The 72089-nt window shown below is 42.5% G+C and overlaps 1 protein-coding gene across 10 annotated transcripts; it reads left to right on the top strand.

The window, feature by feature from the left end:
* The first annotated feature begins 4233 nt into the window (after nucleotides 1-4233).
* esrrb (estrogen-related receptor beta) lies at nucleotides 4234-51089 on the top strand. Of its 10 annotated transcripts, none has more exons than XM_046413019.1 (9): nucleotides 4234-4316; nucleotides 5551-5702; nucleotides 5778-5812; nucleotides 25342-25751; nucleotides 31450-31575; nucleotides 38028-38210; nucleotides 38602-38763; nucleotides 47343-47612; nucleotides 50446-51089. In XM_046413019.1, exons 4-9 carry the CDS (start codon nucleotides 25355-25357, stop codon nucleotides 50688-50690), a joined length of 1383 nt encoding a protein of 460 aa, XP_046268975.1. In that variant the 5' UTR covers nucleotides 4234-4316; nucleotides 5551-5702; nucleotides 5778-5812; nucleotides 25342-25354; the 3' UTR covers nucleotides 50691-51089. The 10 variants fall into 10 exon arrangements, with proteins under 10 accessions (XP_046268975.1, XP_046268977.1, XP_046268972.1 ...); XM_046413021.1 differs by lacking the exon at nucleotides 5778-5812 and adding an exon at nucleotides 15790-15858; XM_046413016.1 differs by lacking the exon at nucleotides 5778-5812 and having other exon boundaries at nucleotides 4235-4316.
* Nucleotides 51090-72089: the final 21000 nt, after the last annotated feature.

Raw genomic sequence — 72089 nt, forward strand, 5'->3', positions numbered from 1 at the left:
ATGCCAGTGTACTGTATGAATATGCCTGCAAGGCTTGACATGAATGCAATTTCATGTAATTTGAATGCCTTTCATGAGGCAAGGACTCTTTTGAACTGTCTTAAAAAGCTCATCCACCATGGTAGCTGCCAGTGGCCCTGGGTACAGAGGAGTCATGTCGACAGGCCCAATTAATGATGGGGCGTCTGAGAGTGAATGAATGAGGAGCTTTGAGAGGATTCCTCCACCTTAAATCCCCCTGTGCTGCTGCTCCCAGACTGCCTGTGAAGAACAATCAAACGGCAGCAACCCCCTCCTATTTATCACTTTAAGACATTAGCCAGACATGGGCCTGAATATTAACCAGCTCCTTTTCCGGGAGAGTTCCACACCAAAGGCTGCGTGTGGCAACATACATTTTTAATCACAGGGGAAAACGAGGCCTCTCAATCGGTCTCATCTATTACTGTGTGCTTAACTCTTCTCATTTTTTTCTCCAGGGCTCTCAAAACAGGAAACAAGCTATCATGGTCGCTCCTGCTTTCCTTGTGATTTTTGGTTGACGTTTAGTGATATTTTTATTAAAATTGTGACAATCATGATTTTGTACTACTGTTTCAATCTGTGGTGTTGTGATGGTTTCTGTTGAGTCCTTATCTGCTACAAATTGTTTGCAAAGCAGAATCTAACTCTCTCAGTGACTGTCTTGACTCTACTGATGAGAGTTCATTTCCCTGGGTTGACTGTGTGTCTTCCTGCATAGGACAACTGGGCTGAGGCAGTGGAGCGTGAGCCAGGCCTCCACAGCTTAATTGGAGTCATGTTCTCCAGAGCCTGGAGCTGCTCCTCTCCCTGCATCAGCCTCTCTGGTGCTGAGCCTGTGGTGAGAGCAGGAAAGGTAGGGCACGGGTACTGGGCATGCAGGGAGATGATCTGCTCACCCCATTCTCTCCCTCTGGGTCCCCCCACTGTGACACATGGCGCCCTGGTGACAAGGTCACTCCACTATTGTGGCACCACAGGGGGAGCAGGCCTTATTATCAGGAGAGAAGACACTCTTAAGAAGATTCTAAAGGAGGATCTGATCTCCAATCACACTTATTCACAAAAGACAAGGTTTTTTATATCCAGGAGGTTTTTAAGTTTTTCAAGGGTAGAAATGTACTTGAAATGAGCTACAGGACAACCACAAGCACAACCTAAATATATTTTAAATATTGGTTAAAAAATATGACCATGGTTCATTTTTTAAAAAAATGTGTACTTGCATTTCTATTTTATTAGAAAGAGATATCATACAGGGAAAATCAATAAGCCTTTGAATTAAAGCTTATAATGTCTAATCTATCTATCTATCTATCTATCTATCTATCTATCTATCTATCTATCTATCTATCTATCCATCTATCTATCTATCTATCTATCTATCTATCTATCTATCTATAATATAATACTATATCTATAAGTCTTCAGTGTTTTGTCTTCTCTTGCATTATGCATTGTGTAATATGGACAGTTATTGCTATTTTTGCAACTCAGACATGTAGAAATTCAGCTTACTTACCCACAGTTTATTAGATTTTAACAATTACTGCTAAATACAGCACAATTGTCAAACATATACATGTAGTAGTACTAGTACAGTCACATCATTTTGTGTGGTTTTCTACCAATAATGTAATATAAGGCAAAATACTACCAGGACTCTTCAAGACATGAATCATAATGCCATAAAATGAGATGTTTATTAGACAAGCAGTGCTGCAAAATTTTAGTTAATACATTTAAAAGCTTTCTTAGCAATATTTCTTTCAGTCTCCCATTTGTTTAGGTAACCGTTTATTAATCACCGTTTAGTGAGGAAATTACAGAGATCAGTTAAATGAGGTACGTCATGCATGGGCTGGCAATGCACTGCTAGCATTTATCAATCTCAATCTCTCTCAAAGTACAAGAAAGTGAAAACTAAGGAAAGTCATTTTGTGCCCAATGAAAGTTTTCCTTTGGAAATTTTGCCTTCCATTAAGAATCAAATTAAGCACTGGACCAGTGCTTTCTAGAAAGTCCACCCCCTCGAAATACACACACTTGCACACTTCTAATTTGTGATTTATTATGTTCTTGATGTGTTAAGAGCATTGGTGAGCTGTTGAGTGAGAGGTGGTTTATCCACTCCACAGTGGTTACAGTACATGTGTGTGACTCTGTGTGTGTGTGTGTGTGTGTGTGTGTGTGTGTGTGTGTGTGTGCGTGTGTGTGTGTGTGTGTGTGTGTGTGTGTGTGTGGTTCATGCATGTGTATTTGCCATTGCTTATGTGTCTCAGAGAGTTGGGGTGGGGGTGGGGGTTGAAGCAGAGTATGCAGCCATCATTCACTGTTGTTGGTCAGCCCTCACACGTGACAGCAGGTGACCAGTGTCAGACAGGAAAGGTCACAGGCCTGCAGTCTGCACTCTCTGCACTTTCCATGGCTTTAAAAAAATTCGGCAGACAACCAGGTAAGATTTGACTACATATATAAGACAGATTATCTGCCTCTCACACTGTCACGGTACCGTTCTGAGGTTTGGGTCATGATGAGATATTCACTGGCTGGAGTCGCTAAACATACGAGCTCACTTAGCTGGATGCCACTTTGGCTGATGTGTGCTCTCTGTCCTGCTCTCCTCTCTTGCTATTTCTCTTCCTTTATTGTCTCTTTGTCTTCAGAACTTAGACAGCACGTAGCCTTTCTTCCTGGCTTGTCTGTCTGCATGGACCCTGATGACAGTGAAGTCTGGAGGCAGTGTTTTTGAACATCTTTCAGCCTGGCTACTCTCTGTGGGAGTCCTCTGACTTGAAGGTACTACCTTATTTGTCTAATGCGTGATGCACATTTGACATTCACCTGTGTGTGTGTATGTGTGTGTGTGTGTGTGTGTGTGTGTGTGTGTATGCATGTGTTTGTCTGGACCTTATTCTTGTGTTCACAGGCCCATTAGTTAAATAGATAAAATGCATTGTTCCACTTTCATCTCTGTATTGCCCGAGGGGTGTTTTTCCTTGATTGCAATACAATCACAGTAAGCTTTCCCTCATTAGTGGTAAGCATGTTTTAATTTCTCATTTTCGACAGGGAATTTAACAAAAACACATGCACACACATGCAAATGGTTTTCGTTGTGATTACAAGAAGCCACACTTTAGGTCTTCGAGGTAAAATGTTGGTTGTTTTGGTTTTATTTTTCAGTTAAGATAAAATCTGCTGGATGAAGATTAGCTATGAAGTTTTACGTGTGAAACCTTTGTACTAGCCCCTCCATTTTTGGAAAAGGGCATTGATAGGAAGGCAGATAGAGCTGATCAATAGGTAGTGCAGTTTTCTCCCCAGGCCTTCTTTCATATCTCTCTCTTGTTTGTGTTTTGAAGGGGTCGGGGGTAGGGTCTGGTAAAGTGGTGGCGTGGGCGGGCTCCTGCCCCTTTATCAATCAGGATTTTAATTACACACGTCTAGGGCGACAGCTAGATTAGAAACCAATCGACGCTATCGGCCACAAAATCTAATTACTGTTTATTGACAGATAAGGGCAGGCCCCCTTCACTTTTCCAAATAAGATAAACCTCCCCCCTCGTACACAATGAAGAGCAGCACATACTGTCCATGAAAGACTCTATGATAAGCAAGCCCCCACCACAGAATTCCTCTATGCTTATGGAGAGACATTACCTCTATGGACTTCTCTGTTATAGATGGCACAGGAACGGTGTGATCTCCTTTAACATGCACAAGCCTTGTAATAGTAGACGCCTTCTGTCAGTACAATACATGTGTGCTGTATTTCTCCACATTCACAGAGATCATCTCTGCAACCTTTAACCCATGTTTCATAAACTCTAGTTATTCGCTTTTTTGTAAATTACTCATGAATCAGTGGGGTCTTAATGATGAGTAATGAGTGACCCTTAACCCTGCTGTGCATACACAGGTGAACTATAATACCATCCTGTCTCCTGAAGACACACATCTCCCCAGAGGACAGTTCATCCTCCACACCCGCACCCATATCAGCTGTAGTTTTACAGCCTCCTTCACTGTGCAATGCACTTTGCCTTTAAAGCTGAGAATCTGCCTCAGGTAAATATGGAGTAAATGATTGGATTATTGTTCTTTCATTTGGCTGTGTAGTAATGGCTGGATTATAAACATTGCAGAGTATAGATTTCCTGTCAGATCCTATGAATCAGACATCCTTATCTCATTTCCAGACTGCCGCTCCAGCGAGCGCTGCCATCTCCCAGCCAGGGAGTCTGGGAGAGCATGGGGAAGCCATGGATGTGCATGTGCACGCACGTAAAGACGTAATAAACAGACAGACAACCAGACATGCTCACAGTCACACACATATGGGATGGAGGACGAGAGAGAGAGAGAGAGAGAAAGAGACCGAGAGACTGTTGTCACCCAGGACGGCACAGGCACTCCAAAGTCCATTCGAAGATTTCAAAAACCACTTAGGCCCCCTGTCCATATTTGTTAAGCAAGTAAATCTAAGGGCTACGGCGCACTGAATTCAAAGACAGAGAAGAGACAACGATGTAGAGAGCATGAGAGAGGGGGAAAGGGAGAAAGATGTCTCCTAAATGAAATTTAGGCGAGGGTGGGATGGAGGGTGGCTGACAGCAGGTGGAGGGAGAAAGGCTTTGGACCCTCTGATTTGGTTTGAATCACGCAAAGAAAAATGTTTGGGTTTGAATTATGCAGCATTTTTGGCCAGGACTGGAGATTGATGTCTGATTTATCTGACACTTGGAGATCACATCAGTAGCTGTGTCTGATATGTTTCTTGTTTTTCTCTCTCTGCCTCTTCACTGAATTTCTTTTCACTGGATTACCAGCAGTGTAATCGAGTTAGGGAGCTTTGTGGACCAGTAGCTGCTGCACAAGCATGCTTTTGTTGGAATCCATCAAAATTCACCCTAGAAGTATGAAAAGTCAACAAAATGACACATGCAAAATTGGTATTACAAAAATGTGGAGTGCACACGTGCCCTATGTAAGAGGTGACATTGATTTAAAGCTAAAAAACAGCAAACTAAAATGTCAGTCATCCTGTAAGATTCATTCTTTCTAATTAAAAAGTGCTTGAACGTGAGTTGTGTCATGCTTAGTCATCATTGCACAATGGCACAAAGGAGTGAGTGTGATAGAAATCTGCGCTGATAGGCCGGTGATGTTATCCACTGGCATAATTTATTTTATGATGACATTCAGAAAACTGTTAGACAATCCCATTAAATTACATGGGATGGAGAAAGTCATTTGACTGCAATACTCAAATATAGGAATGTGTTTTTGTGTATGAAACTACACTGGCAGAGATTACCATGACATCATCCATCAGGTTTGGGGACCACTATTTTGTGCTCTCAAGTTTGGTTTCAGCTTGTTTATTTTTTGTTTTGTTTTGTTTTGTTTTTGAGCCAGAAATTGAACAAGAGGGTGAAGCTCAGGAGGAACGAGGGGTTAAGGGCTAATGGGTGGAGCACTCTTTATAAAGACATAAAGTTTACACCTTACCTGTTTTCCTTGCAGGTGTTACCTCTGCATAAGTATTTCCCGTGTCATCGTTGCAGACAGATTGGAGCCAGCTGGAGGCATTGTTAGCTCTCCCACCACTACACTTACACGACACAATGTGAAGAGTTCTCAAGGACCGTTTGGTCACCATATCTCCCATCTCCAAGGTATGCCTTTCTTTGATGTCTCAAATTGTTGTTTATTTACATATTGCGGGTGATAATGAAGGCCTTTTGTAATAGGAATGAAGAACACACGGTTGGCTTCCCGTATGAAGGTAATGCTGTATATCTGCTTAGCTGTATCCCTACTGCTTTAAGTTGTTAATATTGTCGTTTTTGCCACAGAAAAAATCTGAAAGAAAGGTTAGGAGCTCCATTGACACTTCTGTTTTTGTCTTTCAGTTACTTTTGATCAATTTTTTCATTAGTTTGTTGTATCTGATTTTGGTTATTTTCTATCTGAAAGGCTCGATTAACTTGCCTCCTTATTCATGATTATTGTTGATTTGCTCATGTTGTCTGAACATTAGCATAGAGTGCTTGTTGTAAAGGATGGGTTGTATTTTATTATTTTGTAAACCAACTGTTGTTGAGTAAAGAACAACAGGGTTTGACATTGTTGGGCTTCCCGTGTTTGAGTTTTGCCAGGTAACAGGAGGGCTGGGTTGCTTTATTGGTTGGATGGTAGGCTACTTGGTGGAGAACCCCTGCTATCTTGTGTAGTGTGAATGTAAGCAGCTGTGTGTATTTCTCAGAGTACTGGTAATGGCACAATGCATCCTCTGCTGTACTGGTAACATTGTAAGAAAGGGAATATCTTGTTATTAAGAAATCTGTTTTTGTGGTCCCCAATGCACATTTACCAAACAAAGGATTAACTTGGTTAATTGACACATTAGTCAAGTAGAAATGTTTAAAATTTTATCTCAACTTGGCTTGATTGATGTTTAAACAATTGCTTAAACTGTTGGCAACTGATTTTCAGATGATCAACTTATCAGCAAATTGTTCCAGCTCCAGTTCAAATGTAAATAAATGTTAAAACTGAAAAAAATGATTGTGCAACTCCATCAAACCAGTCTTCTGTTCATAAGCAATGATAGTTCCTCATCTCAGTGACTTTACATATTATAGCCACACATCTCATGGCTCCTACTTTTAAGAGAAGATTGTTTATGTTAGCCAATAAAAAAAAAAAAAAAAACACGTGTGAATTCATAAACTGAGTGATATTCTACACAGTCTGGACAATCTTTCTGTGGGTTGTTGAGAGCCACTCACTGGTAGTTAATGCACCTATCAGAGGGAACTGAACAGCACCGCTGTTGTCATTCCTTAGCGCCGAAGTGCTGTGCCATTACATTTATAGATTTTCTCTTTGATGGGATAATTTGGTCTTTATATCTCTCACAAATGAAGTGATCCTCAGTGCTCCTTGTGCAGCTCAGTGTGCAGGTCCATTTTCAAATACAGTTAATTGCATTCGAAAAGAATCAATGATACTTTCACGGTGACAATATCATTCTTTTAATGTCACTTAATTTCCTCAGTGAAATGATTACATCAATAGCCTGGAACCCATTTCTATCTTTCAGCATGAATTAATCTATTAAGGACAATAATTACACGTTTGTAATGGATAGATTTTTGTGCTCAGAAGTAAATGCAGTCAAGTCTCCATTGTGCGCCTGGTTGTTGGCACTGTCCTGACTGTCATTCATTCAGTTTATGAATTACACTATCACCCTTGGAAAATAAATAAATAAATAAAGGTACGTCTGCTGCAGCTCCTAGGTGGCCTTGCTGTGAGATAGCCCTCCCCCTAGTGGAGACGATAGAGTTGGTTACTGTTCTCAGCTGGCTTTATGCTCTGGTCCACAGCTGAGGCAGTCAGTCAGTGATGGAGAATATAAAATGTGTGCAGGACAAAAACAGAAAAATATAAACAATTTAAATTGTTTCCACTTCTTAAATGAAAAATGCTCCAGATGTAGTAGCATGTGTGCTCTTTGGCAAACGTATCTTTGAATTGGTTTTACATGGAATATGTCATGTTTTGCCATAAGGCTGACAGTGGGTCCCAAAATAAGGCTTAGATCCAGAGAGATGAGAGGGGCAAAACGTTGAATTTCACTACAATGTGTAACAAACGCGCGCATAGTTTACTCTCACATGTTGGCCTTTACAGTTTGTCACCCTGAGAAAATGATATAACAAACTCCATAAAAGAATCTAGATATTTAGATAGATACTAAAAATAAAACCAGAGTTTGTGAACGCCTTGGTTACGTGATACAGCGACTGTGATCTCTACAAAAGAGACAACACTGCTATTGACCTGTTATTTATTCATCAATCGTGGAAACCAACCGACTGGCGACAGTTTCAGCCCTTTTCACGTCTGCTGACACCTGCCGTTTTCTCAGGTGAAAATGAACAAACCGCAGCTCGGGAGTGATGAGCAGAGAGGCAAAATGATTCCAGTGCGTCTCTCACAGACCTCAGCAGAGTTCAGAAAGCTGGAAACAGTGTCCTTGACGGTCAGAGTACCGGTTTTAAATTCACACGAATAATAACTATAGCTACAAATTTAGTGGTAATTTTTAAACATACAGCACCAGGCAAAGAAAAAAAAATGTTAAAGTCACAAGACAAAGTGGGCGGTTAACTGTTTTCCTCGCAGCGCGCTTTTTTTCTTTTTTTATTTCCTTGAATCACATCTGACCCCGCTCACCCGGGTCCTGCTGCCGGTGGAGGCACAGGGTGGAGGTGTTTGTTTCAGCCACAGGGCGCGCGCCGGAGGAGGAGTTGATGGTGTGGCTGCGGTGTGTGACAGTTAAACGGCGCGCTCAGACGCACCCAGCCACACCACCAGCACCGCTCCAACCTGGGGACACCACAACGTCTACTGTGAGCTGTGCTCAGCCGGGGATGAGACATGACGTGTCCGAGTGAGGTACACTTAGCCTTAGCCTACATTCATCACCCTGTTGTTTTGTTTTTCACAGTTTTGTGTACTTGTTGAATTCGACGAGTTTAAACCTTTTTTTGCGCTATTTTAAATCGAACTTGCACGCACCTGTGGCTAAAGTTACTGGGAAGCGCGCGCGGTTTGAGGCATGTGCAGTGCACGCGGAACTGCCACACTGTGCCCTGTCCTCTGGAAATGGTGACTGAATTACATTATCAGTGTGACCATTACTGTATGTATCCATAAAAGGTTAAATAAGGCGATTTTATATAAGGCCTAGCTGTCTATTTATTTAAAGAGAAATTCTGCAGATTTATTTGTTAATTCTTTGCAAAAGTGTGGTTTAAAGGATGGTGGGTTGTTTACGAGCAGTTGTGCTCTCTCTCCTGGGCCAGTCTTGTTTACATCACCAGAATTTATTGGCATTTTGTATAAAATTGACATTTAATCAATTAGGAAGTTCATGAAAGCAACATTTTCAGGCCATCATGACGCTTGATGTCGCTCTGTGTGGAAAACATTAGCTGGTGTTTAAATTATTCTGCAAAACAAAAAAAAGGTATTATGATTTTATGACACTAATACATGTGTTATTACCAGTCCTTTTATGCCACTGACCAGTCTGCTTCAAGTTTGATGAAGAGACCTGTAAGCAGCATCAGTCTTACTGAATGTTTTCTTCTTTTGACACGTTAATTTGCAGTGCAGAATGTTTTTTTTTTATTGCACCACTAAACACAGCACATGTAAACAAACAGACGCACACATGCACATGCACTGCACAGTGAATAAATCCACATATGTTTGATGCCATAATAAACAGAAATCTCAAACAAACAAACAAAAATTTAGTTACTGAATAAATCAATGCAGTCCTGCTCCCAGCTGTCATACTCAGCCAACTTTGTGTGCCCCATGTGATCGAGTGTTTGCCATGTGCTGCTCCATTCTTTGTTTGTATCAGATCCCTTCCTGTCAAATCAACTGTCACATGCTGTGATTTGTTACGTAACTGAGCTGATTAAGAAGCAATGATAGCAGCAGCGGCAGGTCTTTCATAGTTCATCCTGCGTGACGAAAATTCTGTGTGGTGTCGAAAACCTTGGGAGGCCAAAAGAAAATTTGCAGAGAAGTGACGTCTGTCATTCAGAAGTAGTCACTCTTCTGATTTTGTGTGGAGTAGTACGTCTCTTGACTTTTTGACAGTTTCATTTCGTTTAACTCAGCTGTTGTTAATAAGATATTTTACCTACAAAATAGATAGATTGGAGCACCACAACTTAAATAAATAATATTGATTGAATTTAAAATTACGTTTGAATTCTAATCAGTAATGAAGTACAATATACACCGTACATTGTGTCTTGTGTTTGCCATATGAAGTGTACAGTTATGTTGTATTTTATTTTCTTGTCCTGTATTTTGTTCAGTGTCTTACTGAAGTCTGAAATCTGAGTTTGATTTTTCCTCTTTGAGGAATTAAACTGACAGGTGTTTGATTTGGCATCAATCTTAATTGGATTTTCATTTATTTAGTCATTTGTTTTTGTCACAAAAAGGGACCAGATGCTGTGTGATCTGTGCCACTGTGGTGGCACTATTGCTGCACATCAATAGGCCTGTGATGATCAATAGGGATTGCGTGATGTTTTTGCATTGATTATAGAAACGTGAGCCGATGAATGGAACCGGATTCCTCTCCAAGGGTTATGCTGTTCCTGTTCAGCAGAGAAAGCTGGGGAGCACCAGAGCAAACTAACACATCTTTCTGCATGAATCTGCTGGTATAGATCTCCACTGCTCATCTCTCACTCTCATTTCTACTGAAGTAGCTGAAGACTTTTGTCAGGCACCTTGTGAGTTTTAAAGGAGTGGGCAAGCTGATGTTTCTTTCTGCTTGACTCAGTGCCAGCCACTGCCGGACTGCTCATTTCTCCAATAAGATGCCATGGTAAGCTCTGTTCTTATAATGTGCGGATACTGTAACACGGAGACCCTCACTGACTGTGAAATGGTATCTGCATTCTCGGCATTCTTACTGAGCTTCATCAACAGTGAAACACAGGCGGTTCTAAAGCTGGGGTTAGAGAAGACAGAGCTGGATTTTCCGCTGCTTTAGAAGCTGATGGGCTTCCAGAATATGAGTTATGGCTTGAGATCATCTCTCACAGGTGGTGAAAGGTTTCTCAGTGGTACCTCACATGTAACACTGGCAAATGGAGCTAGCGACACAGCTCAATAAATACATTTAGTGTCCTTAGTGGTTTGAAAGCTATTGCTTTTTGAAAGTGAAGTGCTGCAGATGCACTCAACTGCTTGCTGGAGCTTCTATAGTGTGGCATAGGCTGGTGTCACACTTTACTTTATGGTGTGTTATACAACTGTACACTTTGATGTTGTAAAAATGCACAGAGTAGATCTGTCTAAGTCTTTTCGGCGCGATAGTGAAGCTCAGAAGCTGCTTGGCAAAGTTCTCTGCTGTAGTTGTGTGATTACTTTCGGCTTTCATTTGGCTTTGTTTGACATCAAAAAATAGGTGTGAAAATGTTAATTAAAATTTAAAATAATATATACAATATTTTCTACAAGTCAGAACAGAAATAAATGAAGCTTCTTGTGAAGTCAGACAATGTAATGCTTCTGTTTCTTTTTTTTTTCAGTTACTCTTGAATTTGAATTTTGAGCATCCAGACGTTCGCAGCTCTTTGACTGAAAAGGAAACTTTGTGTGTCGATCGTCCTCCTTGTAGCATCTCAGTTGTTCATGTGATCGGTCGTTTAGTCTTTCTGTGTGTGAGAGCTGCGTGCGGCGTGTATGCTTGTGCGTGTGTGTTGTGCTTGTGTACAGCAGAGTGTGTGCAGAGTGAGGCGTTTGGATCCCTCCTCCCCGGTGCTCCGCCGGCCCCTCTGTCGCTTTAAGTCCTGCCCCTCGGAGCCAGCCAACAGCAGCTGTTCCATATTCATCAAGCCCTTGAGTCTTAAAGAGCCCTATCCCGACCATGGAAAGAGTCATTCCTCTCGCTCGCGCTCTCATGCTCTCTCCATCTTAGCGCTCATCCCACTGCTGCCTGCACCTCTCTCTCGCTCTCTCTCTGTGTCTCTCTCTCACCCCCCCTTTACCTCTCTTGTCTGTCTGTCCCTCCCCCCCTCACTCTCTACCTCTCTCTCTCTGTCTGTCTCCCTCTCTGTCATACACATTCACTTACATACACTCAGACACTTTCTCTCTCTCTTTCTCCCACACAAATATACATAAACACACACACACACACACACAACACACATGCTCATGCACACACGCGCCCACTCAGTCCATCAGAGTCCAACATACCTGTGCAGGCTGGGGGAAGTGGTGCTGGAGGGGGTTTTTCGGCAGCGTTGTCTCTGAGGGTGCTGTGCTATCATTTGGGGAAGAAGCGGGTCTCAATTGTTTTCTCTTTCCTCCTCCTCTCATTCCTGGAATGCTAAAACTGGACTGATGGACATTTCAGAACTTTGTCTTCCAGACCCTCTCAGCTATCATAACCAGTAGGTGCACTTTATTTCTTTATTTCCCTCTTTCACTTTTCCTTTTTAACCCCTCTGTTGTGATGCAGTTTTGTTTCTTTGCTCTCATTCCTTTTTTTTTCCCGTCACCGCTCGCTCTTTTAACAGTGTCTGTTAGTCTTGTGTGGTGAACCCTGCTAGTCTAGGAACTGAACTTTTTCTTGTTTTAGCAGTGATGTACTTTGCCTCTCACACCTACTCAAACTCTTCAACATGCACTTTTTCTTTTTCGTTGTTTTAAGGGCTCTTAAATCACGTAAGACATGACTAGTCTAGAGCAACAGGGCAGGTGCAACTGTGTATATGTGTGTGTGTGTAGATTTTTTTAAGAGCACACATCATGTACGCCAGTCTTTACAAATTTCATTCAGAGCATGGCTGATTGATTTCGCTTGCCCCCCTGCAAAGTGCGTATTTTTCCCTCTAAAGAATCTGGGGTATCTGTCCAGTTGGGTTAGGAGGTTGTTTGCTGATGGCTTTGTTCCTAGATTGGGCCGCCCAGGGAGAGTGAGAATAATATTTTAAGGAGAGGAGATTAATGTGAATCCGTGGAATTGGAAAGGATAAATTACCCACTGTAATAAGTGTGGCCAGAGAAAGACGAATGAAAGCACCCTGTAACGTCGGTGAGCTGGCAGGTCTGTCCCAGCCAGCGGCACAGCAGACAGGCTGCTGCTCCTGGCTGCTGGGACAGTCTGAGCTCACAGCACCTGCCACTCTTTAACTTGTAAATCCAACTTTCATTACTTTGATACAAAACAAACTGTTTTAAAGCGTAGAAAATATTTATTTGTTGTTTAATTTTTTTAAAATTGGAAATAGTTTTGTGGTACAATATTTACTACAGTACATCCGTGTTAAGGCATGAAAAACAGAGACTGAAGCATCAGGCTTCTTTGAAGCTTTGTTTCAATTTTTAGATCATTTCTACCTCAGTCTTTATTATATATTGTATAATATTTTCATTAGATATCATCGGTGAAGTAGTATATACACAAAGGTGGTGATTTGTGGAAGACCAGTCAGATGTTCAAAGACGTTTCAGTCACCTGTTACAGTTGCCTTACACCTCGGTGCGTTCACACATTTTTGCATTTGTATCAATTTTCATTGTTCTTATTCTGTTTCTTTAAAAACTACTAAAAGACAATTTCAATTATGCATTCTTATAATTTACCTAAGCATTTCTTGTAACTTTTCATGTATTGGATGTTATTTAAGGATGCCATAACTAAGGTTTAATGGTAATTTAAGAATTTATTTGATTTTAAAGTAACACATGCATTGAAGTTAGAGAGCTGAATTCTGCTGCTTTTTTTTGACCAATTTGTTTACAGATATTCTTTACTTGGGGCTTTAATCACTGCAAATCCAAAAAGTCATTCTAGAAAACACATTAATACCTTAAACATATGTGCAATAATCTCCTTTGTTTTTCCGCTAAGATGGATTATCCAGTTTCAGTTCTCTGTCAGATCCACATTCATACAAAATACCACGAACAGCAGTAACAGAGTGGACATTTCTGTTACACGTCAGCTATTATGCATTCAAGTGTGTTAATCTTTTTTCATTGCAGTATCATCTAAATTGTAAGGCAAAGTACTACAATTTTACTTTTAAGCAGAGTTTTACACCATCCCACCAAATATGTATATTTTAAAATGTGAATATATGATCATTGTTAATTCTGAGGAGACATTTTTTATTTTCAAATTATTTTCTCTGCAAATGCTCTCTCCAACACATTTTTAAACATATTCATTGCAACAAGGAGAAACATTATTAAACAGGAAAACACTGGACATTTTCAGTTATGTTGGGAATAATTTGTTTCATTTGACTTTATTTGACTTTGTCTCCTTTCAGATAATTTGGAACAATTCAGAAAAGTGTTTTTAAATGCACTTTTACACAAAAATGTTTTAGTCAATTTATCAAATGTAAAATAATAAGTTCCTAAATGACAAAATATATTTCAGTAATATTTTACAGTTAAATTTAAATTGTATTTGTTCCCCCAAAACACTGCAGCAAATTTTTGTCAAACTGCAGTATTATTACAGACTTAGTGATGCTCTGCAGTGATTTGAAATGTGCGTACAATAAAAGAAAATATTGATTTGTATCGACACAACTCTATACAAGAAAGCTGTTGAATTTTTGTTTCCCATGTTTAGAATATTTGATTCCTGTGGATACTTGAAAGGAGCATTTACTTTTTCAAAGCTGAATTGTGAACAGGTAGATGTGTTTAAAATTGTTTTTGTGAGCATAATAATAGTTTCTCTCTAACTCCTAAGCAAATAATCCTTCACATTCACATGCAGGGATGATGATAATAAAATTTCCTGATTATAAGTCCACCTACCAACAGTTTGCTATTTGTGGGGTCTCTCCAGCGCTGGCCTGAGTCTGCTGTTAATTTTGGTCCAGCAGTGGCTGTCTTCTGCTAATTGTACAGCGGTATTTGCAGCCCCTCACTGTGGGCTGGATGTGGCCGTGATGCTTGGGTGAGAGGATTAGTGGGACGTACGAGCTCCTTGTAATTAGCACAGCACTGTTGTGGAATCACTGTAGTAATATACTCTATAGATTGACATGAGGGCATCGTTACTGCCTGGGATTTAGATAGAAACTCAGAGTTTTGCCTGCAGAATAGACAGATGCTCCTCTTATCTCTTTGCACACTGGAGATTTTTACAAATGTGATCGTATGGAAGATTTTATTCGGATAACAGGTTTCACTCAAAGCAATGATTCCTATATATTTTCTCAAAATGGACATTGGTACTCATTGCACAACAGTCGACCTGTTATTTACTTTTGCTTGACTTGTTGGAGTCTAAATATCTCTTGGTTCATGCAATGAGACGAGCCGTTTTCTGTGACAGGCTCCTTTTGTTGATCCTCTACTGCAGGAGCAGTTCGTGCCTTCAGAAGTCAGCCAGTGCTGAGGACTGTCAGTCTGAGTTCCTCTGTGCTTGCTAGAAAACACACAGTCTGAGCGGCAGTGAATTGAGATGTGACTTTTTTCCGCTTCTAAATGTTCCATCAACACCCTCGCCTTCCTGAAGCCGTGGCAGAGCCACTGCTTTAAACTAACTAGGCTATCCAATTTCCCTTCATGTAATAAGAGCTTTTTAATGTATTTTTTAGAGAAGCAGAAAGAAGTTAGCACACAATGATGAATTAGATTTCAATTTATTTGACTTCATTCCCAGCTTGCTGCATTAGAGCCTGGAAACACCCATCTCTAGCAGTCTGTCCGCTTGATTCTTATTAGGTTTCAGAAAACAAGGCGAGGGAATTGCATTAGTGTATCTTAAGTTAAAAGCTCTTTGCTCTTTGACCAAGTGTTTCATTGTTATTGGGTTAATCAGATTTTTGCTGTCTTCATCGAGATGCTATCGCAGGCTAGAGGCAGTGGTGGGTAACCAAAGCAGTCGTGCACAGACACTATCCAGATGGGATCAGCTTACGGTAATTTGGTTTCAGAATACATTACCAGAAGAGGCTCTTGGCCAAGAATGGCCACCCCACTATGAGCCAGGAGCTGGTGGCCTCTGTAGCTGCACCGTCCAGCTCAGCTGACCAGCCAACCCACCTGTCCCACTCCCTCCTCACCTCCCTGAGCTTTTTGGAGGTGTAGGAATATGTGCCTTTTAAAGGAAACCTGATGTTTTAAAATTCACTTTGTCATCCAATTCTGAATACTTCTTCCTTGTACCAACAGGGCTTTGTTGTCCAATTCATTAGAGAGATTCCTGAGTCCACTGGCCACGCTGGAGCCGTCTCATTTCTGGTATCTAGTATTATTACTTTCACTGTAAATATGTCACTCAGCTCAGGCTGAGGGGGAGGAGGGTGAAGCATGTTGTCCCCCTCCAGGCCAAATGGGGATGCAGAGTATATTGATACTCTGGATGTTACACTGTTCTGTAGCTTCAGAGGTATTCTTACTTGTTAGCGCTTAGGGTAGCTTATAATGAGCTGCCACATTAAACTCACCCATTCATTTATAGTTTGTGGTGCTTCATTCCCAAGGAAGTTCATTAGGAAGTGAAGAGTAAGAAAAGCATGCAATATCCAGACGTAGATTCTTTTTTAGATTTATCAGAATTTCATTACATTTCATTTAATATTGTGAATAAAAATCTGTTTAAAGAACAACACACAAACAAGCAAACAAAGAAATCTCAGCACAGTCTAAGTATTAAATTGTATTTTTGATATCATTGGTCGATTTTGGAAGATGTTACTGCTTTGCTGTGTCTTGACACCCGATCTGACTCTTGGCCTTTACACCTCTCACTGATTAGCTACCATACGACTTTGGCTTTTTCACAACATGCACCTGGACAGAAACCACCAGCCGTCACCGCATGCGTCCCTCCTGATTTCTCATCCATTGTAACCTTGGACACCTCTGCTGCAGTGTGTGAGAATCTGTTTAAAAATAACTGGGCCCATTAGTCTAGAAGGATAATGCTAGCCTACGTGGGCTCTCATGCCCTTGTGGCAGCAGAGTGCTATCACTGACACGGTGCGTCAGCACTTCTTCCTGTTGCTCCAATGTTTGAAGGGCTCCTCCTCATTTACACGCATATGCATGTACGCATGTATGCACACACATCCAGAGCACTGAAGTCACAGAAAGAACTATTATTAAAGTAGCGCAGTTGCAAAAAATACAGAAAACACTAGAGTGGTAAATTAGCTACAAGAAAACATGATGTTTCTAACGGTTCTCTCAGTTAGTACTGTGTGACGTGTACCCCCACAGCTGCTTTTTAACCGCTCTGTCGTAAAAGCAGTGGAGGGAAAATTCTCGGTCCACGAATTCACACTTGGTAAGAAAATGTGATGCACGCTGGGTAACTATATGGGTGTTTATCAGTGAAGGCTATTGGTATTGAACGGCCAGTTGTTTGAAGGTTATGTTTCGGAGCAGTAATTGAAATGCAAAATAACATTAGGATCGATGCTTAGCTTTGTTTATTTATGAAATCAATATTGAAACCGTCCGTCAGAGTCGCAGCTCTGATTCCCACTGACAGCCTCACCAAGTCTTCTCTGCGTGGCCAGGGTGAGCTTCGCACCCGTTACGGCTTTTAGACCGAGCACTTTATTTCTCATCACTTTGTGGAAAACTGTGATTGAATACTTCAGGCATACATATGTTGAAAGGCGCAGTCTGAAGGTTGAAGGAAAACTGTGGGGGATGTCAACCTCAGCTGTTGAAATGAAAAAGTTTAATGCAGTTTCCACACTTGCAGTAGTAGTTGTAGAGAGAGAGAGTGAGAGAATACTACTATCGCACATCCCTGATTTGCCCAAGGCAAGTAGATGTGACCAATAACCAGCCATTAACGTGGCACTGCACAAAAAGCCAGCCACTACAGGCCTACTTTCTCTGTGCTGAACAGAAATTCCTATTGATGTATTTGATTTTCTTGATCCATGTCAAATACGCTTTGTATCACAGAAATAACAAAATGCTTTCCTTTGAATTTTTAATTAGGCGGCGCTATATGATATTTCTTTGAAATGCTGTTTTTAACCATCAGAAACTTAACACTATAAGTAAGTAAAACAGCAATTTGAAAAAAATTGTAGCAAAACCCTTTTAATTTCCTTGTATCTCACACAGAATTGGCAATTCTCTCACAACATTAAACCACATTATACCTTCAGTTTTTTCCTTTTTTTCCTTTTTTAAAACAGAGCCCAGTATTTTAAATATTTGTTTAAAGTGGTTTTGCTTTTGCTCACTTTAAATCAGAGGCACCGTTTTCCTGTGCAGTTGTAGTCTGGTTCCAGTCCTTTAAATCTTTTCAGTGATTCAAAAATTAAACAAAATAGCAAGTTCCACTCGCTGTTACAGAAAACATTATCTTTTACTGTAATACAGTCATTCAATCCGATAACTTACAGGTCTGTGAGTGTAAAAGAGAGAGAGAGAGAGAGAGTGTGTGTGTGTGTTACTTCATATATGCCATGAATTTATACAGCTGTGTGCTCGTGTGTTGGTCACAAAACATGTTCACATTAAAATGCCTCCTTATGAGACCACCCCTCGAGCACTAAGTGCAATCGAATGGTCACATTGAGCGGCTGGTTGTTGAACCTGCCACTTGGAGAGTCCCTCCCTCCCAGTACGTCCGGTGACACCAGACGTGGTGAACGCTGAAATGTATGTTTAGATTGCCCCCTGAAGGAGACACATTAATTCAGGAAATATTCCCAAAGTTTAATTATTCCTGAATGGTGTGGTGGTGGACACTACCGTATAAATCAGTTAGGCCCACCCGCCTTTTTATTACCAGCACTATTTATGGGGAATGTGTGGCAGCTGGTAGAGATGAGCCTGTAAAAGCCTAGAGGCTATTGCTATGACTGTCTGCTGCTGTGGCAGACAGTCATGGTGTTTTGAGCAGCATCAGTTCAGTTTGGAGTTTGTTTGAATTGTGTGTTACAAACAAGTTAAATGTGAGAGATCAAGCTAAAATTTTTGACACAATGATCACGTTGTATTATGGGTGTTATTTTAATCCTGCCTACGTGCCATGATTACACACTGACTGTGAACCTGATCTGATTGCAGTTCAATGTTGCTGCATCCTTGAGAAACCTGCCAATTTTGGCCTGTTCGTATTGCCCTGCACATGCGATGTGCGTGTGTTTTTGTATGTTTGTATTTTAGCTCTCCTTTTTATTAAAAGGAAAATGTATGATGGAGGCAGCATGTGCTCTTTGTTTTAAGCAGGTAGAGTTCCCCCTCCTAAACATGGACGGCCTATCAGAAGAAGATTAATGAAGTAATTTCATGCATGGCTCCATGCCTCCGTCCTCCTGTACGCACAGTCACTGTGTCTAAACCTATGATTTACACTGGACTGTGTTAAATAGCCTTAACCCTTTCTAATAATATTTCTTTGTGATACTCATACACACAAACACGCACACACACACCAATGCACACACACTCCAAAAAGCATGCAGCACAATTACAAATACTTTTCACCTTTCTGATAAAATTATCCAACTTCTTGGACATATTTTCCGACAGTTTGTTCACAAGGAACAGTACTGAGAGGTGTGCTGATGTCTGCTGGCTTTCCACATAATATATGGTAGTTAAACAAAAATTTAGCCTTAAAGTCTTTTGTGGCATAAAAGTGATTTTTTTGTGGCTTACTGATACAATATTAGTCTGGACAAATCAGATATTTTGGAGCATATTACCAAGTTTTTTTTTATTCAAGTGTTTAAATTGTGGTCACTCTGAATCTTTGAATTTTTTCCTGTGACTATATTGAATCACTATACTATGTTACACAAGTTGACATTTGAAGGGAACTCAAACTGTTTATGACTGATCGAGAGTCACAAGCGAACTCTTGACTGTCACGATATGATGATGGCTTCATGATGCATCTGTGACAAACGACATCTTGCAAAACATTCAGTAACGATACATGACAGCGTCAGTTTAACTGAAGCGATGGTTTTTGCCTTGGATGTGTTCACAGGTTCATTCAAATGTTAAACAGAGCTGAACTGTTATAAAGCAGAATAGTTTAAAGTTAAAACATGTTGCAAAGGAAGGATGCCCCTATGCCTCAGTATCGCAGGAGAGCGTATTGTGATATTGGCCGCAGTGTATCAGTGACATATCACACAACACCAGGTTGTGTCTGATGTCGCTAACCACACCAGTCTCCTTACGGCGAGCTTTGGAGGACACCTCTCATGTACAAAACCCTGATAATCACAAACTCTTTTAAGGGTGATTTTTGCCAGTAGTGGACCATAATTACTTTTTTCTAGTTATCATGAACTATTGTAAATTTATGTTGTTAAATTATACCATGGTCATGCCACATAATGGATGTAATGGAAGCTAATCTTTTCTAATGAAAAGGCAGAATTAGAAATTTGATCCCAAAAGCTCTGCACGGCAGGCTAGACTTATCACTGAGCTTCTTTTTTACACACAGTATGATGAGCTGTCCAATTCTGCAGGGAGCTCCCCCACTGGGTCTGCATAGATGATTGTTAACTCTTTGCTCTCTGCTCATGTGACCGACAACTTGGGCTGAATAATATGAAACGATTAGTCATATAATGATTATTTTGACATATGTTGCAATATGAGTAGAAATGCTAACAAGCTCATTTTCACTGAAAAAAATAAAATAAAATAAGCACCACAATACTTCATTTATAATGGTATGCTGTGATACATTTTACCTTTATCAAAACAACTGTACTTAATGTAATTTGTAAAGTGTACTTGGCCATGCAGTGATTTTGATAATATTTCTGATTAATTGTCTGCCCAACTCTCTCACATCCCCCTACTGACAGTAGCTCTGTCATTATGCATTTGCTTCTCTCAAACATCCTGAACTCAGCCCCTTATTAGAACTAGATCTGCCCAGTGCGGCCCAGACAGTTTACGTCAGACAAACAGCAGCGCCTGTATCACAAGAGGCCCTCTTTCCTGCCAGTGGCATCTCTGGAACAGGAAGGAGCGAGAGGGGAGATCAATAGATGTGATCTGCTTCTTGGCCAGCGCGTTCTTGTGGTGCCTCTGGAGCATGGGGCTCATGTTGTCATAGTGGAGTGAGCTCATGGCTTTATAAAGACTACAGTGACATCGCTGTGGTGCAGCTAAATATAATCCTCTGCTGGAGACTGAAAAACTTAATTGCCCAGGCCACAGAGCAGCACGGTCCCCCCAGTGGTAACCCTGCACGAGCCCCTAACCTACCGACTATTGATCTGGGGCCCTCGCTCTTCACTGGTACGATAAATACAACTCTTCTCTCCCTTTCCCTCATGTATCGCTTACTTTGTCTTTTCCTGTTTTTCTGTCTCCTCGACTTCCCTTTTGTTTGCCTCCATAGATCTGCACATCATAAATCTCTGTCAGCTTCTCCTGAGTGTCTGGCATATCTGTTAATAGAGAGGCCCCTCCCTTCAGGTTCGCCCGGTCGGTTCCCTCCTCCCTCTGACAGAGCAGGACTAATGAATGAGAAACTCCAAAATTAGGGGCCTCTCCCTCGTAGATTAGAATGGGTCCCTATGGTGTCCCCCCCCGCAACACCACCAACACCCTCACCATATTTCCATCTTTCATATTCTGTCTGCAGCACAAACACACCTTCAGACCAATGAGCACATAAGCACAGACTCTGGCCCCTTAGTCCCCTGGTGGTCATTAACCTGGAACCAGTTAGACAGAAAGGCGTCCTCCATATTTCAGCTAAGTGTGTTTTGGAATCTCCATTCCCCTCCTTTCTCCCAAGGGCCTCCCCAACCCCTCCCTGAGCCCCAGTCCTTTTCATTTACATGCTCCTCTGCGAGAACACACCCTTGGTACCATACACACCCCTGCATGTATTTCCGTGACTTTAGTTGGGCTGTGCAGAATTTCAGTGAGGTGTCCGCTCTCCAAAAAAATGAATCCCTGACTGTGTGTTGAAGCGGTAAGAGGTGGCAGTGGCCCCTGGAGGAGAGGTCAGTGTGGCAGCTGCCAGTGGGTTCTGGCTGTGGCGGGGAGGCTGAGCCGGGCTGAGAGGAGGTCTGTCAGGAGCTAATTGAGTTCGTCCTACCAGCGCTGACTCTGGGGCCAGTGGCTTATCAGGCCACATCGCCTGGGGCCCCCCAGACAGATCTGCCCCTACTAGGGCATCTGATATCACCGTCACCCTGCCTGCAGATGTCAACCCCCACCTCCACAACCCACCCCTTCCCCTCCACTTACCCAGTCTGATCAGGTAGCAAGGATGTGACACTCCGGGATGAGGTTAGCAAATGTTATGAAATTGTGTTTTTGGCATCTTATGGCCTTGAGAGTGAAAAGGACATGAAGAATTTACTCAATGCTCAAGTTGAGCCTCTAGCATGGGTTTGTGCTTGTGACTTACATATGAAACAGGAAGAGATCTGTAGTCACCCAGAGAACAGCAGAGGATGTCAGTATCCTCCTGAAGTGAGCAGGAAGCTCTCAGCAGGAATACTTACAAATTGGCTCAATTAGATCGGATGTACTGCATTCTTCCGATGGTGTCACCCAGTGTTCAGAGTTTCGCTTGCAGGCGAGGGAAGTGTTGAGACGTGACAAAACGAGTGCTCGTTGGTTCTCCTCTCAGAAGTGGAGGAACAGTGAATGTGAGACGAGCTGCGAGATCATTAGGCCAGCTAATCCTGGTCACAGCAGCACCAGAGGAATGATATTAGGAATCTGAAATGCTGTTAGGGGGGCCAGGTGGAATCAGATTAAAACCAAACTGCGCAGTGTGCGTTTGCAGGCCCATAACCCACTACTCAGCATGAATTTTGATCGGTACAAAGGGAACAAAAGGAGGAAGAACAGAGACAGAAAAAAGAGAGAGGGAGAGATACTGTATCTTAGACGAGCACCGCTCCTTTGGGCAGCCAGGCAGCAGAATTTGAAATGCTCTTACCTTGAGGAAGGAAGTAAGACAGAACTATAGATTTTATGGCACCAAACCACAGTGGGTTCAGCGGACCCTCTCCTGTCTGCTCTGTCTGTGTAGCACACACACTAATTAGCACCTGCCCCACATATTGAATTATTTATTACGACTATTGCTGCTGTCAAACTATTTAATGTTCATAATTCATTTTTTCCATAAAATGGTATTTATAGATTTAAATTGGACCTGTCCCATTAGAGATTACTAATATTTATAGAAATATTTTAGACTGTTTGATTAATACGCCAGGTTCAAGTGGTTAGTATTCCCTCAGTATCATTAATCAATATATGCAGGCTTGTTAAAAACATAAGCATAGCAGTGGTATAATGTGTCATAGCAGAATGAGTTAAGGGGATTCAAGCCAGAACATTTATTATAAATGACCACATTGAGCTGGAGGGGAAACAGTTAAGACACTTATGCAATTATGCTAAGTGTCACCCTGAAGATGGCCTTTGAACTGGGGTTAAGCTTACTCTGAATTTGTGAAATAAAAGCTAAATGGAACCATCTTGTGCTCCCACGTTTTAATATATAGCCTTTAATAAGCCAAGTGCAGGTGCCCTATCGCACAGGTGCACATATCCATCTGAAACAGAGAACATAAAGCAGATGAACAGAGAGCCGTGCATTAATTTATGGGGATGCAATCTGCATTCATTATCAAGAGCGGCAAGTTCTATTTTAGAAAGGCATGAAATGGATTCACTTTTTCAATTTCTGTCTGCAAGGACATTTAAGAGTACAAGTGGATCATTTTTAAAACAGCAAATTTAAATAACTGCCTACAGCAGTGATATCAGTGATATTTGATGGATTTTGTGCATTGTTTGAATTAAGAGCAACAGAAAACAAAAAAAAGAAACAGATCTGACAACATTTTCTTTAGCATATTGGTAGTTGTGTTTCAGTTTTATATAGTGAAGGCTTAATATTTCAAGAGGAATTCCAGGAGTGCTCAGGCAAAGGGCTTATTCCACAAGGTCAACGGTTTTAACAGGGGCATTTTTTATTATTTATTTTAGCAGTTAACCTTTTTGTGAATTTCCAGAAGTGGTAGGCACCTGGAGCTCTGATGAATATACATGACAGCAGGGAGGGAAACCTGGGAATGAGATTTAATTTGACATGCTGACCCCCATCTCCACGGGCCCTGAAAACCAGGGTGAGAAAATAAGGTTGACCCACTGACCCCTGGGCCTGAACCCCTCCGTCACCCATCCTCACAATTAAATCAGCCTCAGAGAGCAAGAGGCAGTCCGGTCGACCAAGAGGGGACGCAGTGGAGGCCTCTTATTTCCTGTTTTTTTCTGAAGGATTTTGAAACAGACAGCTATCGTCCAATCAGGCCGATAGGGAACATCCCCCTCTTCCCATGTTGATGGTAAACTGACATGTCAAATATGTAAACATTACCATTAGTTGGCAATATGCTAATGGAACTGATGTGCTAAGGCACAACTTGGGCTGTCTAGCTGCCACTCACTGGGAGCCCCTGCAACTAAATTTGCATAAGCCATGCAAGGCTCAATTTTGTTAATGCAGGCAAGTGCAGGTGACCTTTCACCCCAGCCATGGTACCTAATGCAAAGGGGAGTGTGTGTATGTAAGTGTGTGACCTCGCCTTGACCCTAACAGGTCACTATGTCTACACTGCATCCCCAACACAATGAAATATCCATCTCTTTTACCAGTTCACCTCTTGAGTTTACCCGAGTTCGCAGAACAAAAAATGAGTTGAACATGTTCGGGCTAAGTATTTTTTTTTCTCTGCTTCATATTGGCAAGAAAGGCTTCAGAGTGCATTTTGTGGCCACTTTAGCCTGCACACGTTACAGCATCATATTGCATGTACTCCAAAATACAGTTATTAGGCAGACAGTGAAAAAGTCAATATCTTGCCATCATGTTTCCTTTTGGTTCACTGCTGACTCAAGGAGACAAGCCAAGGTCCACTCTGCTCTCTAAACTACAGAGATGCTCCCGACACACACCGTTTGTGTGTGTGCGCTTGTGTGTTAAGTTATTCGAGTGCTCTTGTTCTCCTTTCTATCCCTCTTTGTCTCCCTTTTCTGCTTTCCTTTCTTTCATTCTGTACTGTGTTCATTTTGTATGAGCATGTGTGTGGATGTGTGTGTTGTAGTTGTGTGTATTTGTACACTGAAGTGCTTTAGCAGCTGCCCTGTTTTGTGTCTAATGAAGCACTTAAGATCCTCCCTTTGGTTCACCGGTTTAGAGCAAAGGTTAGGACACATTGTGGTATACCGAACAGAAAAATGCAAAGACTTTAAAAACACACAGGACAGACGTAGATATGCAGTACAGTTAAATTTCCACATAAAACCCATCGTATGTCTCATCCTCCATCCGTTCACCTCTTTTCTGCCTCCTGGCTTGTATGCAGAAATTGCACATTTATATAGCAATGCAGATCTTTTTCAATTCAGTGTTTATCTTCTCTACAAGTGGACTTGATCTGTGCAGTGGAATATTAGGTGTATTTCAAGCTCATCTTTCAGCAGTTCATTCACTCTAGATTCATTAATTCTCAAAACATAATATTGAATGAAACCAGCATTTGTCATAAATTGCCTCCAGAATCATTGTATTTTGCACATAACATCAACTGAGTATTTTGCTGTTTCATTTATATCATGCCACTTGTTCATATGATTTTTACTCTTGGAAGACTGCTAATCTTCTTTCTTCTACTCCTCCCTTTCTCATCTATACCCCCCCCCACCACCATCTCTTCCTCCCCACACCTTCTCCAGGCTGCTGAATAGAATGGCTGCTGATGACCGGCACCTACCTTCCAGTTGTGGGTCCTACATCAAGACGGAGCCATCCAGTCCCTCCTCGGTCATCGACACGGTCAGCCACCACAGCCCTAGCGGCAACTCAGACGCCAGTGGTGGCTATGTCAGCGCCATGAACAGCCACTCCAACGGCCTGGACTCTCCTCCTATGTTCACCCCCAGCGGGCTCGGGGCCGGCACCTGCCGCAAGCGCTATGATGACTGCTCCAGCACCATCATGGAGGACTCGTCCATAAAGTGCGAATACATGTTGAACTCCCTCCCCAAGAGGCTGTGCCTGGTCTGTGGAGATATAGCCTCGGGGTATCACTATGGGGTGGCCTCTTGTGAGGCCTGCAAAGCCTTTTTTAAAAGGACAATACAAGGTATTTTTCTCTTTTCACTCCCCCCTCCCCTCGACAAACACTCAATACAAGCTATTTCATCCCATGACGCCGCATCACCAGACATAAAAACATCCTCCATACAAGACACCTTTGGCCTCACAACAACACTGAAACATACTCGATCCAAGCGATTTACTATGTAAAGAAATCACTGAAGTGTGAATGCTGTTTTCTCAACCTCCTGAGACCAGCAGCCTCCATAAAAAAATTATATCATTACAATGTTTAAAGCCTAACATTTAAAAACTTATTTACTGATTATCAAATAAATGTGCATTTTAAAGCTGTCGATTGTGCAGGCTTTTATTAAACAAAGCCAAAGGAATATTTGACATGGGACAGTAGTGTATGTAGGCATGATTACATCATCTGTCAGGTTGGTGGTGTATGGTGAAGATGACATCATCAATCAGAGATCAGATTTGGTGGTGTAGAGCGGCTGTTTGCTCAGATGCCTTGGGGGGGCTCAGAGAATGTGCTTTATTATTCCTGTCCTGTTTTGTGTTTGTGTGTGTGGACAGGGCTGGGGGGGGTGGCTACTAGGGTGTGATTGGCTATCTGCAAGGCATGATGTATCACAGCTTCTCATTAGAGAGGCAATGAAAGGCCCCCCACTGTGAAACTGCGTGCTCTGCTCCAGATTAATCAGGAAGACGGAGATATTGTTGAGCTCGGACAAAAAAAAAAAAAAAAATCTGCACAGCTGCCCAGGTCTAAGCCCTGCCGGCTTAGTAGTGCAAAAATTGGTAAAATGAGCCAAGTGGTTAGAGTGAAATGAGATGAGAGAGAGTGGAAGAAAAATAGGAATTTGATATTTAAACTAAATGAGGCTGACGTCTTCTATCCATTGCTTTCAGTACATTTTCATCAACTAATGATTGCAGCCATTATATAGCAGGCTGTCTGTCTGTATGATAGGTGTTGATTTTGGACCTTACAGCCCTATCAGCTTTAGACAGTCTATGTACCTTTTGCAGGCAAACAAAAGCATTAGGCCAAATCCTCATGTTTACTCATGCTGCCATCAGCAATCCTGTCTATTGACAAAAGATGAACATTTTCTCTCAAGTAACATAACTGGGCTTTTGTCCCCTCGCTAAGTACACTGACGACAACACAATGGAACAGAAAAGAGGCATCGGGAAAGAAATAGTCGTCTTAAGTGGAGCAGCGGCCCAAACAATTAAGAGAAAGGTACATGGAAAAAAATTGAAAGCGCCTCTTTTTTCCCCCCTCACTTTGCATTGTCGATTTGAAATCCCTCTCTTTCTCTTCTTGGAGGGCTGCCTGTAATGGAGCTAATCTGCCGTCGTTTGTCCGAGCCACAGGAGTTTTGTCAATAACAATCAGCGTTTGGAAAGTGTAATTAAGGCCGAGGCTTTTCATTAGGAAGAAGGGAGGGGGCCGTCTCCAGGGACGGGCATGCCAATTAGAAACTCAGGCACGCGTCGCCGGGTAATTTCAGGGAAAGGAGGGGAAAAAAACCCAGGACTTCTTTAGATTGGAGAGGGACCCTGCTGCTCTTTCATAGGAGAGGAGGAGAGGCTTAATGGCATAATAATCAGACAGGGGTCCCAGGCAGAGAAGGCAGGAGGACGCGGGGACTTTTTGGGGGAGGTGAAATCCTTCTGAAATGATAAAAGAAACACATGCAGGATTGCTGGAGGAAAATGGAGGCAGTAAATAGCGGGATGTAGAGCCCTTGAAAGAATGAGAGGGTGCCGTTGATGAGAACTGATTAATTAAAGGAATAACGAGGCAGTCAAGGGTGGAGTGTGAGACGGCCCTCTCTAATGAGAGGAAAACAAAGGAGCTGTCTTTTCCAGCCCTTTATCACATTGTTCTATAGCACTTAGGGCAAACAACATGCTAAGTTAATGTTAACCATGTACATGACAGTTTCTTTATCACCTTGTGCTCACCTTGTGTAACTCTGTTATTTTCTTGTGATACAGCAGCCAATTCTTAAGAGGAAATCTGTAGTTCTAGTTTTAAGTATTTTAATATGCAATCATCAAATGCAGTTCTTTTTAAGGTATTTTGACTACAAATTTGAGTACAAATGTAGACGTTTTTCAGTAACTTACTGTCGTTGGTTCAGTTCCCGGTCTGGGCCCTGTTTCTTCAGTTGATGGCCTTACCTTTTCAACAAAAACGGATAGGAAATCCATCTTCTGTCATGAATTCATCCAGTGAAAAGCCCCTTGAACTCCTACGTGGAGATAGTTACATTAGTCAAGGCCAGGCCCAAATTAATGTCAACCTGGATCTCCATCCATCCCAGAAATGCCCCTGTTCTTATTGCTCTCTAATCACCTTCCACCACCACTGCCCCCACCCCACCCTGATTCCTGCACCTTACGTGTCCCACCAATCAAAAACATAAATCTCTTATTGAACCGTGTTTTCTTCCCATTTTGAACCCAAGTGTAAAATTGCTTGAAAACCAACTGAACTCAGTGGCCCTCTTTTATGTGAAGTAATAGACCTTGACAGTAAGCCTGTAAAAGTCAGTTTAGATTTTGATGAGAAATACCTGCCATTTTACTGTAATTTACTTACAAGACCTGACTTTCCCCTCTGTGCCCTGGCATGGGTCCTGAAAAGCCATAAAATAGATTGAGACAGATACTTATCAAGAGAAGAAGGAGGGAAATCTTTTTCTTCTCCCTTCACTCTGTAATGTTATTGGTAACCATACCATAACCTCTCTAAAGACAGATAAACCTGAGCACGGCCCTCGGGTTAAAGGGGTTCCTGCGAGTATGCTTCATTTCTGAAAGTGAAACTGGTCATACTATTACTCTACAAACCACGATTTCCAGGCACCATTTCTGAATGACAAGGTTACTGTAACACATTTAATAGGTGTGCCCCTTTTAAGTCAATGTTTGAGTCTACCGTAACCCATTTAAGTCAATTAAATCCATTAATCTTTTTTCTTTATTCCGCTTATCTTGTTCACAGTCACAAAGTCAGTTAAATCCAGTTTATTTTGCACCAGTCAGTTCACTTATATTACAGTAGAAAAAGTTTATTCATCCCTCAGGGGAATGCAAGAAGAAACAACTAAAGACTGCTGAAACAAAGTCATTCACACATAAAGACAAGAGTAGACACAGTAGATATAAAAAATAATGGGTACATTCATACTAGTAATGCCTGATTTAAAGTACAACTTTAAATTTCTATAGAACTATAGAAATTTAAAGTTGTTAAATGAAGCTGTAACTTTACAGTTTCATTTAACAATTACAATTACATTTAAAAACCGATGTAATTAAACCACATAAATTCCAGCTATATTTGGCATTTAGTATAAATGTTAATAAGTGTTTGACATAATAATGACTGGACAAAACTGAAATTAAAGTCTTGTCACCACTCGCCAACAGCATCAAATATTACAATTACTCAAATTTAGCTGTTCTCCGGTTTTTATGTGTATCAAAAAACCTAAAATCGATTCGGGAATCATGGCATGTTCCATTATTGTGTTTTCATCCTGTTTACATTTGGATCATGGACTGTTCCTTTAATATTAATATTTCTTAGATATTTTTTGTATCAGTCAAGAGGTGCCAGGCATGTTTTGAAGCGTGTCTTACTGTATTTATACTGATACCGAAACCCTCCGACTCCTAAATATAAACCAGATGCAGAGATGAAAAATTAGTTAATCCACCCTTCTCTCTGCACTGAGCTTTGACAAGCCCCCTCTGACAGAACATCAGACGCACGGAGGGCTTGGCAGGACAGGTGGACACAGCAGTGTGCGAGCGCCCATTTGTTTTTGTTTCTGGAGTGTGTGCTATCAAAGGGCTAACTCTCTCCGTTAGCCTACAAGGTGCGGTTTGTGCACGTGCACGCCTGAGAGAGGGAAGGGAGGGGAGGAGGGAAAAAGACCCTCATAAACAAAGCGTCTTCAGGGACACACAGGGTCAACTCTGGTTGGGAATGATTCAGTGAATAAAGTGATCAGATTTATAATCAAAATGTATATTTTTTAAATGTACTGACTGCTTTATGTGCCAGCAAATTGCTGATTGGTTTGCATATAACGGGAGCCCAAACCAAAAAGACTTTCATAAAATGATTCCAGGTTCACACTGATTGCCTCCCGTCAGCATATGGGAAATGGATAGGATTATTATGGTCTGGTTCTGCTATAACAACAGAGAAAACAGACAGAGGAAAGACAATCAGAGCTCATCAGCCGCTTCCCTCACACCTTTATTTACCCCAATCCCAAAGAGATGAGGGGAATTAGCATAATGATTTCTAACCCAGATATAAGGAGGAATTTCTAATTATTTATAACATCTTGGGACCCTCCACTTGATCTGTCCAATAATGTTAACATAATTGCATAAGTTGTCAAAGGATGTTGGAGGGCTAGTAGAGGAACGCCAGTGGAATATTACACAGCTTTCTGTTCCTCTGTACAGAAATGTGGAGTGAGGGTCAGAGCTGTGGAGCAGCCGCACGACGTTGGGATGAAATCCTAATGTGTCTGTGTGGATTTCTGTCTGTCAGTGAAAATCTGCTAAAGTGCTTCCTATGCACCATGTGTGTATTTAGTAGTTCCAACATAAAGCATATTTGCTGACATATTCTTTATTTTTCATGTATTTTAATGGATGAGGGAAAATACTGAGGTAATCCTATTGATTAAGTTTTACTATTCGACGGTTTATTTCACCTTTCAGACAAAGACATAAACCCGAGGTTAAAAAGAAAAGTTTAGAAAAATACCAATGTCAAAAGCTTTAAAGCTGAAAGCCTGCTCAAGACGAGGATGATTCAAATTCCTGGGCTGGACTGACCATTATATTGTAACCCTTTATTGAAAACCCCAGAATACAGTAAAATGCAGGGAATCGGACAGAAGCGGAGGAATTGCCTCACATATCCTGCCCTTTCTTTTGCTAATGCTAGAGTAGAGCTGAACTGACTCTTTTATTGTGGAGCAATGAAACTCTTTTTCATTGCTCCATCCTGGAATCAGACGCTGCAGTTGAATAATGCATAAGGCCTCTTTGCCTGTACACTATGTAAATAGTCAACAATGGCAACAGTGGTAACAACAGGTTTGGGTCTGCAGGAGTATTATGTAAAGTGGTGAGGGGCAGCATGTCTGGCTCTCTAGCCTGCTATTGAGGCAGTGGCAGGCCCCTCTGAGCACAGGGGGACATGGCCTGCACCCGGGGCCCGGAGGGGACACGTGCAGAATTAATGAGGCCAATTTAGTGTTGGACCAGGGTGGCGTCTACCGATGGGTCCTCAAGGACTATTGCAGCTTTACTTCCACCCCCTCCCCATCCCCACCCTTTGCCTCTTACCCCAACTTCTCCTCCTGCCGTGGCCCTCAGTGCTGGAACATTTTGTACGCTGGAGAACCCCTGCACACCACAGAAATGGATTCTATACGAATCCGTGTGATTAACAAGTGCCCATGCCCGCTTGGAAAAACATGATTTATTATAGACCATCTGATAGCACACAGACTACACACTACATCAGTTGCAGTTTAAGGTTCTCAGGTTCTTTTTAGTGCCTGGGGAAATGGTCTACCTCATATTCTAGAAACATTTTGCTTTAAATTGTAATCTATTTGGCTTTAATCCCCTATGTTTTTTTGTTGACAACTTGGTTTTATTATTTCTCTTCTCCTCAGGTAACATAGAATACAGCTGTCCCGCCACAAATGAGTGTGAGATCACAAAACGGAGACGCAAATCGTGTCAGGCTTGTCGCTTCATGAAATGCCTCAAAGTGGGGATGCTCAAAGAAGGTAAGAAGAGTAAGAACATTTTTATTATTCTTACACACACAGATACACATGCTGTAATTATTTACGATCACAACTTTTAGATGAGATTCATGCAAATAAAGAAAGCACTACTGATCTGACAAGGGAGCTGCCAGCGCAATATTATAGCTAATATCACATGCTAGTTCTCACTGTTGTTCAGTTAAGTCGCAGAATGCCTCAGCAGTGAGTCCCACAGTGTTTCTCTTCTACCAGGTCAGAGTGAGGGATGCATGCAATAGGACTGGTTGGGCTAGACAACAGTTCCCAACCCCCATATCCTCCCCCTTGCTACACAGCAGTAAATAATGTGCAGTTGAGCTGGGGACAGAAATATGCTGAATAGGTTGATTCTGCAGTCTGAGTAATAGAAATGTAACAGTATTCCGCTGGAAAGGCTCAGGCTGGGTCCCTGAGCACACACTCGGCACAGTCTCAGCTCTCCCCGGCATATTGATCCACTAAATGTTTTCCGAACATCTCAGCTCTCTTCCTGTGGATGGTTTTTTAAAGTCACGCCAGCAGGGAATTCAGTGACAATTAAACATGCTTCCGATGGATTTGTCTGGTCGAGTTTTTCTCCCCCCACCCCCCGCATCCCTCCCTATTGCCACTGACTGAGCCCCCTGAGACCCAGAGGCTTGGCTGCTCTTCCGGGGGAGACACCTATCCCTTCTGCCTTACCCCACTGCATTACTGGATGTCTTCTCACCTGCCTCTCTCTCTCTCTCTTACTTGTTGGTTGCTCTAAAAAGGGCCAGACAAAATGAATAATGAAAGATATGTGGCTTGGGGGTGAAGTGGCGGTGTTATATTTATTCAAGCCTCCTCTGGGAGTAGCTCAGGGACTCTGTAAGGGAACGTGTTTTCCTCAAGTGCTGATGAGTATGGGTCAGGTAGCGCTTGTGTTGTGCAAAGTATGATTGTCCCTTATGGTTGTACAGTGGAATAAATTCTCTGCCAGACAGAAACTCTGATAAATGAAATTCTGTAAAAAGTTATGCTGCTAAGTTCCCCCATCAAACTCTATGCAGTATATATATAAATACAACACCATTATTCTTCCCATTATACTCTGGAGAGTGGGATTTATGGATGCATATATATCCAGTCGCTACCTGAAGCCAGAGTCCTAGCCTGTATGGATCTCCACACAGTAACAGAATCCCCTGGACTGCATGCAGCCAGATAAAGCCCTTGTGCCAGAAAGACAGAGTAATCACATTACTATCTGATGAAAAATTTATGCCAATATATCATCTTGGAGAATAAGAGACTGCGAAAATATGTAGCCGTGGCTATAAATGAATGACCAGTGTCAGGCCAGAGTAAAAAGAGTGTAAATCTCAAATATGCATACTGTGGCTAAGCTTGAGGTTCTAATGCACACTTCCGTGTATTCAGCACATTCTCAGAATAAGAATGACCCTCCTCTTTTACATCGTCACCACAGTGCAACTATTGTGACAGTCTCGCTGAAGTCCTGTGCAGCTGTTGTCATAGAGCTCTCTCAAATAACTGATTTTTGTCACAATAAAGATCATTGAATACATTCGTCATGATTAATGGGAGACGTCTGCCTTGTGGTCCAGCTCTTTGAAGTGTCACCAAGATGAAATGGAAAGAGGGGACACGCATGGTCTGTGTCCACTGTAAGCTCTATGAAGCCGTCGGCTCAACGCCACGCTCGGACCCAGCGTGTGGAGATGGCCACCGCTCATGTGACTGAGGTTGCCACTTACTTTCATTACCGCAGAAAGGTCACATTGTGTCTCAATGGAAAATCTCCTAATTATAACTTTACAGCTCCTACAAAGTACAGTGCTGCCCCCCAATGAAACAGACGATTAAATCCATCGCTGTCTCTGAAAGAATAACAACATTAGACATCTTCTGAGGAAATTAAGGTTAGATATTTATACTCTCATTAGTAAAATTCATGGGATATCAGTACCTACTGAGCAAGAACAAAAGCTACAATCAGAACATCCATGTCTCAAAGTGTGGTAAGAGGCTGAAGGAAGATGGTCTTTAAAGATCAGCAGTCTGATTACACGAGACCTGCCTAAACCCTGTGTTGAGTCGTTGTACTTTCCCTTGACTGTATAAAGGAGGAAGTGATCAATAGACGAATCAAATGTCAGGGGCAACAGGTTTTTCCTCTGATCAATGGAAACGGATCAGAGCTTAGAGCAGGAGAGAAGACAAGATACTATTGAGAGATTACATTGACATCATTCAGTGGCAGTTGCTCTCTGCACAGGCTTCCTTTCTCCCTCGCTCACTAACACACAGATTCTCCCTCCACCTACACACCAGTGCAGAAAATAATTTCTGTCAAGTTGTATATAAATATATACGTATATATTTATCTATCTTCAGCAATGTTGACAGTAGCTTTTTATTCCACTGTCCTCACCGTGTAACAGAGCTTTTTTTTTTTTTTTTTTTTTTTTTTTCTAAAGGCAGAAAGTATCCGGTCTTATTGTAACATAACAGTGTGACAGTCATAAGCATTTGCTGAACAAAGGAACAAAGTGTGTCAGTGCTGATATACAATACGCCTCATTGTTAGCAGACTGACATGCAGAGAAAGCAACCACATCCTACAAGAACACCGTCATAATTACATTCAGATCATAAACACAAACCACACTTTACTCACATAAACAGCTCCTTGAAATATTACTTAGTTTTTTTCATACATAACAAATCATATAAGATAAGAATCTATTAGGTGAAATCTATTAGGTGGTAAAAGATAAAAAGGTATTACAATAAAAAGGGAAGATCATATTATTCTTATCGCTGTGAGTAAAAGATATGATTGTAAAATAAGATACTGATGTAATAGCTCTTAGTTCATTCGTAGAGAATTCCATAATGAGTGAAAGCACCTTAAGCTGATTTAGAATTTGTTCTGGGTACAGTGAGAAGACCTTTACTTAATGATCTAAGGGATTTGTCCCCTGTGTATTCAGTGAGCATGTGAAAAATGTAGGCAGGAGCTAAGAGATTCATAGATTTAAAAACAATAAGAAGTAATTTAAAAATCAGTTCTTTGATTTACTGGGAGCCAGTGAAGAGAATTGAAAATGGACGTGAATGTCCACATGTTTTGCTAGCTGTACGACAAATGCAGTCCGCTTCCAGGATGCAGTGATGGCAGTTCTAAAGTTAAAAGGCATAGCTCGCTTGAAATGTTTTTACAATACTGTAGTTTAAGTACTGTTTGGTCTTTTCAATTAGCAGTACAAGTCGGGATGTCAGCTCACATGGGATATTCTAGCTAACCTGTAAATGGACTTTGTGACGATGGTGTCATTATGACAGCTCCTGGGGTCAGCAGCTGGGATGGGGGGCCAATGCATGACAATTTTTCCGCTACCCTCGCTCATCACCACTCGTGATTAAAAATGCTGCAACGTGCTTACAAGTATGCAAAGCTGGCAAGAGGGGCCCTTTGAAATAGTGCTGACGGCAGTTTAGTGGGGCGGTTTCCTTGAAAGGCAAGGTTCACCATGCCTTGCCATGTGGCCTTCTGATTTTCCCAGCTAAAATAGGGTCTGCCTAAGCCCCCCTTGGCATTGCCAACCATCCCAGACATCCTGACACTTTCCCCAGGGAGAGACACCCAGAACAGGTGAGAGACTCAAAATAAGGGGCCCTACCATGGCCGGCCACACAAAGTGAGTGAAGACAGGCCCTTTTGTAGGAGTGTGCTCTGAAGGGGATTATTATTGTTTTTGGAGAGAAAGAAGAGCCCTAGGTCAGCTGGCCCCAGCCCCCACCCCGAGGCCTGTGTTAATCCGTGCACAAATGCCAGCCGCCTTGGCCAAAAGCCCTCTCCCCCTGCACCCTGCTTTGAAGAGATGATACCCGAGTTCACCCACTGCTACCCTCGCTGCACTGTATAGTGGGCCATAAAACAGTGAGATGACTTTGGATGAGGTGGTACTCGACTCTTCACACATTTATAACACACCTACTGTTTGCTTTGGATAGAACACAACAGACTGATCAGAGTCAGACCGCTTAAAGCTTCGGGTGCCACCAAAGGGAGATATGAACCTCACAAAGGCCCCTATAAAGTCCTGGCCATCGTGCCCGACAGCATGAGTGAATGAATCCGTCTAGCTGCTCTTAATCACTCTGTCTTCCTCTCTGCCTGTAACTGGCCCTGTTGGACAGTAAAATGAAACAGGTTAGTGCCAAGCTTTAATTCCTGTCAGCATCTGTTAATTATGGCCAGGACTGTTCTAATTAAAAGAGGCACCCACCTACCTTCATCGCTGGCTTTACACTGGCTGACACAGCGACATGACTCAAACGGCAGAGAGGATCATGGAGAGCACAGACGCAGCACCTGGCAGCAGCCGAGCTCATCGGGAGAGCCGGAAGAAACCGTAGAAAGGGGTGACATCACATTTGACAATGAGAGGAATTTTCCATCCATACAGTAGCAACAGTACCATCTCAGCTGAACTGGAAGAAAGTTTTTAAGAACTTAAACGTGAGCAGCAATTGGAAGGTGTTTGACAACTATTCTTGAGACACTTTCACAGAAAAAAATCTTTCCTTTTATGTTATGCAGAAAAATGAAATCATCATGCCCTGTGTGTGTGTGTCTGTGTGTGTTTGTGTGTGTGTGTGTGTGTGTGTGTAAAATACAGGTAGTTGCCATCAGATGATTCCCTGGTGCTTGCCGGGAAGGATGAGGCTCTGCTGGGAATAGGGGGTAATTAGGTTAGTGGGTTGTCAGTGTCAGGAAATTGAAAGACAATCCTAATCAGATTTGTGTTTCTAGGGAATCAAATAATTCATATAAGTAGAAGAAATCTCTATTCTACAGTTACATGATGATACAGTTTACTGGAGTGTGAGGAAGAGGGGCTTTGGCTATGTAAGCTATAAAAATATTTTACATATGTCCACTGTTGAATCCCTCTTTGTCAGATGAAGGCCACAGCTTCTTCCTTACATCATCTGATTTTGCTTCCGCCCCATTCACCGAGCGACCTCCAATCACCATGCATGGGACACATCCAAACTCATCCCCTCCAAGAGCACTTGCTGATGGGCAAATTGTATTAGGCTCATTTGCAGTGGCCACACTATGCCCAGGTTTGACACTGTCCTCCCTGTTATAAAGTGATGAAATCATCAAGGAAGTGCTCTGGCTGCAGGTGTTGTTCACTCAGAGGACGCAGGCGGCTGACAAATTAACTCCTCCTCCACCAAAGGCATTTCATTGGGCCTTTTCTCATCCGCCCTTTAGTATTAAATTTGTTTGAGGTGGGAGGGGGGTGGGGGTTTACATTATGCATACAAGGTAAATTGAAGGGATTCTCCCTGTTGACAGGATTAAGATATCAGGGATATTTAGGCTGTACGGTTGCAGTGACACGCTGGACCAAATGGGGAGGACACAGGATATAAATGTTTGCATACAACTGCATTAAACAACCAAATACTTGCCCGGAGGTATCATATAAATAGAACAGTGTAGATGAAATATTTTAACTATGTTGAAAATTAATAGAATAGAAAAGACATCCAAATGGAAACATTCTTATCAAATAATGAGATAATAAATAACTTATGTTATGATGAGGCTGGTTTGACATTTACAGTATCAGTGTGCAACCTGGGCCCCTAGTTGTGGCTGGGGGTGATAAGGCCTCAGTGCTACTCTGGTGAAAGAGGGGTGAAATAAGGGTCTTTTATGGGAAAGCAATACCTAGTTATCTATCTGCAGTATGACAGCGGATGTTTTGTACACAGTGTGTGGGACTATGTCTTTGCTTGTAGGCTGGTTGAGTTTGTTTTTGTGGATACCGAAGTGCACACACCTGAGCTCACACACAAGCAAAGAGGCATGTAGCTGGTAGCTAATTAGTATGCAGTCTGCCTCACCCCAAAAGCTAAATAATTAGAGGGCCAGTCTGTGAGATCATTGACCCTGCGTTAAATATTCATATGTTTAGACCTGCTCTGGGCTCAGCTGTGTCACAGTAGACCAGCCAGGCATAGACCACATATGGGAAGGCAGCCGTGCCTCTGACACATCCGCGCTCACACACACACACACACACACACAGACTCATAGGAGTGCATGTTCACACACGCAGACACACACACTTATGCCAGTCTGCCGTCCTTATACAATGCTTACATTTAAGATTAAAAAACAGCACTCACACTGCTGCTTTTATACATGATCTAATACACAATATATCTGGGTGTAATTTCTGATGATCAGCCCATGTTTCTGTTGTCGATCGTCTAATAGATCTTTATAGGATTTATTTTATGTATCTTTGCCCCTGTTATTAGCTTTTTTTTACCTAGTTATTATTCGTGTATTTGGTTATCCCTTAAAATCTAGTCTGGAAAAAATACACTCTCTTCATTTCATGTTTTCTCTGTTGTTTCTAACCCAGGGGTTCGTCTGGACCGCGTGCGAGGGGGCAGACAGAAGTACAAGCGGAGGTTGGACTCAGAAAACAACCCATACCTGGGCTTGACGCTCCCCCCTCCCACCAAAAAGCCTCGTGAGTACTGCTCCATCACTAACTCATTGTCTCCCTCCATCGCTGCTCCTCCTCTGCCAGGCCAACATCAAGGTAAAACTGGTAAAACTGTCTCTTCCATGTTTAGACAGTTGTGAGGTCATTGTTCAGAAATATAGGCCAAGTATTGTTCCGGTCAGAGCTGAAACATGATAACTGCAGGAGCAGACAACTGCAGAGTGCTCCAGAGCGCTCACATTTTCAAACATATATTTTGTTCCACTTGCATGCATTCTGTAGGGATGAGAGCTTTCAGCACCTTAATTTCACTCATACAAATTCAAGCTCCATCCATTAGCTTGCATAATGAGAAAGTGAAACTGTAAAAGCGAGACAGCTATTCTATCATGTGTTACAGTTTCTCCTTCCTCGCTGAGCTTTGCAGTGATATGAACTTGGACCTCTGGTTTGCTTTGACCCCCCCTCCTTCTTCCTCTGCTCTCAGTAACAAAGATAGTGTCTCACCTGTTGGTGGCCGAGCCAGAGAAGATCTATGCCATGCCTGACCCCACCATGCCGGAGAGTGACATCAAGGCTCTCACCACGCTGTGTGACCTGGCTGACCGTGAGCTGGTGGTCATCATTGGCTGGGCCAAGCACATCCCAGGTATAAAACAAATTATTTTTGCTTCCTTCCATCTTTTTTTCAACCTGTCTGCGCTCTTGTTTTGAATTCAGTTGTATTTTCCTGTCTCTCACTATCCCCTGTCTCACACACACTTTGTACAAATAAACATGCTTGCGCACAAATGTAGATAATTAATGACAGCAGCTCATACCGCCTCAGGGTGAGCAGAGGACGGAGGGGGTGCAAAATGGACAGAAGCTCTCCTAGAAACAAATCAATAGAGTGCATCTAAAACCTCTGCATTGAATGGAGAGGAGGACACAGACCCAGTGCCAATGTATGTTGTAATCACCAGGGAGATTTAGAACAAAGCTGGGTCCCTGCCCAATCAAACAAGGCATCATATCGCACACAGACACACACACATATGCACACACGAATGCACACAAGTGCAAGCACACATACATTGAATTATTGATGGGCATAATCATGTTTCTTCCTTGCCCCATAGGCATTCTGATAGACGAGGTGTTATAAGAGGCTGTTGAATTAAGGATACAGCACCTCACGTCAGCAGAGATTTTGCTTCTTTCAAGAGTTTTCCTCTGATTTTGACAGAGAACACATTGTTTAGACCCTCTTTTTTTGCAACCGAGGCAGATTCTCCTTGATCTTGAGGTTGACCCCCCCCATAACTCTATAACATTGCAGTGCTGTGGGCGTGGAGGGGGAAACAAACTAAATGACTGTGTCCCTCAGCGGCACCTCCATAACCTCTTCTTCTCATCAGCATAACTCGGACAGGGACGGAGCTGTCAGCATTCAGGAAATGTGCAAGCACTGACACACACACACACACACACACACACACACACACGTACAAGTGCATGCATGCTTTGTGCCATATCAGTAAATTCAGGAGATAAATTTCAATCCTAATTCATAGATTAAAAAGATTAATTTATTTTCAGCAAAGTGAACTGGACTACACCTGACCTCGGGCAGGTGCATTTTGTACTGAAAAGGTATTAGAGTTCTTCTCAGAAGGAGGGGTATTAATCAGGTACAGATCTGATAGTAATGAGATTAGAGATGGATATGCTCTCAGCCCCGGCCCCTTGCACATCTAAACTGTTTGGATCACTCCACACAGGCCCTGCATGGTCAGCATACTGAGAGTTTAACCGGGAGCTTAGTCAGGACGGGATCACAGCTGACCTGATAACACACTCTCATTGTTGTGACCCAAAAATTGCACTGGCGCCACACACACGTACAAAAATGACAACATTCCCACTTTGGCTGCTGAGCATAGGCTGTGAAATCATCACAAAGACGCAGCTATGTACAGACACAGAAAGAGTTTCTATCATTACCTTTTACTGTGGGAAAAAATACTGAACATTTCACAGATCGTCTGAGACCACTGAGCAACCTAACGCAGGTGTGGTTGATAAAGGAATCCACATTTGAACTGATTTTCCTCATAAATCATAACTTTTAGCACACCATTTAATATTAAAGGTTTTAACTTGTATCCTGGAGTGCATCATCATTTTAAGATGTGTACACTCCAACTTGGATTTTGTGTGTCATAGTGTTGAAGCCCCGGTAATCTGATTATACTAACACGTATTGTACAGTGGATAGATTCATAATGTTAATGGGATTTGCCCCACAGATTGCGGCAGAGGACTTGTCATTCTAAATGCGTCGATAATGATCATTTAACCCAAAACCTGAGGCAGTAAGCCTGAGAGTCTGTTCCGACTGTGAGTGAGTACCTCAACTCAACGGACGCGTTAAATAATGTGCTGCACCTGCGAGACAGTAGACCTTAAGTAGATTATTCTGGCCTGCCTCTGTGTGTGTCACAATTGTGCTTTTGTTTTATGTTTGGTCATGTTTTAACTTACATAATAAAATCACACATATTCTTTTAAGATTAAAAAGACAATTTGACTTCAATTTCCACTTCACCTGCCTGCTTGGTCTGTGTCTGTCCCTTTGGTAGTGTCTGTATTAGGACAGTGGGTGTCCTCTGGCCATGAAATGGCTGCATAATTGAGTTGTACATGGCTGAACCTGATCAGAGACGGTTCACTGGTTGAGTGAGACTTCGTGCACTAACGCTCCATGCAACAATGGTACCCCAGGGCAGCCTACCATGCTAGGTTCCTACAATATTTCTCCCTCCATCCGCTCCGGGACGAGAAAGGAACAGGGGGGGAAAACTGCTGATTGCATTCTGATAGATTTTTGCAGCCTTAGGCAATGGAATTAAAAAGATTAACAGTTCATTATGAAGTAGACCACATTGATTAGGCCATTGACAGATGGGCCAATAACTAAAGTCCAAATGTAACAATTTAGATGTCATGAAAATCGGCACTTACCTCCTCCCAATTGATTTTTAATTTCCCTTATTCTCAGCTAACATTTCAAAACGCGATTCAAAAGTGGCATAATGTGGAGTAGAGTGGCCCTATTGAGTTTTAATTGGAGGGCGACCGGAGGATATCAAGGCTCTATCATTAGCGTAGATCGTATCTTTGCCTCACGGGGTCCAGTGTCGACCTTGTCATCCCGGCTCTATTTATCATACGTTGAATGGTCAGTTTGCATGCGTGAAGTGCCTTTCTGCAATTTTAGATTAAATAACAACATAATTAATCAATCAGATCAGGTGAATTTGCTATCTTATTCACTGAGGTAGATATTGAAAGTTAGTGTTACATTTCAAAAGCCTTTTCACAGGTTTGTTAATCTGCTGCCCTTGATTAATTGATAATAACTGTGGAGCTTTTGGACACTTGTGTCACTGCTCCAAATAGCCCCATGAAGCAGAGTCTAACATGGCTGTTGCCTGAGGGGGTTAGGGTCATTAGGAGCTGTGTTAGGGGGATGTTGACAGATGGCTTGTTGCTCCTAAGGTGCTAACAACCTTTGACACACATAGCAGTCCGCTGTCTACCCCTCTAGCCCTCTTCCATCCCATAAAGCTGCATTTCACTCTGTCCAAGAGGTTCAGGGGGGAACTAAGTTTACTGACAGCTTCAGTACACTAGAACCTGTTTACCAGCTTGACATTGCTGCTTCTTCAGGTGTGGAGGGATATGAGAGTGACCCCCATGGCCTTGTGCCACCCTTCATCCTTTCCCACCCGCAGTGGGAATGTCATGTTGTTCGTATGTAAAAACTGCCATGCATGCTGCTTATACAAGAAGTGCTTGTTTGTCAGCTCCCATCTCAGCTTCCCAGGCCTGAGTGTATTCAGCTGGGAATTCTCAGAGGTCTGAAGGGCCAAGCAAACATTGACTCTCTGCTGCTGCTGCTGCTTTGCTCCAACGCAATAAAACATATTTTTGCTCTGGCATGTCAACCTAAAATGTAAAATATTCAAACAACACTTGGAACCTGAGATTATGTCTTAAATTCCTTTAGATTTTCTAAATATTAAATAAAAAATAAATAATAAATCGTGTGTGATTGCATTTTTCGGAATTAGATTCAGGCCAGATTAATCTGATGAAATTGCCTTGTTTGCATTGTTCTATTCATTACTGGTGTTTTGGGAGTAGTCATCATCTGTGCTTTATTGGATTCCAGCTCATCAGCTCTGCATTTGACAGACAACCGCCTGGCGTGTTGGTTGTTAGCATGGAGGCAGCGATGTTAAAAAGAGATCGCGCCTCTTGTATGTTGTCGTGTTTGTGTCAGCTCAACCCTCCACCATAATCACCCATGCGCCCACCCATCAACCCACCCTCCTCCAGCCCCCTCCGGGCTCCTGTTTTCTCTTTGCCATTAAATTGTGAAATCTACTTACTGTGTTGCCAGCCTGATCCCACTCAAGCTGCGTAATCTCCTTGTAATAGAGTGTGAATACTGCCCGGCAATAAATCAGCACCTCATCAGTGCACTTTATTAAATATAGACACCAACAGACAGCTCTTAGTATATTCAATTTACCCTCTGACGTAGGCTTCAACACAGGAGATAAAGATAGATTGAGCAATCAGGTGGATGCTAAGGCCTGAATGCAGGCAGGAGAGCTGGAGGAAGGCAGAAAAGCTGCAGGGAGATTGAGATGGGGGCGTATCGGAGGCAGACAAGCAGTCAGGAGTATGCAGGGCCAGCAAAGGGACATCTGCCAAGTAGGGTGGGGGAGGGCTTTGTTAAGTTACTGTGGCACATGAGCAGGTACATCCAGCATCACAATTATGTGTGCAGCCTTTGTGTTGTCAGCACGTTGAATCTGAATCAAATCCTGCATCTGAATCTGGTATCTGGTATATGTAGAATTTTGCATCATGTTTTATATGCTGATGTGCCTTTAAGTGATCTTCAGCAGAGCGCCATCCCTCATTAAGCAATGTTGCTTGATGGCGGCAGAGATAAATCATGTGTAATTATGGCAATGATTAAAGCCTGATTCGTCCTGCTCTTTGGGGCTATACAGATATATGTAATGTCAGTATTTGGCAGTGGGACCCAGGGGAGGGCTAAAGACTTCTCTGTTAGGGTCAGGAGGTCATAGGGTGCAGATTAAAACAAGGGGATTACTGTATTTAACGTTCTTCAGCCTCATAACGTTCACAGCCTACTGGTCAAATCACCCATTCCCCAGCTACTTACCATGGAATAATGGGCTGGTTGAAAAAGGCAGATAGCCGACCCTCCTGAAAGTGAGCGCTGGAGCTGAACCCCCCCCCCCCAAAAAACAAGATTAATTTTCAGTCATCAACCTCATTTTCACCAAGGCCATTTGGTTTGTATTGACATGATTTTGTCCAATATAAAAACAACCTGTGTGTCATCAAATCAGCTTACAGCAAACTGAGCTGTTTGTGTTGTACATGTTGCTCGACTTCAGGTATTTATGTCAAGTACAGCAATTTATTACCAAGCTGCTATTGATCGGGTCCTCCTGACACTGTCATGTAAATTCAAGAAGAATCACAGTCGGCAGCTCCTCGTGGGCACGCGCGCACATACACACACACACACACACACACACACCATTATGAAGCTGTTCAAAACTGCCCTTCATTCCTTTATTGGTTATACATCTTACACCGTAGTGTGTCACTCTGCCAGATCAGAGACATCTATACAAATCAGAGGTGCATACATTTTACTCTTGTCCATTTTTTTTAAAACTGCCATGTAAAATAAAAGCTTTGATATAGAATAAGCTTATGGCAGCATGATCATTCATCTCAGTTTGAGGTTAGAAAAAAAGGCGTGCTGAGCCCCTGGGGTCCTGTTAGGGGCAGTTTTACTCCAACTGGAGCCCGGAGAGCACTTGACTTGGCTGAGGTGAGATTGCCGCTGGGCAGAAGTCTTCAGGGCCTGCTTGTCCTTCTGATATCCAGCCATGATAGATCAGCTCCTGTCCAGTCAGAATTAGTCTCTTTCCTCTTCCTATCTCCTCTTTCCTTTTCCCCTCATGCTCTGGTCCCCTTTTCGCTCACTGCTCCTGCTCTCTTTCTTTCTTCCTTATCTCTCTCCTCTCTGGCCCATATCTTTTTCTCTCTTTTATCCTCCATTTCTCTCCCTCTCTCTTTCCATTTTTTTCCGCCTTTCTCTCCCCCTCCCTCTGTCGGCTCTGTTGTCTGATTGAGGGTGAGTTACGAGGGGGCTGCAGCTGGAGGGGGCCACCGTGCCTCGTAATTACATCTCTTTTTATTACCCGCGCTAATGGCCCTCGGGGAGAGGGAAACAATAATAAATTAATAGAATATGAACTCCAGCTCAACAGAAATCTTCAGCATTTCATTTTGGGCAGTCCTGGCAGATGAAACAGTGCTCTGATTAATCTCTGTGAGGGGTTTGAAGCAGCCGTCTGTGGGTTTGGGCTGCCCCCTCCTGCCCGCAGCCGAGGGCTTTTGGGGGAGATAAAGGAAGAGATGATGGTTTTGGCTCCCTTTGAGCTATGAATGATAGTGTGTTGATGAATTTAGCGGTCACTGGACTGTAGTTTGTAGTGTTATTTCTTTCTCAACTATATTTATTTTTGTTGCTTTGGTCAGACTGAACTGATCATACTGACCGTATTTTACATTATGAAAGTGAAAATCCCTTTGAGACGTATGATCCCAATTGGAGCAAGATGTTTAAGTCAAAGTGAACAAAGAAATACTCTGCATTGTTATTATCTCTGTATTTCTGCCACAAAGACTTTCAGAAAGAAATCTGCCAGTGCACTCAGCAGTAGAGTGGAAAAGGCCCTTCAAGTACATAGACAGGTCTCTCTGATTTGGTCAATATTGTGTCATGTTTGGTCAAACCCCACCAAGGCAGTGGGCTGGAAATGAAGATGTAAATATTGATATTTCATTAGAGGAAATCACCCACTCCGACAGCACTTAACCGGGCCACCTTCAGAGTGCGGCGGCCGGAGCGCAGTGTGACCTGCGGAGTCGGGAAGTCACTTCATTACTCGATTAAATTGAGTGGAAAAAGGCGAGGCAACGACACGAGATCCCATTTGGAGTGATAATTTAGGCCCTGAAGAGAGGGGATGGAGCGGGGGAAAAACACCACCTCTCCATCTCACAACACTGGATTAAATTCAAGGACTTTTAGCGTCAAAGGTAATTGTAGGCTGCTGGGCTGCATGTGTGCATATGGCTGAGAGGTGTCTGCTGTATCAGAACAACTCTAAAGCCTCTCCAACAAGCCCTGAACAAGGCCTTCACACGGGCTGTCACATTGGGAGCAGCGCTTTAGTTCCGCTTCAGTCCTCCTTGGCATTAAAAGGCTAGACAAAGCCTTGCCTGTGATTGTGATGCCAACCTGATGCGGCAATCAAGACCGCGTCCACGCTTGCATGACAATTTCCCTCCGGCCAGTCCACACTCTGTCCAACTTAATGACCATGTATGCAGACAAGGAAATAACACAACAAAAGATTTTAAGATGCAGCCTGGATATGTGTAATGGCAGAGGCCTTTCCAAAACATGGCTTATTGCCTCCACTGATAATAGTCAAGTGTTTTGAGTGCTTTTGTCAGTTTGCTTTGTTGGGGCTAATTTGGGCTCTTCAGACCTCTGACCAGTCCAGCTGGGCACCAGCACCTTTCTGTCAGCACTCTATTTTACTGACTATTGATTCCCCTTCAAAATGTGAAGGCCCTCACATTCTGATCACAATCTGTTAATTAATGTATCCTCCAGCTCTTCCCCTGCAGTGGTCATCACCACGATAAGGGAAATTGAACACTCAGGTACTCCCTGGCTCTTCTTTTCTTTCTGCCTGTCCCTCTCTCTCTCTGTCCTGTTTCTTTTTCACTTTCTCTCACGCTTCCTCATCATGTCTCTTGTTCTTCTCACATGTGTGTGTGTGTGTGTGTGTGTGTGTTCATGGTGTCCTGGCAGGGGGAGATAAACATCAGGCTGGTTGCAGCTCCCCAGTGAAATCATTTATATTTAAGAGAAAACGTGGGGCATAGGTACGACGAGCACTCTGGTCAATACCGTAATCTGTCGCCTCTTAATCATGCAATGGCAGGCAGCGTTGCAGCAGAAAAGTTGTAAAGCAATCATATTAATCAGGGGCGGAGCTAAGGAGCCTAATATGCTGTCATAATGGGCTGCCTGCAGGCATGCTGTAGCTGTGCGGGGGTGAGGGGTGGGAAGGGTGAGGCAGTTCATGCAGTTTATTGACAGCTGAAGGGTAGTATGAAGAGAAAAGGGATGAGATGGATATCTGCTCCTCACTCTCTCTTCCTTACTCTTTTTGCCTTTACTACCCTCTTTAATTTGTTTGAGTTTCTCACAGCTCATCTTTGGGGGATCTGGCAGTTTGTTTTATTTAATGTTCTATTCTGAGCGTATGTAGAGGTGCTGAAGGGAAATTGACAGCGGCGTGATGTGGCCGAGCTCATCAGCTCATCCAGCTGCTGTGGGAGAATGAGGCCCCGGATTTAAGCAGGTCTTCAGGCTGGGTTTGAACCGTGCGACCCTTGCGCTCTATGTATGTGTGCGCATTTATGTGCATACGTATTGGTGCCATGATCTTGCATGTTTGTTTTCCTGGTTGACACATGTTTTGTGCATGTTGCTATGTGTGAGTGTGTATGTCCCCTTGTCACTTCCTCCCTGTTACACAGTGCATGTCATGTCCTCAACCCCTCCAATGAGAATGTGTCTCGGCGCTAATCCCCCTCACACCAATAGAAGTGTGACAGGATACAAGGGGTAACCACATGGCTTTGTGTGTTCTGGACCTTTGCACCGATTTACTGTCCTCACTTACAGTAAAGCCCACTCAAGTGCTCTGACACCGGCTTCAAAGAGGACCTTCCGCTGTGCATTTAAAATTAAACACCACTTGGTAACATGTGCCTCGGCATGTACTCCAGGCTACCGGTGCTTGACTTGTCACGTTTGGTTAGCTGATCAGCTCTTGAGTTCTGTTCCTTCTTTTACTTCTAAATACTTTTACTTTTTTTATACTCTGATAATAAAGGAAAACCTCTGGCCAAGAGGTGCCACCCTACCGGTTTTTATTTTGTAGATGTGAAGACAAATGCATAAACACACATATTTTATTTTTCCACTGTCATGCGGTCCTCCTGTCCTCATGCGGTTTCTCCTCTCTGTCCTTCCAGGGTTTTCCTCTCTCTCTCTGGGAGACCAGATGAGTTTACTGCAGAGCGCCTGGATGGAGATCCTCATCCTCAGCATTGTGTTCCGCTCTCTGCCGTACGAGGACGAACTGGTGTACGCCGAGGACTACATCATGGACGAGGAGCACTCGCGGCTGACGGGCCTCCTCGACCTCTACGTCTCCATCCTGCAGCTGGTCCGCAAATGCAAGAAGCTCAAAGTGGAGAAGGAGGAGTTTGTCACCCTCAAGGCCATCGCTCTCGCCAACTCAGGTGAGTCTTCAGCACGCTGTCATAACATTCAGGTGTCAGGAGTTTCAGTTTTATGTGAATTTGAAAGAAAATTGGGCTATGCTTTAAATAAGCATACAGAGCATACAAACATAGAGAATAATAAAATACTGAAATTATTTTGTTGTCATTTTGAGTATTTTAAAAAACAACATTTCTTAACAATTGTGTTAATAATATCAAATCAACAGAAATGTCACAGTTACTCTCATTTACCTAAAATCTCCTGATTAACCATAAATGTACATTTCTTTTGACAATATTTATAATCATATTTATATATTTTTTATATATAATCTTATTATTCCTGCTTTGTTTTTGATCATTTATGTACCTATTTTAGTAGGTGATATATAACATTTTGATAAAATAATGATTAAAAAAATATATTTATTTTGAATCTATTGAAACAACAAATTAATATGTACATAATGTGTAAAAAAACAAAAAAGTTGCTGTAAAAATATTTCAGTCTTTCCTGACTAGACCTCTGAGTAGACAGTATAATATCCAGGAAGAGTAAGATATTGTCTAACACAGTTTCAGAAATGACATTTCTTAGTTTTTCAGGAGTTTTTTCGGTGTAACCTTTAGTTTGGAGCGTGAGATGGAGAGATGGAGAGAAGATAAGGGCAGTGTGCGGGAAAGAGGGATGGAGGAGTGAGCTGTTTTAATTGAACACCTTCCATGTTGTGGTATTTCTCCAGCGCTCCCTCTCCCCTCTCTTTCGCTATCTCCATAACAGTAGCTGCAGGGCACAGCAGCCACGGGAGATAAATTTAGCATTTCATTAGGAGCACAGGGGCTGTCAATAAAATGTGTTAAGTCGAATGGAATGAGTATCAGGGAGTGATAGGCCTCGTTTGTTCCAATGCCGAGACGGCACGCTGCTATTGACAGGCTTCTTTTGAGGAGGCAGGACCTGTCCCGCTCTGATCAATGCACGGCTGGGTCACTGGGCTGCTTTCCCTTGTTTTGTGTGGGGTTGAAAAATGAAAATGCTGATGGTGGACCTTTGCTTTCAGACAACGGAGCTTTGGTAGCAAGCTAGGGTGTAGGAGAGAGGGGAGATGGGGGTCGAGGAGAGAAGAGGAGGAGGAGGAGGAGGAGGAGGGTGTCCGGAATGTTAGAACAAAGTCTCCGGGAGATCGCTCTCCTGGGAGCCCCTCTGTCTGACAGCTGTGAAAATTCATAGCGATTGATTTTGTAATTAGCAGTTTATCAATCGCATCGACATGGGCTCACTGATGGATTGCAAGGAAATTGTTTCTTCAAAGTTGTTTTTTTAAGTCCCCCTCCCCACCACCCAGGACTACCAGCTGCGTGCTCTCCTGCCTTCTTTTCCTGCCCATCTGTAGAGACGTATCTGTCTCTCTTTTTATTCTCCCTCCTTTATTCCCCCTTACAGGCAAAACTTTTAATTATAGTCAGCTCAAATCAGGTTTATCCCTAAGATGTGCATGCATTTGCGAATGTGAAAAATAGAGCAAAATATTGGTTTAATTTGTAAAAATTTAGCTTGTTAGGCTGTGAATCCAACCTCTGTGAAATGAACAAGAGATAATTATGTCACACCACATTCTCTTCTGAGATTTTTTTTTCTTTTTTGCCTTTTGTTCTTCCATCCTCCCCCTCTCTCACCTCCCTCCCCCTGACATTCACTTTACAAAACGACCTACTTCATTTTACCACTGTGGATTTGAAAACCGTCAGGGTGAGAAATGTCTCAAGGTCTTGGGAATACAGTTGTTCCAGTCAATGAATTTGGGGCGAAGTCTGAAATCTGTTTTGCCTTTTATTGTCCCGTGTGGTAAAATATGCACCGCCAAGGTGAGACGAGTCAGGCAGCCAATGACATGCCGCCTCCGGAGTGCCAGACACCGGTTAACCAGTGAGAGAAACCGTGACCCCAGACTGTCCCTGAGAGAGGCTGGGAGATAGAGACAGAGACAGAAAAAGGCGAGAATGAGAAGGGAGTGCCGTAACATGATGTACAGTAGGATCAGGAAAAAATAGTGGCAGTGTAGCAAAACGTTAAAGGAGCCAAGAACACCAGAAAGAAGCCAGACTGAAACTGTAGACTGCTCGAAAACTGGCTTGGGGAGGATTTGGCTGACAGAAGATGGGACAGTTTTTGTTGTTCATAAGACAATATACTAAGCAAGACCTTTTGTTGAAGAGACAAATAACAAACTGGTTTGTTAATACGTCTAGCATCATTAGTATTTCCCTCCAGTCTGATTTTCAGAAACCACTTTGAGGGAGTAGGAAGGAAATTAATTGAAAGGAAGTGTTGTATCCATCTCTGGCTTGTTTATGGTGTCCAATTCTCTAATGGAGCCCCCCTTTTTTTTTCTTTGTTTTGTTGTTCGAAAGCAATCTGTCCTTTGGAACAGTGAGGTGTTTAATGTGTTTTCACTCAGCAGAGATTGGGTGCTATTCATGCCATTGTTATTGGAGGATAACATTGATTTTCAGTCTTGTTGGTCAAGGGCCATATGAATGTCCACCAAAGAATAAATAAATAAATAAAAATGAAGCAGATGTTGTTTTTTCCTTTTTATGATCTATTCTTTATCTTGTCAGGGTTTGAGTTATACTGATAATGTGGTCCCTACTTTATTGCCAGTGACAGAGCAGTAAAGATCAATCATAAGATTTAATTTTGTTTTAGAAAAATCCATTTCCCATCTCTCCTGTTATATTACAAGTGTCTCAAAGTGCAAACTACATTGCTTACTAGTTACTTTTTTTTCTTTTCGAATTTTAAAATCCACCACAATTCACACTCCTTTCTCTGCTCTCATTCCATCAGACTCCATGCACATAGAGGACATGGAGGCGGTCCAGAAGCTTCAGGACGCTCTCCACGAGGCCCTGCAGGACTACGAGAGCAGCCAGCACCAGGAGGACCCGCGGCGGGCGGGCAAGCTGCTCATGACCCTGCCTCTGCTGCGGCAGACGGCCACCAAGGCTGTCCAGCATTTTTACAGCATCAAGGTGCAGGGAAAGGTCCCCATGCACAAACTCTTCCTGGAGATGCTGGAGGCGAAGGTCTGATTGGAGGGTGGCTGATTGGCCACATGAGCAGAGGAGGGCTGCATCAACGAAACAGAAAGTGACTTGAACCAAGGCTGAGGGTGCTCAGGGGAAGGAGACCCCCCCACTGACTGTGCTAGAGAGAGAGGTCTCTCACTCCTCCTCCTCCTGGAATCCTAGGAAACTAAATAAAAAAGAACACATGCAAAACTTGGTTATTAGTATAAATATAAAAATGATGCAGATTAATTTAAAATATATAAGAAATACTATGTACAGTAATAATTTTTTTTGGTTTTTGTTAATTGTCAGTGGTCATGCTGTATATGAAGAAGGACCTTTCTGCCCCTCAGCATCTTCAGAATAAGTAGTTGCCAGATCTTGATAACAAGATAAGGAGGTTTCTTTTTTTCATAAAAACTAAAAGTTCCTTGATTTCGTTCTGAAGACAGCAGAGGTGTCAACAACCATAAACAGACTCACTTGTCTCACAGTTGTGTTTTTGCCTGGACTTGACCAGAACATGTATATATTTATTATTGGAAGACTGAGTGTACAGTTCAAAGTCTGGTGACCTTGTTGGCCATTTTCTCTTGTTCTCCTCTTGGAAAAAAAAATGAACTAAAATTGTTACCTAAATGTGAACTCTTATCATTTTAAATGTACTTGGATATACCTCTCCAGAGCAGTAAGCCGTGTGATCTTTGTGGATCTGTCTCAGACTGGAAGACTTGCTGGTCCCATTTTTAACCAAACTAACATAGGCAGGTACAATTACAATTAGTCACTCGTGTTATTCTGTAGTAACTCAGCAATAAAGGGAGCTGTGGGGAAGCCAGGCTTAACCTCCTATCTTTCATGTGCTTGCCTGTGTTGTGTCTCAGTCCCACCAGTTGGACACACTAGTTCACCACTGTTGCACACTAGTGGTCCTTTTCTACTGTACTGGTTTGGGTCTATGCTGTTCATGGAAGCCATTGAACTCCAAATTTGGTCATTGTTTAAGCCCATGGAAATTGCCTCTTGGCATGCAAACAGATGACCTGATTCGGGCTAGGTGAAATATGATCAGCGGGTTTGGTGTGGCAGTATCAAAGGATTTATGCCGAGTGGCAGAAGTCCAGGAGATTCCATGTTCAAACAATCAGAGGCCCATATGTCAACCACTCTATTTTGGGCTCCTTTAAGCCTGTGGCAGAGTCATCCCACACACAGGGAGCAAGGTGCCCAGCATCTGCTCTCGCCATTTTAGACACCTCCCGTCTTTTAATAGCCATGCCTGCATTTATAGAGCTTCAACCAAACAGAGGTAAATGGCAGGTGCAGAGCGGGAGCAGTGGCACTTCACACTGGGTTTATTTTTAACCCAGCAGGAGGTTTTTGTCTGCACGGCCTCCCTCCAAGGGTGCATTAGACACGTGGAACACTTCTTCTTGACCTCATGTTGACACAGTGGCCAGAGCAGAGTAACACCCTTCGCACTGGCCAAGAGGCAGGCATCTGCGAGGAGAGCTCGAGACGCCCAAGCATGCACATGTGAATAGCTATGCAAGAAACAAAGTGTCAGCATACTCCAAAGGGTAACAGCAACCCAACAGTGTGTCAGTACAAGGTGTGATGCCTGGTGGGAGAAAGAGATCTCGTGCTCCCCTCTACCTGTGTTTAGCTACATGTCCATTACACTGGATGTGAGTAATACTGTAGTCCAGTCAAGCATAGCCGTGCCCCTTGTCTCCACGTGAGAGGGAAGGTGTTGGAGGTGAATCCCTATACTACTGAAGGATTTTATGGGATGTGATAAATTGTGGCACTGTCACAACAATATGATACTGTGGTCAAAGGAATTGTTGACATTGCAGAAGGGTAGAGTTGCCACCATGCTTGCGATATCAATGGCTAGCACTCATCCAGCAGCCAGCATTCCTTTCTTACTGCAGCCTGATTGGCTGTGGAATGGAAGATGCCTACCCACTCTAGCACCCCATCATCCCAACTTGAACTTGCCGCTGTCCAGTTAACAAGCTCCACTGTAGAGGGTGACAATATAACGTGAGTTATTTTACTGTTGTGCAATACAACAGGGACCAATTCTGACTGAAACCATGCTAAAAGCATGCTTTTACTTAGATTTGGGAGAATTTGTATGCTATTAAGTGACATATTCTAAATCCCTCTAATCAGAAACATGTATCCTGTATAACTATATTTGATTTGCACCACTGATCAAAGACTTTTGTGCTTGTTTAAATAAAAGTGCAGCATAAATGAAAACTTTTGCAGAAAATCTTTACAACTAGAATTTTGTAGTGGCCTAAGATGATCAGCCATAAGAATCATAACAGTGGGAGTCCTCTCGTCTCCCTTTCTTTCTTTTTACCTTGCAATATGGCACTATGTTAAGCGAAAGAGAACATGTCTTACATTTCAAGCTGTGTCCAAGTGTGTAAATATATTAGCGTCAACACAGTAGGTTGCCGAAGTACCATTGAAAATAAAGTATGCAGCGCCCTGCTGACTACTACCTCATTATCATATTGTCAATATTTCTCTGATTCAACAATTTCTGCTCTTTATCATTCTCATATGTCTGTGACATACCTGAGCCATCCATGTTTTTAATCAAAAACTGTTTTCCCTCCGTGCTCCTGCCAAAATATTTGTAATTCTTGATCTTCTCGTCCCATTCATTCTTCATAGATCTGTTTGTAAAGGCAAAGCATGCTTCACGTTGACCACTTGACCTGGCCATCAGTGGGTGTGACCCCCATTTTGGTTACGAAGCGGGTATGTGTTTTTTTTGAACATCAATGTGTCAGAATTGGTCCCTTGATGATAAATTGCAGTCAGGGGCAGGTAACTGATTTCCTGCTTCTGTGCTATAAGTATTTATGGTGTGAAATATATCATTTGGCAATGGTGTACATTGATATCTCTGATCGTTAAATCACCAATATCTGTGTAACTTTTCCGTTTTAATTTTCAAAAAGGTAAAGGATCAATGAATTAAATACTCCCTGAACTCTGTGATTCTTTTGTGGTCTAACTTATAATCTGTTGTAAAGCAAACTTCCAGCATTTTCTTATATCACATGCGACCATCACAAACTACACTGTTTATACTAAGTTGTGAGGGAGTCCATTCTAGCAGCACTGTGAGGCTGCTAATGTCAGTATGCTGACACGAGGATGTTTAGCAGATATTTACAATGTTCCCCATACTTTTATGTTAGCATATGAACATTTGCTAATTAGCGCAACACTCAAAGCAGATTGAGGCTTATCTGTAGGTCATTTGTTTTGGTTTTCAGCCTTAAACAAGCAAACAACAAATTTAAAGACTCACCAAAAGGATTACAAGCTAGAAAATTCATTGCAATTCATCTAACAGTTATTGAAGCATTTCAGCAAATTCATAAGGGTACATCATCTGGGAAATACGAATTTGAATGATTCACAAAATTATGTACCATTTTCTCAAGTAAACCAGGTAGCAGTGTTGTTAATTTATCCAATTTAGCCATTTGACTCTTTCACACCAACATATCGTCAACTGACACAGGAAGAAGTTGAGCAGATATCACCTTAAAAAACACACAACACAACAATATGAAAAAATATATTGCCTTGCTTACACTTCTTCGCAATATATCGCTATATTATGAATTGTAACCCTTCACTTGCCAACATCCAGCACTAATACAGAATCACTGTGCTAGCATGGGCATAAACTAAATTTTATAACTGCAAAAGCTGTGAAAAAAGCACATAAAGAAACAACTACTGTACTACACAACTGTGTTTCCTGTCACTGTTGTGTGTCTACTCAGTCAATCACCCAGCGGAGCAACCCTTAGCCTTACCCTGCCCTCTTCTTAATGTATTCACCCATTCTCCTATGGCCGGTCACACTGACTGACTGACCCAAGAGTTCAGCAAGCGGACAGAACAAAGAGCAGATCGGAGCTACCAGCACACCACAGCGGATGGCTGTAAGTAAGGCAAGCTAGTCAGACATTCACGCAAGCCACCCAACAATCCAGCCATCGACTGCAGCCAGTGCAGGGCCAAGAGCTGTTGAAAATGGATCCGTCACAGGAAACAGGCAGACAGACACGCTACCGCTGATGGAGGTGGGGGGAAGTGAGGGGCTGTAGCTCCATTATTTCAGGAAGCTGATATTCCAGGGAGTTAAAGTATTCCCTTCTCTATATAATTATAAGAGCCAATTTCCCTTTTTGAAATAATGTCTTGCTAACCAATTAATTGTAATAATCCTCTTCATGGAAACAATGGCATCACAAGAGAAGAAAGACTTGAGGATGAAAGGAAAAAGGAGATCTGGAGGCCCACACAAATAAAATGTAGAACAGGGTTGCCAAGTGCTGTATTTTTAAAAGCAATGTACTGCTCATTTCTCATGCAAATCACCCGGTTGGACCAGATATTGCCATCAATAAGTTTCCCACAGATACAGTAGCAAGGCAATCATTTACCTCCATTGACAGGTCAAAACACCTTTCATTAGAGTTACGAGGCATCTCATCAAGATGCGGCCACGCTTGCAGCTGTATGACTGCTGTGTATTGCTTAAGTGTGTTTCATTATTCCCAAAGCAACGTTGATGATGGTGAGGGAAAGGATTACACGTCAGGGTGAGTGATTGGGTTTGAACAGAGCTGCTGCATACACTTTGTATCAACCCAGGGCTCAAATTACACTTAGGTTGAAAACGGAGCACGCAAATGCCCAGGAGAGCTTGTGGCACAGAAATGAAGAGTGGGCCACCATCTCTCTCTCTCTTTCTCTCTCTCTCTCTCTGTCTTCTCTGTTTCCATCACACATACACACACACTTTTCATCTCTTTTCTTTGTCAAATTTTCTTTTTACCCTCCCTCTTTCTTCCTCTAGCCCATGCGTTCCTCCATGTTTTTGAGGCACAACCATCCTTTATGGGCATTCTTATTGTTCCACTGATTCTGTTATGTGTATTTATTGCTCCATTTGTGAAATTGGAGGCACCGGCCGACAAGCCTATTACTATTCAATAACAGGAGTTGGGCATTTTCACAACCGTGGGCTATCAATGTCCCAGACAGAAACGTTACGTCACATCAATTTCGAACAACAGGCAGATTGCTGTATTGTTGTTGTGTATTATATTGGAGAAGAGATTTCAACCATCTCCGCTGTGAGTGCCAGCAGTCAACAACAAGTCTGATCTTCAACAAAAGGACAATGTAACTGGCACAAGAGTAGATCTATTTCCTAATAGATCCTGGTTACTGCTGTTCTGTACCTGTCTTACTATCGGTATCTGAGCCATGACTGAGCTCTGACCCTACCCAAGACTCTCTTTGGCTGATCAATAGGCTGTCAAAGTGCCTAGCAGGCACACAGACCCGGCCATCTGAGATTTCTCCCTCTCATTGTCCATCTTCACCGTTTTAAGTGCATTTATCAGGTTACACGCCTGCTCTCCTCACCACTTAATGCATGGCTGAGCTGCTGTCCTAAAAAACGTAATGGCCATCAGCGGACCTTTGTCCCAGTTTGTCAAATTACTCTGGTTACATTTTTCATTGTGCTGTTATGCAATCGTACAGTGAAAGGCGACTTTGGACGCAAGTATGGTTTAAGTACACATTTTCCGATCTAATATCCATCTGTTGCAGGTGTCATACAAAAATCTGGAACAAGAAAAGGAAATGAAATATTATATCAGGTTTTCAATTCCATCAGTATGTTTCTGGGCCAAACTGTGATTCTTTTCCTTCAGAAGGAGTAGCATGAACAAGCTTCACTATTTCAGCTAAAAAGCACCGTTGAAATTAAGCAAACCCACAAAATCCCCAGAGAAAAGGTCCCAAAGGATGCAGAGAGAAGCGCACCACTGGGGAGCTGCCACACAAGATGCCTGTTAGGATGAGACCGCACTGACCCTCCAGCCCTGCAGAGAAAATAGTGCTTTCAGCTAAAAATCGGTACACTTGCATTCCCAAGCACTTGAACACCGTAGGAGCGCAAGTGCTATGAGAGATGTAATAAACTGTATACACACACTGCACAAACCGCACACACAAGATAACTACATGTGAAAGGTTTTGTTCCTTCATTTGAGATTTATTTGCCCAACTGTATCTTTATCTGTGCTGCTCACTGATATGAAGCTGTGGGGGGAGCAGAAATATTTCCAACTATCTGCTGAATGTATCTCCCTCCACCCAAGGAAAACACCGTTGTGGGATGTGTGTGTGTGTGTGTGGGGGGGGCTCCTCTCCCTACTGTTTTATTGCCTCTGCCATGTATTCACACGTTCTTATGGGCTTTTCCAATTTAACCACTGGTTTGGAAATAATGAAGGAAGATAAGGAACATTGATAAGCATGGATACGTCCATCAAATGGAGAAAAACTCACACAGGGTGCTGTGTGTGCTCACTTCACAGGCGTTTAACACAATTACCGTATTATTACTGTGGGTCAGGCTTGTCTTTCGAATTATATTAAGACGTTTACGTCATCAAGCATGCACGTGTGATTTTTTATACTTTCTTGTCATGTTTTTGAATTTTTAAAACTGAAAACAGATACTGGAAATGCTTATATATATAATTTGCATTACTTTCCTCTTTGACTGCCAAATATATATATATATATATATATATATATATGTTGGTTTTTGATGTCCTTAATAATTCTACATTTTTTAATCTGTAATTATCCTGACCAAGGCTTTAAAATCAGTGAGTTGTGAGAAACACAAATTTGGACGTGTGGATTGCTAACTATCTGCTTTGTGCTTGTTGGTACCATGGATTTCCTGGGGTCCAAAGGAGCAGAAAGGAAATGGTCAGGCTCAACTCCGGAGGGAAGCCACGGATGGGCCTGACCTTTTCGGCATGTCAAGCAAAGGTTAGAAATCTCCACTGGCCTTAAAGCAAATGCACTTGTTTGCCATAATGGAGGAGGCCCCTGCCTTTTTTCAGCTAGAGACCAGGTCTGGTCCCGAGAGAGTTCCTTCTGATGGAATTCTATCTGCACACACGCACACACACACACACACACACACACACACACACACACACACACACACACACACACACACACACACACACACAAAAACACACACACACACACACGCAGTGTGCTGTCTTCATTGCTTGAGCGTATAATTAAGTTCAAGTAAGTGTCATGCTTTCTTGTATCAAACAAACCAAACTCAACATGTTTCATACCCATAAATTACAGAGTATTTGGGGTCATAAATGCACTGTATCATATTTTTTAGTGTGATGATCCTTGTTTCCATTTTCATGTCATTTGCATTTCAGAAAGAGATGAACAGGGTTTGACTCCCTGTCAACAGCATGGTGAGACTGCACCCTATGTGAGAAATAGATCCTTGATCAGCCACCTAAGACTGCGACAGGGAAATCACACGTCCCATGTCTTCTTACGAGATATACCGGAGAAATCTCATAAATACTGGCAAGACACTCTGTCTGGGGCCTATAGACATATTGTACATCATGTAACACATATGACCAGTCGTAATTCACACATTTATATTCATAAACGTGATTTTGTATTTAAAATATGACTCATAAAGCATGATATATGGAAATTGACAGATCATATGTGATTCCTAAATTAAATATCATATAGATCACATGTTTTATGTCCTTTTCTCTCCTCTCTCCTTGCCTGAGAAAAGAGCCTTGACCACGCAGGTAATTTACAGTGTTATGGGATGAGTGCAAAACATGCTGTAAATAAATAAGAGTCAACCCATTTCATTTCAGCGCTGGGGGAGGTGAGCTACCCCACCCCTATAGACCCCACCCCTCTACCCCTTTGGAATGGTGATGTCCCTTCGCTGGGTGCATCTGTATATCACCCCGAGAAGAGGGGACCGCAAATGGGGCAGCAAGCGACACTATGCAGTCCATTTGCTAATTTCAATATGGTGTCCGTCTGTGTGGGTATGGCCTTGGGCACAGCAGCAACCCCCCTCTTAGTTTGCCACCGCTCTCCCCCGTCTCTTCCCCGTGTCCCTTTGACCTTGCACTCAATCACAAACAGACCTCGTACACACACACACACACACACACACACAAACACATATTGACTCTGTAAGAAACTATACATGAATCACATCTGCTTTCCAGCCTTTGATATGCTTTCGTTTTTACACCAAGCGCATGAGAACTCTCAGATAAATTTTATCTTAGACAGTCATACAAATTTATTCATTTCAGTGTTCAGTGCCAGTCATTTCTCTTCAGAGTGTCACTCGGATGCAGAATGCGGCGACCCACAGTGCCTGTAACATTGTCAGTCCCTACCAGATGCAAAGGTTGTCGATGCCTGACATGCATCAATACCTTCAGTGTACAGCTGCAGGACTTCCTATTGTCTTTGTGGAGTAAAAGCTCACGTATTGGCAGGCATTTTAGGACACTTTTCAATGGAATTAACTCTGTCAGTGAGCACAGACAGGATAGATTATTGTAGAAATGTGCGCGTGTGTGCGTGCATGCTTATCCCCAGCAGCACCGACATACACTGCATATGGCCACATTTGAATTGCTATGATTTGCTCAATAACTCTCTACAGTGATATGGCTATGATCATTGCCCAGCTGTACACTGTAATATCAAATGAGCAAATTAAGTTTGCTTTTGTTCTAATATCCTGTGTCACCTGCCCACTTTCAGCTAAACTGTTTCCTCTTATGCGCACCACTCTCACAAACTTTGAGGAACTATAAAAAAACAAAAACAGAAAAAACATCTTTATTCTGGTCCCATTCTGCACTCTTCAATCATATAACACTGTCATTGTTTTGTCCTCACTGTCTAGCAGATCTGACTGACTGCTGTTTAAAGGTTTACTGGCCCATGAATCGTGATTAAAACATCTCCCGTGAAATGTTTTACGGTTGTTGCAGTTTGTGCCTATCCACAACCTCCTAACACGTCTGTATGTCTTCCCTCACACCTCCTCTTGTTTTATATGTGTATGTGCGCGTGTGTGTGTGTGTGTGTGTGAGCATGGTGTGAGGAATAGGTGTTAGAGCAGAAGCAATGGGAATATTACACAATCCTCTGTGCATTATTGTAATTAGATTTCCCAGGATAGCTCAATTAAGTCATACTGCTCCGGGGACCCAGTGGTTTGTGGTTTGACACTCGCTCACAAGGGGTCCAGTGTGTTAAGTAAGGCAGAGAAACACGACTATTAAAATGGTCAGTATATCCTTTTAATACAAAGTTAAATATATCTCTACATTTCTCCCTCAGTGTGCCAGCATGTTTGTTTTCTGTTTAGGGTAGAGGACATACTGCAGCTCAGCTCTGTTGCTGTTGAAGAATGAAGGACGGTGCACAGTTACCCGAGGACAGCCTGGTAATGTAATGTAATGTATATTCTAATGAGAAGAGCTCCATCTATGGACCACCTGTTGAACTACATTCATGATAAAACCCCTTAAATCCAGCTGAGGCAAAGCTTGATATTCCAGTGTATTAAAGGAAAATGCTCATAGGTGGTAAATAATATCAAAATGCTATTTTTAGTAGCCACAGGATAAATCTGATGGGCACTCAGTATTACTGTTGAGGTCAGCTTTAAAGAGCCTGTCCTGGATTTCTGTGATTATTTATTTGTATGAATGACAACAAAACGTGAATATGTTTTGGAAGAATTGCATGTCATGTGTGGTGACAAAAGGAGATTCAGCACTTTTGATGATATGTGGTTACATTACTGGTCTCAAGGCTGGCGCCGAGTTTAAATGCTCCGGTAACATTTCCTTTTATTTATATCCGCAGACCTTGGCTGAAATAAATGAGTTGAGACAAGTGTGAGGGGCCGATGTTACGAACAATTTCTTCCTGACATCGGGAAACGAGTATGCGCAAGACATTCAACTCTTTCACTGCCAGTGGCTGACAGGCCGTCCCGGCTCGGCAGCAGGAGGCCTCTTAAAAAGATTCAATGTCGGCATCAACGTGAAAGTCGTTGTGTCATTATCTTAAATCTTAACTATCCAGCAGGATTAAAGTGTGAGAGACAACCATATCTGTCAGGGGTCGGCAGGAGATGTTTTATTCTCTGTGTACAGTGAGTGCCCCTCTCACACGCTGAGATTAGCAGTCCCAACCAAGGAAGTCACTCCGCAAGGGTCATTCTGCAGCCTGCCTTCAATTTACTGCCACTTTTAATATTCTGTCATAGTTACATTTTTTATTGCCGTCTTTTATGACCATATCCTTATGTCCCGTGCTTATGAACTTTTCTATGCAAATCACTCACTTGAATCAAAAATGGAGCCCTGTGCTCTTTGTTTTCAGGCAGCTGAGACATCAAGAAAATCAAAAAAAAAAAAGAAAAAGAAAAAGAAAAAGAGGCCTGCCTCTGCTGTTCTTGTCATCAAACACAGTGTTGTTCTGCTGTACTTTTACTACTCCAAACCTTCAACCCCTTGTTTTTCAGTGTGTGTGTGTGGTCTAGTGGATAGAAGGACACAGCTGTTCAGACCAAACAACTGAAGAAACAGTCTCAGATATTTGGAATTCAAAATGACGTCAACCCACTGCTGTCTTTTGTACTAATATATTCAGAACAGATGAAGTCTCTCCATGTGTTAGAAAGTGGGTGAGTGTGAGAATAAATTCCAAATCCTGCACTGAGTGTAATGCTTCCGTCTTGTCCTTTTTTTCCATAGCGCTGCACATGAACTCACAGGGGAGTACTTGCTCTGAGCTCAACATTTGTACTTGATTCACCTCGCTGTATTTTCACACTCCTCTTCCTCCCTGACGACTGCCCCGTTCTTGTTTTCTCTTCCTCTGAAGCTTGACAGGCCAGCAGGCGTTGGCAGAGGGAACAAAGAGAGAAGAGAGAAGGGATATGCATGAACCACAGATTCATGCCTGTATGGATCCGCCATCTTTGAGGATAAAGTTTATGAATGCATTTAGATTTTGTCCGTTGGAGTCTCATGAGCTATGGGTTACAGAACTCCTTTTCTTTATGTCTTTTCATCCAGTCAGCCATGTGGGGGAGGGGAGAGGCTACTGGGAGACTGACCAGTGGCCAGCAGGACTGGACTATTGTCCTGGTGCCATTGTGACTAGGACCAATCAATATTACATTAGTATAACCGAGCTATATGGATACAACTATCTCTGTGCCTACCTCTCTTGCTCTGTCATTCTCTCTGTCACACTTGCACACTCACACACAGGCTTTTAATGATAGTTTTTTGATTGGGAAAGGTGCATCGAGGAGAGGGCAGACCTGATCCAGGTGATGTGTGGATGTGCAGGGGGCCTCTAAGTGCTCATGAATGGTCCTAATGAGGGTAGAAAATGGAGACATAAAGAGGGAATGGGTACACTTTTCACTTTAGTCTGACATACCGTTGCTGCCCCCCGAAGCCCTTGAGGGGGCATTTGGAGGGGGTGCGACCATGCTTCAAATCCTCCTCCTCCTCCTCGGACTAATTGTTGAGGATATTGACCTTGGGAAGGAGGAGAGAATGAGGAAGGGAGGGAGGGGAAATTGGGTGAGGGGTTGAGGTGGCTCACAGTTCATGCCGGTTGCCTGACCTACAGAGAATTTATTCCTTCCTCAAAGGGGCTCCCACGCACAGTTTTACGCTGCATGTGGCCATTTTTTAAATACGAGAGATCAAAAACAAGAACAGTACAAATCAAAAGGCATCGATGAACGTAGCATCATAACTGCTGGAATCAATCACTCCAATTTCAAGCCTCATTTTCACCCCATGTCATTGATTTGGAGCACACACACAGCACTATTGGATCCATGCAGGGGTCTCTCACAAATGCACACACACACACACACATAAACATGAACAAACAGGCCCATCCCCTGTCCCTTGCCCTGACCCTGATCTGTGTTAGACAAGTTCACCATCCTGTTCTTCCTCAAGTCCCAGTCAATGGGTGTCAATATGGTGGATTGGCCGGGCGACAGGGACTAGAAGGGGAGTCGATGAGGGGCTGATAAGCAGCGAGAGGCTGCTTTGTTTTAGTAATGACGGCTTAAACGAACGCCCACCAACCCTTCCGTTAACCCACAGCGTCACCTCAAACAACAAGCTTTTTGTCAATAAAGGGACAGACACAAACTGTGGACCCTTGCACAAAGGCATCCAAACACATCCCACAGCTCTGAGGTTCAGGACAATTACCTCTTGGTTTTTGACTGTTTGCCACCTCATTAGTTTTATGCGCTTTGAGTATTTGCTGTGGTGTCAACAACTTCATAGGGTCATCTCAACATTAAAGGCTTAAAGGAGAATCTACAGGGATTTACTCTCAACACTTACTACAATGAAGAAATTAGAAATCTATGAATCTATGGTTTCTATGGTTTTGGACGAGTAAAACACTTTTTTATTTTTCAAGCTGATTAATTACCAACTTAATGGCATTTTATGATATCACATTAACACTTTAACAGTATAATCTCTTCATGGCTCTGCAATGTAATATCCAAAGTTCATTAGAAGTAAATCATGTCTCATTACTGGTGGCGCTGTGGTTATTGAAACTGTAATTTTGATTTATATGAAAGAGGAAAATCGGGGATGCACCAAATGTTTTATCAGAGGTGACTCCCCTTGAGGATGAACATAGTGTACAGCCCATACGTACACACTCACCCGCATATCCACATTCTATACAGAAACTGGGAAATGATAGATTACACATGAGAAAGCATGAGGCAAACAACAGTCAGAATATATGTTTTGTCTCCAAAGGCATCGATTCAGACTCGTTTTGTATCTGCTCCCTTGTCCCCATCGCTGCAGATGCTACTTTTATGTTAGTACGGTCAGCAGAAACAACTGAAACAGTCCGCCTCTCACTGCTCTGCATGCTGTCTTGTTTTTAACCAATAGTTTACAGGCTGCTCGGTGTGACAGCTCTGCTATTGTACAGCCATTATCCCATTTCAAAAATCGCATTCCTGAACTGCAGGTTTCACCATCTGTTAATATGAAGGTATACTTGCTCTCCACAGTCACATCACGGGACCTGCATTATCATTTTACTCCTTTAATTGACTCGTATACTCTTGTTCACAGTGTTAATTTTACAATATGTAGACATGGTTTACAGACATAAAAAAGACTAAGCCAATGTAAATCACCATAGTATAAAAGTGAATTGCAGTGATATATTTATTACATTAATATGTGAGGTGGCAGAAAATAAAGAGTCATGTTTTCAATGGATCATTGCTCCTGCTAACATTTAGCATAAAGGCTGTTCCACCATTGCTTTGACCACTTGGTGTACGGTATGACTGCAAACAATAGCCTTTTACTAGAAAGCCCTCCTCCCGCCTCTCCTATGACAGGCTTTTATGGCGTGACAGTTGCACTATACCTCTGCAATTACTTTTCAATTAGCGCGATGAACATTTCCAACACTGCGGCGCAATTATTTTATAGCCCAGTGTCTTAGCCCATTAATGGTGCTACCAACAGCACAGGAAGTGATAAACCATCTGGCCAGGCTCCCAAAGAGATAGAGCACACTTAATGGAGTGAAAAAGTAAAAGCAATTAATGTCACATTAATATAATGATAATAATGCCTTCCCTTACAGCTCTGGCAGGCAGAGCACAGGACTGGGACAGGGCTTTCAGGGTGCCACTAAGCTGAGAGGAGAAGGACTCTGCTGGGACTGTGCACAGCCCCCCAAACAGCCTGCAGGACTGGGGAAACTGAGCTCACTATTCCTGTGGTAATGTGAATGTGAACATAATGGACATAACTCCAGCCAGGGAAAAAAATTCTGAATTGAGGATGAATCAGATATGGAAGGAAGTAGTTGATGCTGTCAGACCATTAGAATCTGAATTTTGAAAATCTGTCACGGGTTTAAAAACTGAATTTGCTCTTCAAATATCCCTGCTGTCAATTGGACTACTTTAATCAGTCAAAGATGACACTTCCTTGAAGTGTGACAGCCCTCTGCAAATTCTGACTTACTTATTTTGGTGAAAGTTACAGTGTGTGCCTACAAATGCATGTATTTAAAGTTAGGCTGTAGCTGAATAAATATGTAAGAAAGTGTGATTGAATATGCCTACATGTGGGCATGCTCAGAAACACTGTTGTTTGTTTCAGTTTATTTGAACTCGTGTGTATGTGTGTGTGTGTGTGTGTGTGTGTGTGTGTGTGTGTGTGTGTGTGTGTGGCAGTGCCTGTCTCAGGAGTAGCTCCCCTGTCCTATCTCCTGACCCCTCTGTGTTCCCGCCGCCCTGCTCTGTTTGTGTTAATTCCTCTACATCTCCAGGGTGGCTTACATTAGAATATCTTAACCACTGGGCTGCATTAGCATAGTGTGATGGATGCTGCTGAATCTCCATGCCAGATAATGTCCACATTTTGCATTTTAAACTAAGCTACGCTATGGACGTGCTATCCATTTTCACAGGGGGAAATTAGGTCCTGGTGGGAGAGCGCCTGGCACTCTGTCATCCCAAGCAAAGCTCCTTGCCCAGGTTTTATGACACCTCTGGGGCACCATACAGAGACAGGTTGAGGGTCATTGTCTAGCACTGGTCAGCTGTGATGTCACATAAACACTTAGTAAACTTGGGTGTCAGTTTACGCCACTTGTTTTTTAAAAGCTTGCCAAAGTTGTGGATGGAGCGCTCATGCAGTTTCCTCCTGCAATATTCATGTGTTTATATGTCCACCTGTCTGCCAGTCTTCCTGCAACACACAGCTTATTTCCTCTCATGGAGTTACTTCCAAGTGAAGCGTGATAAATTGTGCATAATTTCCATTTTAATCCGTATAGTCCAGCAGACGACTTGTGTGCATATGTCTCAGTGCCGTCAGATTGCCTTGGCTGTGGGGGAGTGTTGATTTCCGTTACAAGGCTGTCGCGGCCCCTGGCAGCTGATCAATAGGAATAAATCAGTGGGCTCCTTTATGTGACATGAGATAGTTGTACATTTATAAGCCTCTTTATGAGATAAGATCTCAACACTTGAGCTTGCTTCATATACACTGACACACAAGTACATGCAGTGCCAGCTCCTGGCTACTTATTACAGAATAACAGCATGTCCGTTTGCCTAAGGTAGGATGTTCCTCGATAGATATCCACATACATAATATTATTTTTATCCTTAGTGACAGTGATAACAGTACTCAAATGGGGCAAAAAGCAAATGAAAATGACAATACCATTGTTAATGTATTGTGTCAGAGTAAAAGAACTATAAGGTTTGCAGTATATAAGCACCATCCATGTACAAAGAATCATAGGCTGATTGATTAGTCGTCTCCTTGCTTTCTCTTCACACAAGCATGAAAGGCATTGCTGTGCAGCCTAGTAATTCAGTAATGTTCTGCTAATTACGTTTGACTAATTATGATTCTTTTATGTGGCAATATAAGCTGGGAGTTTCCCCCTTATTATGATATAGGTCCTCGCTCTGCTTCATTGATCATGATTTGATACCAAGGCCTCCATTTTCTGTTTATTTTCTAATTAAATATTAGCTTTAACCACTTTGGAGGGGGGGTAATTAAACTATTATACCCCCAACCCCCCACTCACCCATTGACCGCTCCAGAATGTGATCAAGTGAGACTCAAGCTTTAATTAGATGCTTGGACATTAGTGGTTTTTTTCAGGTTAGGAAAACCAAGCAGGATGCTTTCAACACCAAGCACATTGACTGAGCTCAAATTACATCCGCCTTTAAGTAGCAGATTGATTGGGGAAGGAGAGGCTGTCTTTACAAGCTAAGTGTTTCTGAATAGAGCTGCAGCACATACCTCCTCTTCTGTCCCTTCACATGGCCCATAAAGAGAGCTCCCCTGGAATGGAGTGTGGAGTATGTGAAAAACAGGAGGGATAATTTAACAACACACGTGTAGATGAAAAGGGGGGGGTGCAGTGGCAAAGACAGGATGTCTCAGCAGAGGGAAAGAGAGAGATGTGTGTAGGGAAAGGTGTGTGTGTGTTGGGTCGGTGAGGGGGTGTTAGAGGCGGAAAGCAAAGTGCCACTACGCTCTCTTTCTGTTTCTCCACAGATGATGGATAGCAACAGAGGGGAGAACAAAACCAAGCATTCCTCATGCTGTCACCACAATGAAACAGGGACATAACAGGATTTGGTCACAATGCGAGTGGAGCACTTCAGAGAGATGCCAGGCCATCATGCCACTTCTACTGGAAGTCAAAGACTCCATCCATCACGTATAACGTCCCCTTAGCATTTGACTAGGGCTGGTGCTGCTGTCTTCCCTGGGACTTCCCAGTCTAACTCACAAGCCTGTGTGATGAATTTATTGCTCTGGCTATTGTTTTGCTGTTGTTGTTGTTATTCCACTGAGTATAGAGTTGTGAGGGAGGGTGTGAAGCATTTAACATAATATATTCAGAGAGGAAGCATAGTTGGGTATTTCCTTAAGTTGGTTTAAACAAATAGTTTTGAAAACATGCTTCATTGCTCTCTGGATGAGAGGTAGATGAGAAGCTTACAGCGTTCTAATATCTGTCCTTAAGTAGAAAGAACTAGCGGCTGATCGAGGTTGGCAAGTAATGGATCACGTGTAAAAAAAATTATGTAATCAGATTACAAAAATAAGTAACTATATTCAGTTAAGATTACATTGTATTTGAAAAAATGTACAATCAGATTATATGGTACATAGTCAGTGATTACTATATTACATTTAACATAAGGCAATTCTAACATTATGAAACTTTCTATTGTATATCAAAGTAAATTATTCCTTTCAACTCGCCAGTTTTAGTATTTGTTTTTAATAACAACAGTGGAGCTTTTATTCCTTTTTTGATGGTATTTTATTTTTTTAATACACTGAAAATCCCTTCCATGTGGCCTTTGATTGTGAAATAACGGCAACAAAAACTTACACAAAAGCACAAAAGGGTAATTTGATTTGAACAACTGCAAATCCTTGTTTGTATTAAAATGTTTTGAGATTGATTTTGAGTGAAAAAAAGAATGTTTGTGGCTGTTTCATTTGTGGGGTATAAGTAAGCAGATTAAATTACACTTTGGATTGCGTTGCTAATGACAAAAAGTGACAACTGAATTTGTATTCAGTAACTGACGACATTTCTAAGTAACATGACTCAACCCTGCAACTTAGCTTGGCTTTAACAGGCTGCTTAGAATATCCTCACACAGATAATGAAAGTGCATTAGTCTTTTCATCTAAAACTCCACGAGAAAGTCAAAATGAATTTTGTATAAAATGTCAAACTATTCCTTTAAAGTAGATTGATGTTTCTGCAACATCTTTATAGATGTTGCACATTTCATAGAGTGTCCATGATTAAGTGTATTCTCTCCATACATTTTTTACTGATTTTCAGAATATGAAGTATAAATCAGAGGTAGGAAATTTTAAATGCAGCTTCTCCATTAAGGTTTGTGGTTTTGTTTTTGTTCTTTTTTTTGCACAACCATTTTTAATTTATTGTATCAGTCCTCACTTTTGATGGTTCCAGTCTACATCCAGGGTGCACAGTACTAGCAGGTGTTTCCCCGGTATGCAGAGCTTAAAGATCAGCTCTTTCTCCAGTGGTGGGCTGTGCTCTGTCTGTAGTGTGAAGCCCCCCAGTCACACTACACAAAAACCAACTAAGGGGGAGGACAGTATTTACAGTCAGGCTGAATGTTTGGCACAGGGTGATAAACATGATTGTGTAATGCTCCTGTGTGTGATAATGTGAATATTGTGCTGTGAGGAGCACGGAGCAGGTTGAAGGAGGCACGGGGGGTGTTAGGGTTGGGGGACTGTCTAGAAAATGAGGGATTGGAGGAGGGGAACATTGAAAGGGGAGTTGCATTCTCAAAATTAAAAGTTGTAGCCTATTAGTCTGTGTTTGGTAGCTGAGCACGCGCCCATGCCTAACACGGCTGCTAATAGGAAAAGATGTGTGGAAGTGTATGATTTATGGTTGCACGCAGGCAGGGGTGGAATAATTTGGTGCAGAACGGGTACTTACTGAACGGCAACAACTCGGCTACTTATCCGTACTTTCTGGTGATAAATTAGCTCTTGTTTAAAGTAGCCGGAGACCCATTTTTCATTTTGATTACTACACTTGATATCTCTTTCTTTCTTACTCTCTCTTTGTCAGCAGTGGTTCTTAGCATTTTCTGTGTATGGTTTGGTGTATTGTTTATGTGTAGGGTTAGGTGTGTATTCAGCCCAGGAGCTGGTCCTTAACCCCTCAGTGACTGGGCACTGCAGCACCCTCCCATGTAAAAGCAAGATAACGTTGTTAATCGTGAAGAGACCCAATATGGCCAGAGTGACATGGCTTTTCTCACTGACCGTGAGCTGTCCTGCTGCCAGCTGGATGCAGGGCTCCTGTCAATCAGCAGCTGACCCCTGCCGGGACCTTCCCCTGCTCAGACAAGGTTCCCATTGATCCTTCCGTTGCCCCTCTGACAGGAAGCAGCCTCAGTAGGGGAAATAAGCAGGTGAAATATTAAGTTATAAGTCAGCTTCCAATCAATAAACAGTGCCAAGAGCTGGGATGGGCAGGGCCAAGTCCCCAAAGTGGGAGACCCACTAGCCAGGGGGTAATGCGATTGAGGTCTGTGGATCACCCCAAAGCCCTGCAGGCAGAGCCGAAATCATCACGACTGAGGCCATTGCACTGAGTCCACTGCCAAGTCCTGCAGTGCTAGCTGGCACCCACTCTCATTGTCTTCTGTTTGGCACTGCCACCAGTTCCCAGGCAGAGCTGGACCCTCTACAGACGGCATAAATAAAACATATGAGAGCTGTAATGAGAAAAGAGCTGCAGGGCCAACAGAGCCAGAGAGCAGCATCTATTGATATACACAGATAGACAGCTCAAAAGGAGTCCAGTGCAATAACAATTGTAACAGAGGGCTTTAGAGCCAACAGCTCCACCTTTAGTTCTCACTGAGAGCTGCAATGTGACATTGATCACATGTCTGCATGTGTCTTAAGTCCATTGTCCTGAGTAGTTTGTTTGAATCCATGACTCTCTGGCCCTAGGGTTGGATAGCTTGGCAGGTGTCAGTGGTTATCTTGGCCTGTCTTCTGTGGACAGGACAACTAAGGAGGTGATGCCGAGCCCCTGTCAGCCCCCTCCCTGTTAGGCCTGAAGGGGGCAGGGGTGTGGGGGCAGCAGGGCAACCCGGAGAAGGCCCTTTCTCCTGCAGGGCTGCATCTCCAGGGCCTGCTCCTCCAGCCCCCTCTCCACTCCCCTCCGTGATCGTGCTGTTGACTGACAGCTATCTTCCAGCTGCGGGACATGCACCCCAGCAACCCACCGCTGATAAAATGTTAATGTAATTAACAGATAATGGCTGTTGTTTTTAGCTGTCAATACTCGGACTGGGAAGGGATAAAGGATTGGAGGCGCACAAAGTCACATTCAGATATCTGCCAGGTATTGTAGAATTCAATTATTTCGGCAACACTACCCCCACCTGTCTTCAGTTTCTAACCTACACACCACCATCACAGGCATCCTCCACATGCCTTTTTTGTGTAGAAACACACATCTTCATATGATATTGACAATCTTTCTGCTGGCCTGCTCTTCGAGCCAGCTGTGAGGAGGGGACAGACCTTTTCTCTGGCCAGCCATGGCGAACTTTTTCATATTCAGCCATGTCTTCCTGCTAGCTGCTTTTAGATCATAAATCATGTGAATAAGGCAGGCAGCCAGGGGGCTCCTCTCACCTCGGACAGCGCGTCGGACACATACGCAGCCAGCCAGCCAGCCCAGCCCGCCACAAGACAAATGTTTTTATATTTGTAACCAAAAACACAACGCCTATCAGGACATGGCCAGTGCTGCTTTGGACATCGGCTGACTGACTATTCTGGTATTTTAATAAGTATCAAGCCCAAACAAGATTAGGCGCTTCCAGTTTACAAAATGTCAGTGAAGGCAGTGCTATCACTCATAATAAATGGGCTCATGCAAACACTGGGGTTTTTGCCATGCATAAGAGCTTGTTTGGTGTGCACCACGGTGATGCTGTATGCTGATATGCAATTATTCTAAAGAGTATCAAAGTTCAGGTGTGAGTCTACCATCTTGTTGTAGCAGCGGGGGGATGCTCTTAGCAGCTACAGATTACCAAAGGAATATTCCATGAATAAAGAGGAAAAAACTTGGGACGATAAGGGGGGAACCAAAGAGTATGATAAAATGCACTCCATAATGGATGATTCTCTGTGTATTCATATTTTGTTTTTGGTCTGGCTCCATAGCTGACATGAGATATAATTCTCTCGCCCTACCCTCAGCTGGATTTAGTCTTAACGATGTCAGACTGGAACTTTGATCAGTCCATCTCAAGTGTTTGTGCTCCTGCTCCCTAATTAACCCAGTTTGTATGTGCTAATGACACCTAATTATCATTTGTGTAACAAGATTGCTCTCATTGCCATAATGAGAAAAACTCCTTCAAATGTTGCACGGCTTACAAGCGGGTTTCTGCTGTTATTAGCGGAGTGTTTATGCAATCACATCTAATTGAAGTGTTAATTAAATCAGGAATACCATTTTGCTAAACAAAGACGCTAAGTGGTGGGAGTTGTGCTAAAAGCTTAAAAGCCCCCTTGCCCACCAAACATCACTGTAGGTACCCTTCACCCCCACCCCACACCACCCCAGCCAGCAGCAGCCACAACAGAGGAAGAAGAGCCAATCAGAGCTGATTGGCACTTTGACTGGCTAGTGAAATCAGGCCCCACCCTCCCACTGCTTCAGTGTTAATTGCCATGCACAAGAAGGTGGGAGGGCCGCTGGCTCTTGACCTTGTCCACCTGTCAATATCCACAGAACTGTGGACGAGGGCGATCTCAGGTGACCAGATACACACAGGACAAAAGGAATTATCAGTAGTCAGCAGGCAGAGAGAGGGAGAGAGAGAGAGAGAGAGAGAGCGTGCACTGTAAGACATCTAGTGAGTGTGTAGAGGACAAAGATTGACAGCTTTGGATTTTTCCTTGGATAATGTCTGTGCAATATTTAATTGTATCAGGACTTTCTTGTTTCTTGAGAGAAGTTTGACACAAACATTTTTGTAGGCTGAGAGAAATTGATTGTCACTTTATCGTCAATGTAAATGATCATCATGTAAGCATTTTCTTACTAAAAAGCAGCTGAAGATGAAGTGAATGAAATGACATAATTTGTTTTTGAGAAACAAACACAGAAGTCACTTTGTAGACACACATTTTGTGTTTGTATAAAAGAGCAAAAGACTGTAAACAAAATTATTTTCAGTTTTATTTCTCTTAAATAACTGTGACTGAAGATAAATCAAACAAAATAACAAAATATTACTTATTTCTTATTTAGTTATATTTTCTATAC

Source organism: Scatophagus argus, chromosome 15, assembly GCF_020382885.2.
Source record: "Scatophagus argus isolate fScaArg1 chromosome 15, fScaArg1.pri, whole genome shotgun sequence".
Classification (NCBI taxonomy): domain Eukaryota; kingdom Metazoa; phylum Chordata; class Actinopteri; family Scatophagidae; genus Scatophagus; species Scatophagus argus.

Excerpts from the sequence above, each read along its gene's own strand:
- esrrb (XM_046413011.1), top strand. The coding sequence starts at position 11,986 with ATGGACATTTCAGAACTTTGTCTTCCAGACCCTCTCAGCTATCATAAC. Across the intron at positions 12,036-15,789 it reads CCTCTCAGCTATCATAACCA|GGCTTTGTTGTCCAATTCAT; the intron begins GTAGGTGCACTT and ends TTGTACCAACAG. Across the intron at positions 15,859-25,341 it reads CTGGAGCCGTCTCATTTCTG|GCTGCTGAATAGAATGGCTG; the intron begins GTATCTAGTATT and ends CACCTTCTCCAG.